This window comes from Chrysemys picta, chromosome 12 (genome assembly GCF_011386835.1).
Source record: "Chrysemys picta bellii isolate R12L10 chromosome 12, ASM1138683v2, whole genome shotgun sequence".
In the NCBI taxonomy this organism is placed as follows: domain Eukaryota; kingdom Metazoa; phylum Chordata; order Testudines; family Emydidae; genus Chrysemys; species Chrysemys picta.
Genome location: NC_088802.1, coordinates 22,423,793 through 22,495,881, shown reverse-complemented (window position 1 = coordinate 22,495,881; position 72,089 = coordinate 22,423,793). Strand labels below are relative to the sequence as shown.

At 45.6% G+C, this 72,089-nt stretch overlaps 2 protein-coding genes and 1 pseudogene across 2 annotated transcripts; 1 reads left to right on the top strand and 2 right to left on the bottom strand.

Moving 5' to 3' along the window:
• The first annotated feature begins 14,435 nt into the window (after positions 1–14,435).
• On the top strand, positions 14,436–15,392 carry LOC112061200 (olfactory receptor 14A16-like). Its single transcript, XM_024113975.2, has one exon. It carries the CDS (start codon positions 14,436–14,438, stop codon positions 15,390–15,392), a length of 957 nt encoding a protein of 318 aa, XP_023969743.1.
• A 28,310-nt stretch (positions 15,393–43,702) lies between these two features.
• Positions 43,703–44,617, bottom strand: LOC135974633 (olfactory receptor 14A16-like). Its single transcript, XM_065563054.1, has one exon. The coding sequence runs from the start codon at positions 44,615–44,617 to the stop codon at positions 43,703–43,705; it is 915 nt and encodes a 304-aa protein (XP_065419126.1).
• Positions 44,618–52,733: 8,116 nt separating this feature from the next.
• LOC135974547 (olfactory receptor 2AP1-like) lies at positions 52,734–60,473 on the bottom strand (annotated as a pseudogene).
• Positions 60,474–72,089: the final 11,616 nt, after the last annotated feature.

Genomic DNA, 72,089 nt, shown 5'->3' with positions numbered 1-72,089 from the left:
TTTGTAGTATCCACATGGAAATGGGGTGTGAACTGAGACCTCATCTCCTTTCAAATCTTCAGGGGTCTAAGGCCAGGGACGATCCTGCTCTCTAAAGATGCCTTATTGGGGCACAATCTATTCCCAGGCCCTGCCACAGTGTGGTGCACACAGCATGGTGTGCAAGGGACAGAACATCAACCCAGGGATTCAGTTACTGATAGCAAACAAAGCAATCAGACCATCAGACCAAGCGGGGAATCCCCTAGGAAACTCCCATGAGGCGCACAGAGCTTTGATTATCCCCAGTGGGCATTAACAGGGGAGAGAGTAGAAAACAGCTCAGCAGAAGGGACCCAATGTATTCTCGGTGCAAAATCACTGATTTCCCTGGAGAGGCCCCAGGAATGGGCTTGGCCCTCTGGAGGAACCAGTGACTGACTCTGCAGCATCCTGTGCAATTAGAGCAGACACAAGGGGTTGTGAGTGCTGCAGAATCTGTAACCATACAGCGAACTTTTACTACAGGCCATGAGCTGTGACAGTGATTTTCAGAGTGACTTCAGGGAATTACGTGCCCAGCTCCCATTGACTGCACAATGGGAGTTAGGCTACTAACGTCCTTAGACCCCTTTGAATATCCCAGACTTAATATACAGAGATTTCTCTTTTGTCCCCTTGTATCCTCATTTTCTTTGCACAACCCTAACCCTAAGCGGCCAGATGATTAGCCCAAGGTTCTGAAGTCTGACATTTTTCAGTAGTACATATAGAAGCCCAGGTGGCAGCTGTGCGATCTTCCCCCACTCACCACTTCCTGGACGTGTGCTTCTAACCTGCCCTGGAGGGACCCTTGCTATATATGACAGAGGATTCCTTTCTGCATACTCCTGGACCTCTCTCTGGTAATGGAGAACAAGGGTGCAAATATGTGTTCAGTGATGTTGACATTTGTGTGGTGGGGACACGTCTTCTAGGAACCGCACAAAGATCCCCAATCCATTTCTTAAGGTCACCATGAAGCCATCACACGGCACAAACTTTGATGCTTATGCCAACATAGTCAGCAGTGTGCCCTTGTTGCCAAGAAGGCCAACAGCATATTGGGCTGTATTAGTAGGAGCATTGCCAGCAGATTGAGGGAAGTGATTATTCCCCTCTATTCGACACTGGTGAGGCCACACCTGGAGTATTGTGTCCAGTTTTGGCCCCCCCACTATAGAAGGGATGTGGACAAATTGGAGAGAGTCCAGAGGATGGCAACGAAAATAATTAGGGGGATGGGGAACATGACTTATGAGGAGAGGCTGAGGGAACTGGAGTTATTTAGTCTGCAGAAGAGAACAATGAGGGGTGATTTGATAGCAGCCTGATCCTGAGGTCTCTTCTAACCCTAATATTCTATGATTCTATGATTGTAGAGAAAGGGGGAAGGACTAGGAGGTGAGATGGCACAAAATCCATCTAGCTCTTGAGGGATAAAGACAAAATTCGCTACAAAATATTTTGACTATAGGCTGGTATCCCAAAATGCGCCAAAAATTGCAGATCAGGTCTAAATAAATGTCTCCATGTGAATTACCTATCCATTCTCTGTAAGTAACCCCCGTGTTACAGTTGGAGAAACCAAGGAACAGGGATTTGAGGTAATTTATTCACATATCTGGGCTTAGATCACAGGAGCTCTAGTGTCTTGATCACCTCTCTAGCCCCTGCTGCCTAGCTGTACTTGTTACTATTTTACACTGGTATTCTCAAGGGAGTGTAAGGGAGTTAGGCAACCAAGATGTATATACCTTACTTCCTTAGGTTCCTTTGGGAATCCCACCCTTCATTTTCCGAGATTCAAGAAAAGCCCAGCCCTTGGAATTAACAAGATAGGCACAGGGCCAGATTAAAAATGGGTTTAGGCACCTATATATGGAGATAGATACCTATTGGGATTTTCAATACCATCTAAGCAGGTTAGGCGCCCAACTCTCATTGAATGTTCATGGGATTTAGCCAACTAGCTCACTTAGGAGCTTTGATAAATCCTACTGGGTGCTTGTCTCCATCTTTAGGTGCCCATATCTCTCTGTAATACTGGCCTACAGGTAACACAGAAGCTAGGGTGGAGTCAGGGTACCCAGCGGGAGATCCTAGGGCCTGTGCCATGCAGGGGTCAGACTAGGGGATCATAATGGCACCTTTTGGCTTGAAATCCATTAATTTATGAACTTTTGCCTCTGGACCTCAGCTTCTGAGCTCTGCAGGGCTTCAGAGAGTGAGTCCTGCAAGCCCTTAGGAAATAGACGTGAATAGACAGCCTTCTACAGCATCAGTCCTCTAGTGTCTGTGAAGCTCAAAGTGAGCTACACACAGCTCATCTACAGAGAGCAACAGATTTGAATCTAATTCAGTCACTTCATTTTCAGAGGGAGGGGCGAACGGGCTCTTACACATCTGTGTCTTTGGCTTCTAGATACTACAGCGATAGGAACAATGGAGATAGAGAATTAATGACCAAAAAATCCTGGTACTGGAGGATCGAATGCATCATAAGTTAGGGAAAAATCCACAGTGACCAGCACAGTAAGTTCACTATTTCTATAAAATATTGTTGTGGATTAATATACAGAGAAATGTAAGACTCTAAACATAAATTACAATTTGAACCATTTAAGGCTTTAGCTGTCAATTAAGTCAGACATCTAGACCCACTCAGAACAAAATCAGTGCAAAATTTTGACTTTGTATTGAAGCCCAAAATCAGAATTTTTTTTAGTATTTGTCAACCAAAAATTTATTTGTTTGTATCCAATTCCTAATGTTAACTGAAAATATTAAGTTAAAAGCAGAAGAAAATTGTGGTTTTCAGTCCCCCCCCCCCCCAAAAAAAAACAACAACAACAAAAAAGGGGGTTTACTAAGTAAAGAAGAATATTTCCCTGGACATATTTGTTTAGTTCAAAATCCCAAAAATCCCATTTTTTGAGGGGTGGGGGTGGGGGGTGGGTGGACAGAAAATCTCTGACCATCCCAAATTGGAAATTGAGCTTTAAACAAAGGTGGGGAACATTATTATTTTTAATAATACAGCAATTTCAAACCTGTTTGTTCTATTGCAACCATGTTTATTTCTGTTTCAAAGGAATACTTATGGGACTGTAAAATACAAGCAAGCAGCAAAGCCCACAGATTGTGTTTTATACAGACTAGCACTTGTAAACTCAGATTCAGAGATGCACCAGCCACATGATGCCTCTCTATCTCAGTCCTGCTCAAGGACACAGAGGACTTCAAGGGGGATAGAAGGAAGATCTGCTCACTCCTCATATCCTCTGTCCCACACTGCTGCCAGCTGAACACCAATGCTGTAAACAGGTGCACAGAACATACACATAGTAAAATACAGCCTTTCTATAACTGAGATCACAGTCCTAGTAGACAAGGCCGAGAAAGGGGAGAGAGGAAACAGAGACACAGGGAGGGGAAGTGACTGCCCAAGGTCACCCAGCAGGTCAGTGACAGAGTCAAGAACAGAACCCAAGTCTCCTGATTACCACTGACCTACAGGGCACAGACATGAAGGTAGAGAGGGAAATGATAAAACAGAGCAGTAACAGAGGGATTCACCTAGCCCATCATCACACAGAGACACAAGTGCAGCTGGTATTTGCAGCCATGAATCAATCTGTAAGCAGGTAGCAGGCCGTCTCTACACAGAACTCAGTGTGGAATCATCACAGATGAGCTGGCGCTCGGCGCGCTGTGTGTGTCTGTGTTGTGTTTCCCTAGGAAGAAGGAATGAGGCATTGCTGGTGGTTTAGAAATTTCCAGTCCAAGTTGTTACCTTGCTGTTTGTCCTAAGAAGAACTGACTGGAAGGGACTTGGATCATCGAGTCCAATCCCCTGCTCTCACTGGCAACCCAGTCATATAATCCCCATCAAAAACTGATCCAGCCCCATGTTAATACCAGTTAGGTTGTTTGTCCCCAACTGCTCCTATTCGGACGCTCTTCCAGATCTTCCCTCCTCTGATGGGGACAAACCTTCTTCTCATTTCCAAGCTGAATTTACCCCTGGCCAATTTATCCCCATTCCTTCTTGTGCCAACATTGTCCTTTAGCATCAGTAGCTCTTCTCCCTCCCTCGTATTTACTTCCTTGATGTATTTATAAAGAGTGTTCATAACCCCTCTCATCTGGCATTTTGCTAGGTTACATTAGCCAAACTCTTTTAGGCTATAGGAATACTTGTGGCACCTTAGAGATTAACAAATTTATTTGAGCATAAGCTTTCGTGGGCTACAGCCCACTCCTTCGGATGCATAGAATGGAACATATATTGAGGAGATATATATACACTCTACAAAGGAAAAAGGACACTAAACTATCTAAACTACTACATGCCACAAGGAGCCACAACAGTAGTTCCCTTAACCCACCCAACAATATTGTTAATCTTTCCAGCTATACTCTTAGTCCAGCAGAAGAGTCTGCCCTATCTCGGGGCCTCTCCTTTTGTCCTTCCAGACCCACGAACATGATGCAGTTCTCCGGTGACCTAGAATCCTACTTTTGACGTCTCCGACTCAAAGAATATTTCCAACAAACCTCTGAACAGCATACTAACCCACAGAATCCCCCCACCAGCACTACAAAAAAAAAAAAAGGATTCTGTGTGGACTCCTCCAGATGGTCAAAACAATAGACTGGACTTCTAAATAGATTGCTTCTGTCAACGTGCAAAGGCTGAAATTGTGGAAAAGCAACATCACTTGCCCCATAACCTCAGCCATGCTGAACACAATGCCATCTACAGCCTCAGAAACAACTCTGATATCATAATCAAAAAGGCTGACAAAAGAGGTGCTGTTGTCATCGTGAATAAATTGGAATATGACCAAGAGGCTGCTACAGGCCATTATACTCTGATCCCACTGAGGATTACCTAAAGAAATTACACCATCTGCTAAAAAAACTCCCTGATAAAGCACAGGAACAAATCTGTACAGACACATGCCTAGAACCCCAAACAGGGGTATTCTATTTGCTACCCAAGATCCATAAACCTGGAAATCCTGGATGCCCCATCATCTCAGGCATTGGCACCCTAACATCAGGATTGTCTGGTTATGTGGACTCTCTCCTCAGGCCCTACACTACCAGGACTCCCAGCTATTTTCGAGACACCACTGACTTCCTGAGGAAACTACAATCCATCGGTGATCTTCCAGAAAACACCATCCTGGCATCTATGGATGTAGAAGCCCTCTACACCAATATTCCACAGAAAGATGGACTACAAGATATCAGGAACAGTATCCCCGATAATGTCACAGCTAACCTGGTGGCTGAATTTTGTGACTTTTTCCTCACCCACAACTATTTCACATTTGGGGACAATATATACCTTCAAGTCAGCGGCACTGCTATGGGTACCCTCATGGTCCTACAGTATGCCAACATTTTTATGGCTGACTTAGAACAACGCTTCCTTAGCTCTCGTCCCCTAATGCCCCTACTCTACTTGCGCTATATTGATGACATCTTCATCATCTGGACCCATGGAAAAGAAGCCTTTGAGGAATTCCACCATGATTTTAATAATTTCCTTCCCACCATCAACCTCAGCCTAGATCAATCCACACAAGCAGTCCATTTCCTGGACACTACTGTGCTAATAAGCGATGGTCACATAAATACAACCCTATACCAGAAACCTACTGACCACTATACTTACCTACATGCCTCCAGCTTCCATCCAGGACACACCACAAGATCCATTGTCTACAGCCAAGCTCTAAGATACAACCACATTTACTCCAATCCCTCAGACAGAGACAAGCACCTACAAGATCTCTATCAGGCATTCTTAAAACTACAATACCCACCTGCTGAAGTGAAAAAACAGATTGACAGCCAGACGAGTACCCAGAAGTCACCTCCTACAAGACAGGCCCAACAAAGAAAATAACAGAACACCACTAGCCGTCCCCTTCAGCCCCCAACTAAAACATCTCCAGCACATCATCAAAGATCTACAACCTATCCTGAAAGATGATCCCTCACTCTCACAGATCTTGGGAGACAGACCTGTCCTCGCTTACAGACAACCCCCCAACCTGAAGCAAATACTCACCAGCAACCACACATCACTGAACAAAAACACTGACCCAGTAACCTATCCTTGCAACAGAGCCTGATGCCAACTCTGTCCACATATCTATTCAAGTGACATCATCATAGGACCTATTCACATCAGCCATACCATCAGGGGCTCATTCACCTGCACATCTACCAATGTGATATATGCCATCATGTGCCAGCAATGCCCCTCTGCCATGTACATTGGCCAAACCGGACAGTCTCTCCGCAAAAGAATTAATGGACACAAATCTGACATCAGGAATCATAATACTCAAAAACCAGTAGGAGAACACTTTAACCTGTCTGGTCATTCAATGACAGACCTTCGGGTGGCAATTTTGCAACAGAAAAGCTTCAAAAACAGACTCCAACGAGAAAATGCTAAGCTGGAATTGATATGCAAACTAGATACAATCAACTTAGGCTTGAATAAGGATTGGGAATGGCTGAGCCATTAAAAACATTGAATCTATCTCCCCTTATAAGTATTCTCACACTTCTTATCAAACTGTCTGTACTGGGCTATCTTGATCATCACTTCAAAAGTTTTCTTCTCTTACTTAATTGGCCTCTCAGAGTTGGTAAGACAACTCCCACCTATTCATGCTCTCTGTATGTGTATATATATCTCCTCAATATATGTTCCATTCTGTCCATCCGAAGAAGTGGGCTGTAACCCATGAAAGCTTATGCTCAAATAAATTTGTTAGTCTCTCAGGTGCCACAAGTACTCCTGTTCTTTTTGCTGATACAGATTAACACGGCTGCTACTCTGAAATCTTTTAGGCTATATCTACTCAGCAAACTAGGGCTGTGATTCACCAGCTTGCATACATGTATTCACACTAGCTCGATGAGTATAAATAGCAGTGTAGCTGCGGTAGCATGGTTGGCAGCATGGCTTAGCCATGCTGAATACAAGCCTACCTGAACCCTGGGGCTATATATTCAGCACAGATTCCCATGCTACCATGGCCATGCTACTTTTCAGACTTGTGATAGCTGTCGTCGAGCTATTGCAAGTAGTGTATGCGATCTAGGAATCACTCCCCCTATTTTGTAGTGTAGATGTAGCCTTATTCTTCTCTTCTCAAATAACTCTTCATTGTAGCAATAGGATGACCATCATTCCTAAGATAATTGGGTTTGGGTTGTAACTTGTTCCATATTTAAACAGCATTTTATCAAGCCTCATCTTGGACCAGATCCTCAGATCATGGAAAGGGACACCATCCATTTACTGTAAGGGAGCTGTGGCAATTTACACTGGTGTGACAATGCTCCTCACTAGTGGTGTGATTGTCAGAGGTGAGTAGGCAGGAGCGCTCTAGCCTCACCATTGTCCTTGCTCTTCCTTCCATAGGCAGTCCATGATGTACTGAGAAAGCAAATGTCCAACCAAACTACCATGACCGAGTTCTTTCTCCTGGGATTGTCTGAGGTTCAGGATTTTACACTCTGTGGTGTTTCTAGGGACTTACCTGGCAGCCCTGGTGAGGAATCTCCTTGTTATCACCCTTGTAGTGCTTGACCACCACCTTCATACCCCCATATACTTCTTCCTGATGAATTTGTCCATACTAGACCTCAGATCCATCTCCGTCTCTGTCCCCATGTCCATGGTCAATTCCCTATTGAACACCAGGTTGTTTTCTTATGCTGGATTTGTTGCCCAAGTTTTTCTCTTCATTTTCTTCACTGTGGCTGACTTTGCTTTTCTCACCATCATGGTTTACGACTGGTACGTTGCCATCTGCCAACCACTGCACTATGAGACTATAATGAACAGGAGCGCTTGTGTCCAAATGGCAGCTAGTGCCTGGATTAGTGGAATTCAGGTCTCTACTATGCGGACTGAAAATATATTTGCATTAAACTTTTGTGGAGGCAACATGATGGATCAGTTCTTCTGTGAAATCCCCAGCTACTCAGGATCTCCCGTTCTGACTGATACCTTAGTGAAGTTGTTGTTAATTCTTTTCTCTTGTTCTTAGGCTTAAACTGTTTTGCTTTTATAATTGTGTCATATGTTCAGATCTTCAAAACAGGGCTGAGGATCCCTTCTGAGTGGGGCCGGCATCAAGCCTTCCCTACCTGCCCTCCTGACATCATTGTGATCTCTTCGTTACTTTGCATTGGTAGGTTTGCAAACCTGAAACCCACCTCCAGCTCAACATCAGGTCTGGATGTCATGGTGGCTGTAATCTCTTCTGTGGTGCCTCCAGTGATGAATCCAGTCTTCTACAGCATGAGGAACAAGGAGATGAAAGTGCCCCGAGGAAACCGACTGAGGGGAAGTTATTAAAGAAGAATAAAATTTCCAGATTTCTCCCATGACCATGTTTGCATACTGTGCTTCTTTACAGATATAATCACCTGATGACATTATTGTCTCCATGGGAATGTGATGTGCAGTCTTTTTAAACCTTGGAAACCCAAGAAATACAGAATGAAGGTACATGCTCACAAAACCTTAACTCTGACCCCAGGATCTGACAATAGCTACTCGGAAATATCTGCCTACACTCCAACTGCATTCACTGTGCTAGCTGTAGCTGTATTGAATAATGCAGGCAGTAGGTGGGGGAAGTTGGTGGAGGTGTGATTGTGAAGGTGATATGAGGAGATTTGGGGATTAGCTGAGGAGCGTCACAGAGCCGTGACTGTGATATAACAAGATCTGGGTCTGAGTCCCACCATGTATGTGATCAAGGGAGAGAGGTGCACCTGTCCCTCAAGGGTCCCGTCTTGCATCAATTCAATACAGAACGGTGTAGTTTGTGTCAGTAGCATGGCACTGGTGTCTTCTTGCCATGGGTATAGCCAGTAGTGAAGTGGGATATGAGAGCAGGCTGTGGATTTAATGATGGGTAGGGAAGTATAAATATAGGTGATCTCCTGTATGAAAGGGGCTGTAAAAAGGGATGAATTGGCTGTTATATTTCACTGGTGTGGTGTTCTGTCAGGGAAGCAGGCTGTGCTTTAGGGCAGGGCAGGTGAAGGTAGCTCCAGTGACAAGGCAGAGTGGAAGCATGTGCTGTTATATTTGCACCTGGCAGAGAAGAAGATAAACACCGACACCAAGGAAGCTGACAGGAACACAGCTGAGTGCTATGCTCTTTTTATTTTTCTAACTGCAGAATGGAAAGTAACATGAAAGTGAGGCTGTGTGCTGCGGAGGGGAGAGTGCTCAAACATTGAAAGGCACAGGACATCATGTGTGTTATGGGTGTTGTGAGGCATCGCAAAGGGACAGCGGAGTTATGTTCATGAGGGCATTTAATTCAGTTCTGCATTTCCTTGTTAGAAGTGTGAGTAGCTGAAATCGACCTTCTGGACAGGCACGAGCTGTCACTGGGAAACCGTAACTCTCTGCTAATGAAGTTTTATTTCCTAATTTTTTAAGAAAAAGAAAGCTTGTTGGTCGGAGTTAGTGGTCATTGTGGTGGCTGTAAGTGTCAGTGGATATGGATGATGAGTGAAGCAAAAGGCTTTTTTAAGAACCATCACATTTTTCTGGAAAGGAGCTGTAATCTGTGCACTGCTTGGCCAATCTGGGTTCCCCTCGCATCCACCCCCCACCCCCAAATCTCTCGGTAAGCGCAGCACAAAGCTGGACACAGCCATCTGCAGTAATGCAGGCTCAGAGAGGTGTGAAGCGGCCTGTTCATCTCATTGAGTTGTTCTCAGCTGAGTGAGAAACACCTCCAGGAGACAGTACAGCCTGAAACAATCACTCGGAGAGGTGTGAACTGCTCCCATCATATCAGTCACCCAGGTGCCAGCAGGCTGTTCAGTGTGTTGTGGGTGCATGTCCCTGTTTGCCTCTTCACAGCTTGACACCCCGAGGGGTGGCGCTTCCGCAGACCCTGGCACACATTGGGAGGGTTAAGGAGACAGCTTTAGTCACCTCCCCTCTCCCCCGCCCTGCCGAAGGGCAAGATCAAAGCCCCCAACATCAAAAAAGGGGGAAAGTGAGGGGAGATACCCCAGAGATGCATAGAAAACCCCCCTCCCCCGACATTGGCACACACCAGGGAGGGAAATGTGAGGCTGTTGGGCACCCTGCCCCTTGTTCTAGCTCTGGATCCAGCAGAGAAGGAGATAGACACACACGCACATAGAGCGCTGATGAAAAGACAGCAGGGTGCTGTGCTCGCTGTTGAAAAACTGAAACTAAAACAGGAAAATGAAGCTTTCCGCTGGGGAGGGGGGAGAGTATAGAGCCCCCTGAACATTGAAAGAAACAGGACATCGCACCCGTCTGTTGTCCCAGTCCCCCTATCACTCACACTCATATCCCCCATTCCCAGTGTTCCATCCCTCCTTATCTCCTGACCTCCAATCCACCTCCTACCCACCGTCCCTTTCAATCCCCTACCCCATAATCACCCCTGTCCTCCCTGCCCCAAAAACCCTTCTCCCCTAATTCCCATCCTCATCATGCTCCCCTCCAGAACGTGAGTGCGTTTCAAAAATAGTTTCAGAACTTCTTAAATATCCTGCTGTGCTCAGGTGACAGTTCCCCACAATTCAAAACACTCAGACAGAGCCAGATGCCTCCTGTTCTTAGTTTCAGATTTCTGCTCGGGGTTAGATCTCAACTCAAAGTGCCCAACTGCCATGCAGTTTTGCCAGCCAGAACATTCCAACTTATAAGTAGCTTTCAACCAGCTCATGCTCTCTCCATGCATGTGCCCACTGTAATCCATTCGGCACGATTCCAAGCACTTCTGAGGCTGAAGGATCGAACTGAGAGCTAAACTCTTTGACTAATAACACCGTAACTTTATTTCCCCTGTAGGGAGGCTGGAGTAGCCTTGAGCACTGGGTATTGCTGGGACAAAATGACCAGCAGGGTGAGACACTGACAGGGATCGTGAAAGCATTCACAGTTACATTCGATCAGAGAATGAATTAAACCACTATGGTGCAGGCCTCCAACCAGCCACTCACTCACAGGGAATCTCCCTGATGTGGAGGTTAGTGCAAAATTGTCCATGGCGGGGGGGTCTCTGCCCCTCCTTCCACAGTAGCTGGCGCTGGTTCCTCCAGGAGTCACTGCTCTCAGCAGGGCAGTTCCCAGGAGCCTGGGGAAAGAGGCACATTTAGTCCAATAAAGCTCTGCTGACTCTCAGGGCTGAATTCAGACACTCTAGGGCCATGCAAGGGACTCTCTCCCCTTGATCCGGTGTCCCACGTGGCATGGCGGTGGCAGGAATCTCTCAAAGAGAGGCTGGGACAGTGGCATTGGACCCCTTCTCTGTCCCAGAAGAGGAGCAGGTGACTGTCCCCCAACCCCTTGGGATCAGCATGGTGCCTACAGAGAGTCAGGGGGCAGTTGTGGTATTCCGAGTCCTTACTTTCCCAGCCAGGGTGTATCTGCTTGGGTGAGGGGGTCAGGACTGCTGTTCTCTTCCCCTCCTCCTGCACACCGAGGCCCCTGCTGAGGTGGGGTTGTTGGAGTCCCCCAGAGCAGTTCATACCCCAAGGAGATGCCTGGGGCAGTTCCCTTCTCCCACAGCCATTGTCTCAGGCCCTCTTCAGACTCAGGCAGACGATGCTGCAGATGCTGCAGTGGGCGCAGATCTCCCCATCCCATCTTTATTGTTCCAGGCTGTGGGTCATGCAATATCTTTTGCTGGCCTCTGTCAGAGCCAGGGTACTGGACTCTGGTGATTCCTATATTCCTATGGAACACAGGCAAATTCTGTTTGGAAAAAAAAGAAAGACAAATATTTCATCCAGATCTATGAAAATTCATTAAGAGCTCAAACAAAACTGAATCATGGATCATCTCTAAATAAAAGTTTCATTATCAATTTTCTCATCCAGTCTCAATTATTATGCCCCAGATTTTGGTAGTGAGACACAGAGAGTTGAAGTAACATAGCTGCATAGTTTTTGGCATCTTGTGAACTCCTGTCTCTAGATCCCTGGCAGTACTAGTTATAATTTCAGGCTGGGATTCTCAAGGGAGTCTAAGGGAGTTAGGAGCCCAAGATGTACATGTCTTATTCCCGTAGACTCTTTTGTGAATCCCAGCCTTCATTATGTGAAATTCAGGAAAAGCCTGGGCCTTGGAAATGAACAAGATAGGCACAGAACCAGGATTACAAAGGCACCTAAAGAAGAAGACACGTGCCTATTGGAATTTACAATAGCATCTAAGCAGGTTAAACTCCTAACTCCCAGTGAATGGCCGTAGGTGCCTGTCTCCATCTTTGTAATCCTGGGCCACAGATAACACAGACGCTGGGCTGGAATCAGGGAATGCTGGGGGAGATCATATGTGGGGTACAATGTGGGGCTTAGACTTGAGGGACAGAATGGCTCTTTTGGCTTTATCACCTAGGCATCTATGCACGTGCCTCTGGGCCTCTGCTGCTGAGCTGTGCAGGACTCCAGGGAGCGAGTCCCACTAGCCCTTCGGAAATAGACATGAATAAATCACCTTCCTGCAGCATCGGTCCTTTAATGCCAATGATGCTCAGTGCCAGCTACACACAGCTCATCTGCAGAGAGCAACAGGTTTGAGTCTAGTTTTGTCAGTTCAGTCTCAGAATGAGGAGGTGGGGAAAGGATTCTCGGATACCTGAGCCTTTAGCTTCTAGATTCTGGTATAGATATAGATATTGACCAAAGAATCGTGGTGCTGGATGACTGAATGTGTCATATGTTGGGAAAAAATCCACAAAGACTAGTACAGGAAGTTTGCTATTTCAATTAAATATGTTGGGGGAGGGGGGGGGTCAACATTCAGGGGAAAATTAAGATGATAAATAAGACTTACATTATGAACTCATTAAGACTTTAACTTTCAGTTTAATCAAATACCTATTGCTGATTGGAATTTTTCCACCCTTTGGGAAAACCTTGACTTTTCACAGGAAACCCCAAATCATTCCTCCCCCCTCCCCCCCAGTTTTTGGCAAATGAAAAACTTTCTGCTGAAAACTAGATTTTTTTTTATCACAATACCAAAAAAGTTTGGTTTTTGAGTTTTCGGTTTCTTTACAAAATAATCCCAAAATCTTTGAGATTCTAAGATTTTGTTGTTGGTGGTGTGGTTTAGCTAAAAAAACAATCTCCTTTAAAAATAACACAGCTGAAAATTTCCAAACAGCCATAAATTTTAAATAAATTGGAGAACATTAATATTGCCTGATAAGAGCTTGATTTCAAACCATTTATTCTGTTGCAGCTGTGTGATTTCTCTTTCAACGGGATAGTTGTGAGGAGGTAACAGCTGAATAACCAGTAAAGTTGGCAGTGCACAGAATGTTTCATATAGACTAGTCTCTTAAAACCCTGGTTTATAGTTGAACCAGGCAGCCAAAGCTGTCTATCCTGACCCCATTCAAGGACATATGGGAACTCACTGGGGCTATGTTTTCAAAGGTATTTAGGTGTCTAGTGGGATTTTCAGAAGCACCTAGGACCTTATAACGCATTAATTTCAAGGGGTTTTGGGGCCTAGATGCTTTTGAAAATCCCACTAGGTGCCTCAATACCTTTAACAATCAGCTCCACAGCCCCTCTCCGAAAGCCCTTACAATCCTAGTAGACATGGAAGAGAAAGGGAAGGAGGGGAAAGAGAGGCAGAAAGAGGGGAAATGACTGGCCTAAGGTCACACATCAGGTCACTGGCAGAGACAAGACTAGAGCTCAAGTGTCCCTGCACCGCACAGCACAGAGTAAACGATACAACATAGTGGTGATGGAGGGATCCTGCTAGTCCATTGTCACATGCAGACTGAAGTGCAGATGGGAGTTGATCCCATAAATCAATTTGTAAACAGGCAGCAGGCACAGAGCTTGCAGTAGAAACATTTACAGATGAGCTGCTACTTATGATACTGGAAGGGTCTATGTCATATTGCCCTTCAAAGTGGGAATCAGGATGTGTTGTCATTTTAGTCTATTAGTTTAATGTCCAAGTTGTGAGCTTGGTGTTCGTCACAATGGAGGGACCTTCTTTGCAAGAATTGTTGGATTTGGAGTGTGCTTTGTTCCATCCTTCATACTGCATTTTATCATACCTCACCTTGGGCCAAATCCTCAGATCGTATAAAGTGATGAAGCTCTGTTGAGTTTAAAGGAGGTTATACTAGTATGATAATATGACTGATGGATCGTCAGAGTTGAGGAGTACTAACAACACCTAGTCATTGCAAGTGACAAGTTCTGTGCACCTTTGAGATTCATTTAATGAGATATTAGAGAAAGGGGAATCCGGGCAATTGTTTCTGTCACTCTAATCCTGACCATTGTCCTTCTCATTCCCTCCACAGCCATTACTCAGTGTACTGAGGAATAAAATGTCCAACCAAACCTTTGTGACCGAATTTCTTCTCCTGGGATTCTCTGACGTTCGGGAACTGCAGATTTTACACTTTGTGGCATTTCTACTGCTTTATCTGGCATCCCTGCTGGGGAACCTTCTCATCATCACAGCCATAGCCTTCGACCTCCACCTTCACAACCCCATGTACTTCTTTCTGATGAATCTCTCCATCCTAGACTTCGGCTCCATCTCTGTCACCATCCCCAAATCCATGGCCAATTCCCTCACAAACACCAGATGGATTCCTTATTCTGGATGTGTTGCCCAAGTCTTTTTTTACATATTCTTTGCTTCAGCAAATTTTGCCTTACTGACCATCATGGCATACGACCGATACGTTGCCATCTGCCAACCACTGCACTATGAGATGATGATGAACAGGAGAGCTTGTGTCCAAATGGCAGCCAGTGCCTGGATCAGTGGTATTCTCTACTCTGCATTGCACACTGGGAACACGTTTGCAATATCCTTCTGTGGAGGCAACATGGTGGATCAGTTCTTCTGTGAAGTCCCCCAGCTCCTCAAGCTCGCCTGCTCTGACTCATACCTCGGTGAAGTTGTTGTTATTTCTCTTAGTGTGCTTTTATTTTTAATCTGCTTTGCTTTTATAATTGTGTCGTATGTTCAGATCTACAAAGCAGTGCTGAGAATCCCTTCTGAGCAGGGCCGGCATAAAGCCTTCTCCACCTGCCTCCCTCACCTCATTGTGGTCTCCTTATTGCTTTCCACTGCCATCTTTGCCTTTCTGAAACCCACCTCCAGCTCAACCTCAGATCTGAATCTTTTGGTGGCTGTTCTCTATTCCATAATGCCCCCAATAATGAATCCGATCATCTACAGCATGAGAAACAAGGAAATGAAAGGTGCACTGAATAAACTGATAGGTTGGAGGTTATTCAGCAAGAATAAAATGTCTATATTTCTCCACTGATCACGATTTCATTTTGTGTTTCTTTATAGATATAAATATCTGGTGACATTATTGCCATCATGAGAACATACTGTGCAATCAGTTTATGCAGAATTGAGTATTTACACTAATAAAAATCAAGACAAACTTAAGTCAAGAAAAAAAGTAGCTACTAGAAGTTTACATCAATGCAATTAAGATCGGACTCTATCTATCTATCTATCTATCTATCTATCTATCTATCTATCTATCTATCTATCTATCTATCTACTGCTAGCCATCACCATTCTATGTGATAATCTTGCACATAAAATCAGTAGCCACAGCAAAATCCCTACTGGGTTCTCTGGATCTTTTTATTTTTCAGGATAATAACTCTGACTGAGGTATCAATTCATTTGTTCTTTGGGGTTTTGTTTGTTTGTTTGTTTGTCAATTTTTTAGTTTATTTTTTGTTAGGTTGTTTGTTCTTTTTTTTGTTTCTTTGCTCCGAGTGGATTTGCAGGTGGGAGGCCTGGAGAGATGGTGAGTGTTTTCTTAGATAGCATTTTCAATGTTTGACTTCTCTTGCAAGTGCTAATATGTCATATCTTTGATGGGGTTTTCTGAGTGAGCTGAAGGTTTGCTCCCCACAGTGATAAAAGGGTGGAAAAGAAGTTTCTGCATGGCTAAGTTCCTCCTGAAATGATTAAATATATACTGTTGGGGTATTATTGTATCATTAATGATGTGTTAGGGGAGAAAAAGCCTCAGGTAGCTGTCTTTTATTATTTAAACCTGAAGAAGAGCTCTGTGTAGCTTGAAAGCTTGTCCCTCTCACCAACAGAAGATGGTCCAATAAAAGATATTACCTCACCCATCTTTTCTATGTAATAAGTGTGTCATTCTTGCTATGTTACAAAGTCTGTTTTGAAGAGAAACTTTTTCCAGTGTTTTCTACAGAAAATCTAACTCTGGATAGTAAGGCTAAATGTGGATTCCATTGAAGTCACTGAGGTTTAGCCCCTCTCTTCAAAGAAATTAGGATTTGATCAATAGCCTATATACACAAGGATCCAGAATTGGCTGACAGACCCCTGGAGAAAGTGAATGTGACATATATGTAAGGGTCTGATATCCCAACTCATCTAAACTAGCACCAATGTAGAGTAGACTCATTGACATCACCAGTTTAATACTGATGAAGTTCTGGCCCAAATTCTCTGGGCTCCACTCAGTAGTGACATAAACACTGGTGTAAGTTACTTGTTTGGAGTAATTTTGTTCTAGCCTTGGTGTAAGTGGAAATGTGCCATCACACAGAACCATAAAATCATAGATTATTAGGGTTGGAAGAGACCTCAGGAGGGCATCTAATCCAATCCTCTGCTCAATGGAGGACCAACACCAACTAAATAATCCCAGCCAGGGCTGCATGCATTGATCTGCATGCACTGATCTGGTGTTCCATATGCTATCCCATATAGATCTACTCACCTCCAAGTGAGAAAGGATCTCAAAAGTTATTAGTGTTAGAATACCATCTTTGTGCATGGTTCTGTACACTATATATATGACAGACAAAAATAGATCATGTGATTAGATAGAGAGACAGACAGATAGGACCATTTCTTCTCCTAACACACAACCTCATTTAGTCATAGTGATAGATTTCTATTTGATTGTGAATTATGTTAGCTAGCTAGATAACAAATAATCTATGAAAATTATTGTGCTTCTTTTCCTGTTAATGATTGTCCACATCATGATTTTCTTATAAGTACTCCTTATTAAACTTTATTTAGCAAAGATTTTTTATGACTATATCTTACTTCATCACTCATTTACAAACAGCTCATCAAAAGTATTCGGTGTTTGGACTTCGAGCTGTTTTGACTGGATACATTTTAAACATGCTGTGTTTTGTTTCTCTGAATAAATGGAAGTATCACACATGGGTTCCTGAAAAATAAAGGGGCTAATTCACAGCTGGTTTAAATTGTCATAGCTCTGTTGAAGTTAATAGATCTCTGAGAATTTATACCAGCTCAGGATCTGGTCCAAAAACTCATGATTATGAAATTAAAACTCACTTTGAATATTCTGTAAAAAAGGCCCTGATTCTGCAGCCACTTCAGCACATTCTAAACTTTAAACACATGAGTGGCCCCATTGAAGGTTTAAAGAAAAACTTATACTTAAGTCCCTGTTGGTTATGGGTTAGGATTATGGATAGGGCTTAAGGCTAACACCAAACTGGTATTATACCCTGCCACTTTACAAGTTACTCTCCTTTCCCAATCAAATAAAGCCCTGCAATTGGTGCATTGGAATTATTCTCCCTTACTGGGTTCTGGATTATTAACATGAAAAAATAGTTTCTCACAAAGCCAGAATCTCTGGGTCTTCTTCTCCAAACTCACCAGTCCAGTATGCCCCTTCAACACCAACCTCTCCCTCCTGGACATCCTGCTCACAGCATGGTCATCCTTATGCTGAGCAATTGGGAGATGATTTCCTGCCTTAGCTACCATTCCCAGGCCTACTTCAACTTCTTGATGGACTGCATGGAGTTCTTCCTCTTCGATGTCATGTTCTTAGACTTCTATATGGCCATCTGATACCTGCTGCAATACGTCACTATTGTGAGCAATCATATCTTCCTCTGGCTGGTGGCTGCCTCATGGTGAGGGGTAACATTTGCAAAAGCACTTATGTGACAAGGTTTCATTTTCAAAAATGCCTTAGTCACTCAGGCCAGATTTTTAAAGGTATTTAGGTGTGTTGTGAGATTTTCAACAATATCTTATCACTTAACAGCCATTGATTTCTATAGTTATTAAGCTCCTAGGTTCTTTAGGTAATCACTCATAGGCACCTAAATACCTTTAAAAATCTGGCTCTATTACATTTATAAGTGCCAAAGTCACTTTTGAAAATAAGACTTAGGTACCTGAATAACTTGGTGGGATGATAATTTTACCCAATGGCAGTAAATGGAGGAAAATCTGTGTGCGTGTAAGGGCATGGCTACACTTGCAGATGTAGAGCGCTTTGAGTTAAACCAGCCTTCGTAGAGTGCAGTAGGGAAAGCGCTGCAATCTGTCCACACTGACAGCTGGAAGCGCTCTGGCGTGGCCACATTAGCAGCTCTTGCAACAGCCACAGAGAGAAGTGCGTTGTGGTAGCTATCCCAGCATGCAAGTGGCTGCAACATGCTTTTCAAATGGGGGGTGGGGTGGAGTGTGACAGGGAGTGTGTTGTATGTATGTGGGGGGAGAGAGTGGATTTTTGGGGACTGAGAGCATGTCAGCATGCTGTCTTGTAAGTTCAGACAGCAGCAGACCCCCACTCTCCCCCCGCCTCTCTCTCTCACACACAGCATTCCACAGTAATGGTTTGCTCTGTGTCGGAGCAGATAAGGATGCTGGCTGTCAGAAATGGAGCTTTCAAAGGGCATATCTGCATTCTGGCAGTGATTCCAAAACAATGACAAGAGTGGCCACTTGATTTAAGGGGATTATGGGACGTTTCCAGAGGCTGATCAGAGCACAGTAATGCAACACCTTGTTCACACTGATGCCTGGGCGTTTCAGCCAAGGTGCAGCAAGCATTAATCTTCTCACCCAGGTGGAGTACCAGTAGCGCTCTAGCCGTGGAGTCAGAGCACACTACATGCCTTGCCAGTGTGAATGGGTAGTGAGCTAGGGCGCCTGGGGCTTCTTTAATGGGCTCTAACTTGCAAGTGTAGCCAAGCCCTAAGGCCTTGGCTACACTTGTGAGTTACAGCGCTGTAAAGGCTCCCCCAGAACTGTAACTCACTCCCCGTCCACACTGGCAAGGCATTTGCAGTGTTGTATCTCCATGGTTGCAGCGCTGCATGTACTCCACCTCTCCGAGAGGAATAGCAAGTATTGTGCTGCCGCTGCAGCGCTGCGGTGCCAGTGTGGCCACCCAATGCGCTGTGAATGGCCTTCAGAATTATTCGGCAGTATCCCAAAATGCCTGTTCTAGCCACTCTGGTCATCAATTCAAACTCTACTGCCCTGGCCTCAGGTAACCAACCATGTGACCCACTCTTTACATTCCCCGGGAATTTTAAAAATCCCCTTCCTGTTTGCTCAGCTCGGCGTGGTGTGGAATGCTATCAGTGAATCTTTCCAGGTGACCATGCCTCCACGCACCAAGCGAGCCCCAGCATGGAGCAATGGAGAGTTGCTGGAACTCATCAGTGTTTGGGGGGAGGAAGCTGTACAGTCCCAGCTGCGCTCCAGCCGTAGGAATTACGATACCTTCGGGAAGGTATCAAAGGACATGATGGAAAGGGGCTATGACCGGGACACCCTGCAGTGCAGGATTAAAGTGAAGGAGCTGCGGAGTGCCTACTGCAAAGCCCGCGATGCAAACGGCCACTCGGGTGCTCCCCCCATGACCTGCCGATTCTACAAAGAGCTGGATGCGATACTTGGGGTTAACCCCACCTCCACTCTGAGCACCACCATGGACACTTCAGAGCCAGTGTCGGGGGGGAGGAGGAGGAGGAAAACAGGAGTGATGGTGGTGGGCCAGATGGAGACACCCCGGAATCCCTGGAGCCATGCAGCCAGGAGCTCTTCTCAAGCCACGAGGAAGGTAGCCAGTCGCAGTGGCCGGTACTTGGTACATGCCTAGATGCAAAATAGTGCATTGATGTGGTTTATCACATCACGGTAATCGGCCTCGGTAATCTCCTCGAATGTCTCATCCAGAACATGTGCAATGCGCTTCCGCAGGTTTATCGGGAGAGCCACCGTGGTCCTTGTCCCAGCCAGGCTAATGTGTCCGTGCCACTGTGCCGCGAGGAGTGGGGGACCATTGCTGCACACAGGCAAGCTGCATATGGGCCAGGGCGGAAGCTGCATTGCAGTAGAAGACCCTCCCTTGCTTCCCAGGTCACCCTCAGCAGCGAGATATCGTCCAGGACGAACTCCTGTGGAAAATGTTGGGACAGTGTTCAGTGTAGGTGCCCCCTGAAGCTGTTGGCTCTCCCCAAGGCACAGAAACCCAGAGGACAGTGCAGCTCCGAAACAATCAGTCCCCCTTACTCACCATTTTGAGGCTCCCATGGGATATGTGTGCTCTGTTTCGGACGGGAAAATTATGCTATTGTGTAGACCCTGTGTGTTTTCTACTCCTTAATTGAAGGGGGAATCATTACTCTGTCTGGTATAAACAATGCTGCCTCTGTTAAATGTTGCATTTTGCCTATACAGCTGCATCAACCTTGAGACCTCAGCCATCCCTCTTATCGCCTGCTCAGAGACTGCAAAGACTCAGGAAGAGACCGCGAAAAAGCAAAGAAGACATGCTGCAAGAAGTGATGCGGCAATCTATTAAAGAGAATGCGAAAGCACAGAACTGGAGAGAGAGAGAAAGCAGGATCCGCCAGGAACATGCAGCGCACTGGCGGCAAAGCACCGCACACCGGCAGCAAAGCATTGATAGGCTCATAAGCATTCTAGAGCGCCAAGCAGACACTATCCAGGAACTGATAGCCATGCAGAAAGAGGAGCAGTACCGCAAATGCAAACGCCACCCCCCCCATAGCCCTTGTCCCAAAACTCTTTCCGTTGTGCCCCACTGTCACCTCCAACCCACTTTCCCCAACTTCCGTGTTCTTCACGCTACCCGCTGCCTCCAACACCAGTATCTTCACCACCCAGCCCTGAAAACCACGACCCTTACCCTCTGCACTCAACCCCCAACACCATGCAGTATAGCTGTCCTGAAGTGCAGCACTCACTGCACAGCACACCAGACAGGACATACGTGAATCTGTGATTGTACCGTTCCTGACTCCACCCCCTTGTTTCTTTTCAATAAATATTTTTTTTTCTTTTCAATAAATGGATTCTTTGGCTTTGAAAACATCCTTTATTATTGCATAAAGTAAAAGACTCCTTAGCCCAGGAAATAAACAGGCACTGCAAGTCTGCTTAGCAAACACTGATTCCTAAAGATTGGAACTACTGCACTTCACTCCCGCGCCGGGCACCAGATATCACTGCTGGTTTTCAGCCTCAAATTGCTCCCTCAAGGCATCCCTAATCCTTGCAGCCCCTGGGCCCCTGTAATAGCCCTGCTCTCTGGTTGTGCAAATTCAGCCTCCAGGTGTTGAACCTCAGAGGTCCATGCTTGAGTGAAGCTTTCATCCTTCCCTTCCCAAATATTATGGAGGGCACAGCACGCGGATATAACCGCGGGGATGCTGTTTTCGGCCAAGTCCAACTTCCCATACAGAGATCTTCAGCGGGCCTTTAAATGGCCAAAGGCACACTCCACAGTCATTCGGCACCAACTCAGCCTGTAGTTGAACCGTTCCTGGCTGCTGTCAAGGCTCCCTGTGTAGGGTTTCATGAGCAACGGCATTAATGGGTAAGCGGGATCTCCAAGGATCACAATGGGCATTTCAACTTCCCCTACTGTGATCTTCCATTCTGGGAAAAAAGTCCCGGCCTGCATCTTCCTGAACAGCCAAGTGTTCCGAAAGATGTGTGCGTCATGCACCTTTCTGGGCCAGCCTGTGTTAATGTCAATGAAATGCCCACGGTGATCCACAAGCAGCTGGAGAACCATAGAGAAATACTCCTTCTGATTAACATACTCAGATCCTAGGTGGGGTGGTGCCAGAATAGGAATGTGCGTCCCATCTATCGCCCCTCCACAGTTAGGGAACCCCATTTGTGCAAAGCCATCCACTATTTCCTGCACATTACCCAGAGTCACGGTACTTCTGAGTAGGATGCGATTAATGGCCTTGCAAACTTGCATCAACATGATTCCAATGGTCGACTTTCCCACTTCAAACTGGTTTGTGACCGACCGGTACCTGTCTGGAGTTGCCAGCTTCCAGATTGCAATAGCCACCTGCTTCTCCACTGGCGGGGCAGCTCTCAATCTCATGTCCTTGCGCTGCAGGGTGGGGGCAAGCTCCTCACACAGTCCCATGAAAGTGGCTTTTCTCATCCGAAAGTTCTGCAGCCATTGCTCGTCATCCGAGACTTCCATGACGATGTGATCCCACCACTCGGTGCTTGTTTCCCGAGCCCAAAAGCAGCGTTCCACGGTGCTGAGCATGTCCATGAATGCCACAAGCAATTTCGTGTTGTACGCGTGACACAGCTCGATATCATCGTCGGACTCCTCACCCTCACTCTCACTGTCACTTTGGATCTTAAGGAATAGTTCGACAGCCAAACGTGACGTGCTGGCGAGACTCGTCAGCATATACCTCAGCAGTTCGGACTCCATTTCCGCAGACAGATTGCGCTGCACACAAACGGTTGAAAGATGGCGCCAAAGGTGGACGGAAACAAAGGGATTTCTGGGATGCGAAGTGATGCATCACGGGGCATTGGGACAGGACCCAGAATCCCCCGCACCTACTCCCCCTTCCCACAACCCACGGCACCAGAATGGGAAAAGGTGCTCGGTGGGATAGCTGCCCATAATGCACCGCTCCCAATAACGCTGCAATTGCCGCAAATGTGGCCACGACACTGCACTGGGCAGCTGTCAGTGTGGACAGACTGCAGCGCTTTCCCTACTCAGCTGCATGAAGTCAGGTTTAACTCACAGTGCTGTACATCTGCAAGTGTAGCCAAGGTCTTAGTGTCAGTGTGTGTGTGTGTGTGTGTGTGTGTTTATATGAGAAGAAGAGAGAGAACGTATAGCGAGACAATGTATAACCAGGTCTACACTGGCAAAGTTTTGCTAATATAACAATACAAACAAAATCTCCTAATGTAAATGTACTAGTAGTTTTGCTGGTATTGCTTACACTAGTTCTCTGAGGCCTGGTCTACACTACGAGTTTAGGTCAACTTTAGCAACGTTAAATCGAATTAAGCCTCGACACGTTCATACGACGAAGCCCTTTCTTTCGACTTAAGGGGCCCTTTAAACAGGTTTCTTTACTCCACCTCCGTCGAGGGGATTAGCAATAAAATCGGCCTTAGCGGGTTGGAATTGAGGTAGTGTGGACGGAATTCGACGTTATTGGCCTCCGGGAGCTATCCCACAGTGCTTCATTGTGACCGCTCTGGACAGCGCTCTCAACTCAGATGCACTGACCAGGTAGACAGAAAAAGCCCTGCGAACGTTTGAATTTCATTTCAAGTTTGCCCAGTGTGGAGAGCACAGGTGGCCACGCAGAGCTCATCAGCACAGGTAACCGTGATGGAGTCCCAGGATTGCAAAAGAGATCCAGCATGGACCGAACGGGAGGTACGGGATCTGCTCGACATATCGGGAGATGAATCAGTGCTAGCTGAACTCCGTAGCAGTAAACGAAATAGCAAAATATTAGAAAAGATCTCCAAGGCCATGAAGGACAGAGGCCATAACAGGGACGCACAGCAGTGCTGCGTGAAAATTAAGGAGCTAAGGCAAGCCTACCACAAAGCCAGAGAGGCAAACGGAAGGTCCGGGGCAGAGCCGCAAACATGCCGCTTCTACGCGGAGCTGCATGCCATGCTAGGCGGTGCAGCCACCACTACCCCAACCGTGTGCTATGACTCTGTCACTGGAGAAACACACAGGGAAGAGGGTTCGGGGTACGAGGAAGATAAGGATGAAGATAATGTAGATAGCTCACAGCAGCAAGGAAGCAGAGAAACCGGTTTCCCCAAAAGCCAAGATATGTTTATTACCCTGGACCTGGAGCCAGTAACCCCCGAACTCACCCAAGGCATGCTCCCAGACCATGAGGGCACACAGGGGACCTCTGATGAGTGTACCTTTGTAAATATTACACATGGTTTAAAAGCAAGCGTGTTTAATGATTAATGATTAATTTGCCCTGGCAATCGCGGCCAGTACAGTTACTGGAAAAGTCTGTTAACATGTATGGGGATGGAGCGGAAATCCTCCAGGGACATCTCCAAAAAGGTCTCCTTCATGTATTCCCAAAGCCTTTGCAAAAGGTTTCTGGGGAGGGCTGCCTTATCCCGTCCGCCATGATAGCACACTTTACCATGCCAGGCCAGTAGCACGTAGTCTGGAATCATTGCATAACAAAGCATGGCAGCGTATGGTCCCAGTGTTTGCTGGCATGCAGACAACATCCTTTCCTTATAGCTCTTTGTTATCCTCAGGAGAGTGATATCATTCACAGTCACCTGGTTGAAATGGGGTGATTTTATTAAGGGGACATTCAGAGGTGCCCGTTCCTGCTCGGCTGAACAGAAATGTTTCCCGCTGTTAGCCACGCGGTGGGGGGAGGGGTGAAGTGATCATCACCAATAATTGGGTGTGTGTGGGGGAAGGGGGTTAGTTGGGTTTGTGCTGCATGTTAAACCGGAAACCGCAGCCCCTCCTTTTACATTGCAAACCCATTTTAAATAGCCAACCCAATGGGTGCTTGGTATGGGAAATGAGGGTGCTACTCTTTGAAACCATTCCCACATGTTAAGAAGGTTAAAAAAGCCAAAAGACTGTGGCTTACCATGGCTGCCTGCAAGCCGAAATCTGTTGCCTGGCACTGCGTGAGTGATCTCTTACACCAAACCGGCAGGCCCTCAATATAAGAGGAAAAGTGCGACCTTGTAATGAAAGCACATGTGCTGTGTAATGTGAAAAGCAAAATTTAAGGTGAAAGAGTGTACCAATTGTTCTCTAAAATGTGTCTTTTTTAACCACCTATCCCTTCTCCTCCACCAGCTGCAAATGTTTCTCCTTCACAGAAGCTAGTGAAGATTAGAAGGAGAAAACGACGGACTCGGGAAGACATGTTCACAGAGCTCCAAATGTCCTCCCATGTTGAAAGAGCACAGCAGAATGCGTGGAGGCAGTCAATGTCAGACTACAGAAAAGCACAGTATGAACGAGAGGAGAGGTGGCGGGATGAATTGCGGGATGAACAGAGCAAGTGGTGGGCTGAAGATGATAGGTGGTGTCAGCTTGCAGACAGAAGGCAAGAGTTGATGCTCCGGCTGCTGGAGCATCAAACTGATATGCTCCATCATATGGTTGAGCTGCAGGAAAGGCAGCAGGAGCAGAGACCACCGCTACAGCCCCTGTGTAACCAACAGCCCTCCTCCCCAAGTTCCATAGCCTCCTCACCCAGATGCCCAAGAACACGGTGAGGGGGCCTCCGGCCACCAAGTCACTCCACCCCAGATGATTGCCTGAGCATCAGAAGGCTGGCCTTCAATAAGAGTTAAAGTTTTAAACTGCAGTGTGTCATTTTCCTTCCCTCCTCCCCCACCCCTCCCGGGCTACCTTGGCAATTATCCCCCTCGTTGTGTGATGAATTAATAAAGAGTGCATGAATGTGAAGTAACAATGACTTTATTGCCTCTGCAAGCGGTGATCGAAGGGGGAGGGGAGGGTAGCATGGTTGGTTTCCAGGGAAGTAGAGTGAACTGGGTGGGGGGTGGGGCGGAGGGTTCATCAAGGAGAAACAAACAGAAGTTTCACACCGTAGCCTGGCTAGTCACAAAACTCATTTTCAAAGTTTCTCTGATGCGCACCATGCCCTGCTGTGCTCTTCTAACCGCCCTGGTGTCTGGCTGCGCGTAATCAACGGCCAGGCGATGTGCCTCAACCTCCCACCCCGCCATAAATGTCTCCCCCTTACTCTCACAGATATTGTGGATCGCACAGCAAGCAGCAATAACAATGGGGATATTCTTTTTGCTGAGGTCTGAGCGAATCAGTAAGCTGCGCCAGCGTGCTTTTAAACATCCAAATGCACATTCCACCACCATTCGGCACTTGCTCAGCCTGTAGTTGAACAGGTCCTGACTACTGTCCAGGATGCCTGTGAACGGCTTCATGAGCCATGGCAGTAAGGGGTCAGCTGGGTCCCGAAGGATCACGATAGGCATTTCAACATCCCCAACGGTTATTTTCTGGTCCGGGAAGAAAGTCCCTTCCTCCAGCTTTCGAAACAGACCAGAGTGCCTGAAGACGCGAGCATCATGTACCTTTCCCGGCCATCCCACGTTGATGTTGGTGAAATGTCCCTTGTGATCCACCAGGGCTTGCAGCAGCATTGAAAAGTACCCCTTGCGGTTTATGTACTCGGTGGCTTGGTGCTCCGGTGCCAAGATAGGGATATGGGTTCCGTCTATCGCCCCACCACAGTTTGGGAATCCCATTGCAGCAAAGCTATCCACTATGGCCTGCACGTTTCCCAGAGTCACTACCCTTGATATCACCAGGTCTTTCATTGCCCTGGCAACTTGGATCACAGCAGCCCCCACAGTAGATTTGCCCACTCCAAATTGATTCCTGACTGACTGGTAGCTGTCTGGCGTTGCAAGCTTCCACAGGGCTATCGCCACTCCCTTCTCAACTGTGAGGGCTGCTCTCATCCTGGTATTCTGGTGCTTCAGGGCAGGGGAAAGCAAGTCACAAAGTTCCATGAAAGAGCCCTTATGCATGCAAAAGTTTTGCAGCCACTGGGAATCATCCCACAACTGCAGCACAATGCGGTCCCACGAGTCTGTGCTTGTTTCCCAGGCTCAGAATCGGCTTTCCACGGCATGAACCTGCCCCAGTAACACCATGATTTGCACATTGCTGGAGCCTGTGCCTTGTGAGAGGTCTATGTCCATGTCAATTTCCTCATCACTCTCGTCGCCGCGCTGCAATCGCCTCTTCGGCTGGTCCTGGTTTTGCTTTTGCATGTCCTGGCTCTGCATATACTCCAGGACAATGCGCGTGGTGTTCATAATGCTCATAATTGCCGCGGTGATCTGAGCGGGCTCCATGATCCCAGTGCTATGGTGTCTGGTCTGAAAAAAGGCGCAAAACTAGTATCTGACGGACGGAGGGAGGGAGGGAGGGGTGAGTGACGACATGGTGTACAGGTACAGGGAATTAAAATCAACAAAGGTTGCTGTGCATCAGGGAGAAACACAAACAACTATCACACAGAATGGCCCTCCCTAAAGATTGAACTCAAAACCCTGGGTTTAGCAGGCCATTGATTTCACGGAGGGAGGGGGAAGCAAATGAATACAGAACAAATCTATTTTTTACATCTTAAGCTGGCAGACGACGGTGCAGCATGACTGATAGCCCTCGGCATCTTCTGGGTGCTTGGCAGAAAATACTGGGCGCTTGGCAGAAAATAGCATACTACGACTGATAGCCATCATCATCAAGACTGCCCAGGTGCCCATGATTGACAGCCACTGCAGTACAACGACGACAGATATCAGTCGTAATATACCATGTTCTACCAAAAGGCAGGGGGCTGCTGCTGTATGCAATGCAGCCCCACGTCTGCCAGCCCCACGTCTGCCAGCACCCAGATCGCCGATGAAGGCTACCAGTCATACTGCACCGTCTACTGCCAAAAGGCAAATAGCTGCTGCTGTGTAGCAACACAGTACCACGTCTGCCGGCACCCAGAGGACATATGGTGACGGTGAGCTGAGCTGAGCTGAGCGCGCTCCATGCTTGGCGTGGTATGTTGTCTGCACAGGTAACCCAAGTAAAAAGGCACGAATCGATTGTTTGCAGTTGCTCTGATGGAGGGGGAGGTGCCTGACGACATTTACCCAGAACCCCCCGCGACACTATTTTGCATCATTCAGGCATTGGGATCTCAACCCAGAATTCCAATGGGCGGCGGAGACTGCGGGAACTGTGGGATAGCTACCCACAGTGCAATGCTCCAGAAGTCGACGCTAGCCTTGGTACTGTGGACGCGGTCTGCCGACTTCATGTACTTAGAGCATTTTCTGTGGGGACACACACAATCGGCTGTATACAACCGATTTCTATAAAACCGGCTTCTATAAATTCGACCTAATTTCGTAGTGTAGACATACCCTGAGAGAAACAAGCCACACCACAGAAGCATTTTTAAACTGGTTTAACCATGTCTACACTAGGGGTTTTACCAGTATAGAAATGTTGCAAAAAATCACACTTCCAAGCTGATATTGCTACAATGGTGAAAGTTTGTAGTGTAGATCTAACTTATGTGTTTCTTTTTGTGAGATTACATTATAAGTGCAATGTACTGAGACTTTGCTTTCAGTGTGTGTTTGCTAGTCAAGTGCACTGCTCACATGTGTGTTGTTGTCAGTGTACATTATTGTGAGTGTATACCTGAGTTAAAATCAATGTGCATGTGAGTTTTCTATTCCTGTGTGTGTCCTTAGAACATGATGTGAATGTACAAAATCATGTGTTTATTACTGAAAAATGTTGTGTAACTTTTGTGTGTGTTGTCAGTGCTTCTTCTGGAGTGCATGTGTGCATTATTGTTGTGTTTGTGAATACATGATATAGTGTGTTTATTAGTGGAAAATAGTGTGTGACTACTTGTGTGTTGTGACTGTGGATTATTGTGTGTGTGTTTCTATGTGTACATGATTTCCTCACATGCCAAGTCCAGCTCATTTTAGGGGTCCTTCAATATTTGTATTTGCTGTTTTTTTTTTAATTTTAAAACAACATTTGCAATAATTATTTTGAGCCACATTTTCATCCAGAATTGTGCAAAAAATTACATATTTGAGCTTTTATTTTCAAGGGAGTCTAAGGAAGTTCATGAAGTAGATAGGAATTAAGAACTTGTTCCAGGCCCAGGTCCTCCAAGATATTATGCACTTAGCTCTCATGGGACTTGGTTTTTGGTTTGCCACTGACATACTTGGTGGCTCTGGGCAATAGCCAATATTTGGTGCTTCACAGCAGGTGAAAAAAAAAAGCCCAGCCCTTGGAAGTAACAAGATAGACACAGGGCTAGATTACAAAGGGGTTTAGGCACCTATATATGGAGTAAGATGCCTATTGGGATTTTCAATACCACCTAAGCAAGTTAGGTGCCTAACTCTCAATGAATGTTCATGGGATTTAGCCAACTAGCTCACTTAGGAGCTTTGATAAATTCTACTGGGTGACTGTCTCCATCTTCAGGTGCCCATATGTCTCTGTAATCCTGGCCTAAAGGTAACACAGAAGCTAGGGTGGGGTCAGGATACCATGCAGGATACCCGTTTTGGCTTGAAAATCCATGAATGTATGACATTTTGCCTCTGAGCCAGGGCTTCTGAGCTGTTTACAGCTCCAGGGAGTAGTCCCTGCAAGCCCTTAGAAAATAGACATGGATAGACAGTCTTCTACAGCATCAGTCCTCTAGTGTCAGGGAAGCTCAAAGTCAACTGCACGCACCTCATCTACAGAGAGCAACAGGTTTCAGTCTAGTTCTGTCAGTTCATTCTCAGAGTGAGGGGTGAAAGGGCTCTTACATAGCTGTGTCTTTGGCTTCTAGATACTACAGCGGTAGGAACAATGAAGATAGAGAAATAATGACCAAAGAATCCTGGAGCTTGAGGATCGAACGCATCACAAGTTGCGGGAAAATCCACAATGACCAGCACAGTAAGTTCACTATTTCTATAAAATACTGTTGTGGATTAATATACAGAGAAATGTAAAACCCTAAACATAAATTACAATTTGTACCCTTTAAGGCTTTAGCTGTCAATAAGTCAGACATCTAGAACCAGTGAGAAAAATATCAGTGCAAATATTTGACTTTGTATTGAAGCCCAAAATCAGAATATGTTCAGATCTTCAAAACAGTGCTGAGAATCCCCTCTGAGCGGGGCCGGCATAAAGCCTTCTCCACTTGTCCTCCTCACCTCATTGTGATCTTCTTGTTACTTTGCACTGGTACCTTTGTCTATCTGAAACCCACCTCCAGTTCAACATCAGATCTGGATGTCATGGTGGCTGTTCGCTATTTGGTGGTGCCTCCCAGTGATGAATCCAGTCATCTACAGCATGAGGAACAAGGAGATGAAAGTGCCCCGAGGAAACCGACTGAGGGGAAGTTATTAAAGAAGAATAAAATTTCCAGATTTCTCCCATGACCATGTTTGCATACTGTGCTTCTTTACAGATATAATCACCTGATGACATTATTGTCTCCATGGGAATGTGATGTGCAGTCTTTTTATGCAAAAACTCTATGTTCACAGTAGTAATAATCCAGACTAAATTCACTGAAGTCAGTGGAGTTACTCTGGGTTTACACCAGTGTAAATTAGATAAGAATCTATCTATCTATCTATCTATCTATCTATCTATCTATCTATCTATCTATCTATCAAAAAAAAAATTGTTAACACAGAGTTGAGGTCACCTAGTGATAGCTCTTGCTGTACCAGAGCATAAAGTTCAGCAACACTTAAACTTTGGAAACCCATGTACATGCTCACATAACCTTAACTCTGCCCACAGGATCTGACAATAGCCACTGGGAATTATCTGCCTGCACTCCAGCTGCATTCACTGTGCTAGCTGTAGCTGTATTGAATAGTGGAGGCAGTAGGTGGGGCAAACTGGTGGAGGTGTGATTGTGATATGAGGATATTTTGGGATTAGCTGAGGAATATCACAGAGCCGTGATTGTGATATAACAAGATCTGGGTCTGAGTCCCACCATGTGTGTGATCAAAGGAGAGAGGTGCACCTGTTCCTTGAGGGTTCCATCTGCATCAATGTGATACAGAACTGTGTAGGTTGTGTCAGTAGCAGGGCACTGGTGTCTTCTTGCCATGGGTATAGCCAGCAGTGAAGTAGGATATGAGAGTAGGCTGTGGATTTAATGATGGGTAGGGAAGTATAAATTTAGGTGGTCTCCTGTGGGCAAGTGTGAAGGGGCTGTAAAAGGGCATGAAGTGGCTGTTAAATTTCACAGGCATGATGTTCTGTCAGGGGAGCAGGCTGTGTTTGAGGGCAGGGCAGGTGAAGGAAGCTCCAGTGACAAGGCAGAGTGGAAGCGTGTGCTGTTATATTTGCACACTGAAGAGAAGAAGATAGACACTGACACCAAGGAAGCTGACAGGAACACAGCTGGGTGCTGTGCTCTTTTTATTTTTCTAGCTGCAGAACTGAAAGTAATATGAAAGTGAGGCTGTGCGCTGGGGAGGGGAGAGTGCTCAAACATTGAAAGGCACAGGATGTCATGTGTGTTATGGGTGTCGTGGGGCATCGCACAGAGACAGGGAAGTTATGTTTATGAAGACATTTAATTCAAATCTGCATTTCCTTGTTAGAAGTGTTAGATTAGCTGAACTTGACCTTCTGAAGTTGTCACTGGGAACCGTAACTCTCTGTTAATGAAGATTTCAGCCATTTTATTTCCTAATTTTTTAAGAGAAAGAAAGCTTGTTGGTCGGAAATAGTGGTCATTGCGGCGGCTGTAGGGGGCCGTGGATATGGATGATGAATGAAGCAAAAGGCTTTTTTAAGAACCATCACATTTTTCTGGAAAGGAGCTGTATTCTGTGCACTGCTTGGCCAATCTGGGTTACCCTCACATCCACCCACTACCCCCAAATCTCTCGGTAAGCGCAGCACAAAGCTGGACACAGCCATCTGCAGCAATGCAGGCTCAAAGAGGTGTGAAGTGGTCTGTTCATCTCAATGAGCTGTTCTCAGAGGAGTGAGAAACACCTCCAGGAGACAGTACAGCCTGAAACTATTGTTCGGAGAGGTGTGAACTGCTCCCTTCATATCAGTCACCCAGGTGCCAGCAGGCTGTTCAGTGTGTTGTGGATGCACATCCCTGTTTGCCTCTTCACAGCTTGACACCCTGAGGCGCGGCACTTCCCCAGACCCTGACAGACATTGGGAGGGGTGGTTAAGGAGACACCCTCAGTCTCCTCCCCCGCCCGCCCTGCTGAAGGGCAAGATCAAAGCCCCCAAGATCACAAAAGGGGGAGAAGGAAATGCATTGAGAGCCCCCCCTGATATTGGCACACACAAGGGAGGGGAATGTGGGCTGTCGGGCGCCCTGCCCCTTGTTCAAGTTCTGGATCCAGCAGAGAAGGAGACAGACACGCAGAGAGCGCTGATGGAAACATAGCTGGTTGCTGTGATCGCTTTATTGTTCCCGTTGCAAAACTGAAACTAAGAGGAAAGTGACGCTTTGCGCTCGGGAGGGGGGAGAGTATAGAGCCCCCTGAACATTGAAAGAGACATGACATCACACCCCTCTGTTGTCCCAATCCCCCTGTCACTCATCCTCATGTCCCCCCTCCCAGTGTCCCACCCCTCCTCATCTCTTGACCCCCAACCCATCACCTACCACCCTCCCTTTCCGTCCCCCACCCAATAATCACCCCTTCCCTTGCTGCCCCCAAAACCCTTTCCCCCCAATTCCCACCCTCATCATCCTCCCCTCCCAGCAGGTAAGTGCGTTTCAATAATAGTTTCAGCACCTCCTAAATATCCTGCTGTGGTCAGATGACATTTCCCCACAATTCAGAACCCTCAGACAGAGCCAGATGCCTCCTGTTCTTAGTGGTGAGACCTGGTCTACACTATTAGGTTAGGTCGAATTTAGCCACATTAGGTCGATTTTATAAGGAATGCATCTATACAACCAACCCTGTTCCTCTGACCTGAAGGGCTCTTAAAATCGACTGTTCTCCCCCCCCACCCCTGATGAGGGGAATAAGGCTTAAATCAACCTTCCTGGGTTGAATTTAGGGTAGTGTAGACACAAAGCTGTGCAATTCAATGGTATTGGCTTCTGGGAGCTATCCCAGAGTGCTCCAATGTGACCTCTCTGGACAGCACTTTCAACTCTGGTGCACTAGCCAGGTACATAGGAAAAGCACAGGGAACTTTTGAATTTCATTTCCTGTTTGGTCAGTGTGGCGAGCTCAGCAGAACAGGTGACCATGCTGTCCCAGAATGACAAACGAGCTCCAGCATGGAGAGAACTGGAGACACTGGATATGATTGCTGTATGGGGAGAAGAATCTCTGCAGGCAGAACTCCGATCCAGCAGAAGAGATGCTGATATATATGCTAAAATCGCACAGGGCATGGTGGACAGAGGCTACACCAGGGACACACAGCAGTGCCGCATGAAAATTAAGGAACTCAGGCAAACCTACCAAAAGAAAAAGGAGTCAAACGGTTGCTCCGGGTCAGAGCCCCAGACATGCTGCTTCTATGATCAGCAGCATGACATTCTACGGGTGGACCCTACCATTACCCCACCACTGTCCGTGGCAGTCTCATGCAACACAGAGGAGGATTTTGTGGATGAGGAAGAGGAGGAGGAGGAGAATGCTCAGCAGGCAAGCGGAGAATCCATTTTCCCTGGCAGCCAGGACCTTTTCCTCACCCTGGAGCCAATACCCTCCCAGGGTGTATTGTTCCCGGACTCTGAAGGTGGAGAAGGCACCTCTGGTGAGTGTATATTTGTATCTACACTAAAGGGGTTAAAAGTAATTCTGTTTAATGTTTCATTTACCCTGAACAATTGGGATGCATTCATGGCCAGTACATAGAAAAGTCTGTTAATGTGTCTGGGGATGGAGCAGGAATCCTCTAGGGACATCTTCATGAAGCTCTCCTGGAGGTACTCTGAAAGCCTTTGCAGAAGGTTTCTGGGCAGTGCTGCCTTATTTCGTCCTCCACGGTAGGACACTTTACCATGCCAAGCCAGTAGCAAGTAGTCTGGAAACATTGCAGCACAAAGCATGGAAGCAAATTGTCCAGAGTTTTGGTCACATTCATGCAACATTCAGTCTTTATCTTTCTGTTTCAGCCTCAGGAGAGTGATATCATTCATGGCCACCTGGTTAAAATCAGGGAATTTCTGTAAGGGAACAGTAATTACCTCTATCTGGTGATTCCCGGCACATTAGACCCAGTCATGCTGGGCTGTTTGCACTTGGCTAAAAGGGATCACCCCAGAGAATAGCCATGTGGGAGGGGGGAGGGGGAAAGAGAGGAGTGTGCTGCACATCCACCCCAAAACCACAGCCCCTCCTTTTAAACAGCAACTGCAGCCCCTCCTTTTAAGCGGCAAACCCAACTGGCATTGGTTGCTATGGGAAAGGAGGGCGCTGCAATTTGAAACCATTCCCATATGTTATGAATGAGGAAGAAGTCAACCCCGCATACCCTTTGGATTACCATGGCTGCCTGCAAACGGAATTCTGTTACTCAGCCTTGTGTGAAATGTCACCATACTGGCAGGCACTCAATATAAAAGGCAAAATGCAACCTTGTACATAAAGCACATGTGCTGTCTGCTGTGAACTGCTTGATTCACTGTGAAAGAGTCTCCCTTTTATTCTCAGAAATGTATCTTCCTACATTTTCCTCTCCCTTTTTATCCCCCCTGCACGTACAAATGTTTCTATGCTCCCAATATCAACTCCATCCCTGAGGTTATCGCAGATTAGTAGGCGAAAAAAACGCTCTCACAATGACATGTTTTCAGAGCTCATGCAGTCCTCCCACAGTGATAGGGCACAGCTGAATGCATGGTGGCATACACTGACAGAGGCCAGGAAAGCATTAAGTGAGCACGATGAGAAGAGGGAGGAGGTAATGCTGAGGCTAATGGGGGAGCAAACGGACATGATGAGGCATCTGGTGGAGCTGCAGGAAAGACAAATAGAGTACAGACCACCGCAGTAGCCATTGTGTAACCACCTGCCCTCCTCTCCAATTTCCATATCCTCCTCACCCAGATGCCCAAGAACACGGGCGGGGGGAAAATATAAAATATAAATTAATGGAGATATCCCATCTCCTAGAACTGGAAGGGACCTTGAAAGGTCATTGAGTCTAGCCCCCTGCCTTCACTAGCAGGACCAAGTATTGATTTTTCCCCAGATCCTTAAGTGGCCCTCTCAAGGATTGAACTCACAACCCTGGGTTTAGCAGGCCAATGAGCTATCCCTCCCACCCCTGGGAAGGCTCCGGGCACCCAGCTACTCAACTCCAGGGGATGGCCCAAGCAACAGAATGTTGTAATTTAAACAGCTTGATTTGTAGTGTGGCTACAATAAGAAATGTGGCCTTGTCCTTCCCTCCTCCCACCCAGGCTACCTTTTACTAGTCAGCATTGTCAGTGATCTCAAGTTTTTTTAATAAATAAAGAATGAATGGATTCAGAACAATAGGGACTTTATTTCCTGTGCCAGCTGTGGTCGAAATGGGGGAGGGGGATTGGCTTACAGGGAAGTGCATTCTCCAAAGGGGGCGGCTTTGCATCAAAGACAAACTAACAAAACTGTCACACCATAGCCTGGTCAGTCATTAAACTGTTTTTCAAAGCCTCTTTGATGCGCAGCATGCCTCGATGTGCTCTTCTAATTGCCCTTGTGTCTGGCTGTTCAAAATTGGCTGCCAGGTGATTTGCCTCAATGTCCCACCCCGCCATAAACGTCTCCCCCTTACTCTCACAGATATTATGAAGCACACAGCAAGCAGCAATAACAATGGGAATATTGCATTCGCTGAGGTCTAATCTACTCATTAAACCATACAGGCACCCTTTTAAACATCCAAAGGCATATTCTACCACCATTCTGCACTTACTCAGCCTTTAGTTGAACTGCTCCTTACTGCTGTCCAGGCTGCCTGAGTACGGCTTCATGAGCTGTGGGAGCAAGGGGTAGGCTGGGTCCCCAAGGATAACTATTGGCATTTCAACATTCCCAACAGTAATTTTCTGGTCTGGGAAGAAAGTCCCTTCTTGCAGCTTTTCAAACAGCCCAGAATTCTGAAAGATCTGAGCGTCATGCACCTTTACCTACCATCCCATGTTGATGTCGGTGAAATGGCCCTTGTGATCCACCAGTGCTTGCAACACTATTGAGAAATATGCCTTGTGGTTTATGTACTGTTTGGCAAGGTGGTCCAGTGCCAAGATAGGGATATGGGTTCCGTCTATTGCCTCACCACAGTTAGGGAACCCCATTGCAGCAAAGCCATCCACTATGATCTGCACATTTCCAAGAGTCACTACACTTGTTAGCAGAAGTTTATTGATTGCCCTGGCTACTTGGATCACAGCAGCCACCACTGTAGATTTGCCCACTCTAAACTGATTCCTGATTGGCCTGTAGCAGTCAGGCGTTGCAAGCTTCCACAGGGCTATCACCATTTACTTCTCAACTGTCAGGGCAGGTCTCATCTTTGTATTCCTGCACTTCAGTGCGGGGGAAAGCAACTCACAAAGTTCCATGAAAGTGCCTTACACATGCAAAAGTTTTGCAGCCATTGGGAATCATTCCATACCTCCAACACTATAAGAACATAAGAACGGCCATACTGGGTCAAACCAAAGGTCCAAATAGCCCAGTATCCTGTCTACCGACAGTGGCCAATGCCAGGTGCCCCAGAGGGAGAGAACCTAAAATGCAATGATCAAGTGATCTCTCTCCTGCCATCCATCTCCACCCTCTGACAAACAGAGGCTAGGAACACCATTCCTTACCCATCCTGGCTAATAGCCATTAATGGACTTAACCTCCATGAATTTATCCAGTTCTCTTTTAAACACTGTTATAGTTCTAGCCTTCACAACCTCCTCAGGGAAGGAGTTCCACAAGTTGACTGTGCGCTGTGTGAAGAAGAACTTCCTTTTATTTGTTTTAAACCTGCTGCCCATTAATTTCATTTGGTGACCCCTAGTTCTTGTATTATGGGAATAAGTAAATAACTTTTCCTTATCCACTTTCTCCACATAACTCATAATTTTAGATACCTCTATCATATCCCCCCTTAGTCTCCTCTTTTCTTTAATCTCTTCTCATATGGGACCCGTTCCAAACCCCTAATCATTTTAGTTGCCCTTTTATGAACCTTTTCTAGTGCCATTCATCCAATTCATAGGAGTTGAAGATCAGATAGAGAAAATCTTAGCAATGGTGATTTCCTCCCAAGTTCTGTCCCCAGTGGGAATGAATCGCTGCATCACCCTTAGAAGTTACACTTGTAATTAATCCTAAAGGACAAAGAGCTAGGAATGTGCAGACAGGTTAGGAATTTTTGACTCATCTTCAGTTCAGTTACACGGGCAAAGAATATGAATTTGAACCTGTGTCATGGGCCAGATCCTCACCTGGTGTAAATTGAAGTAGCTCCCTGGATGTTAATGGGTCAGATACACCATTGATGTAAATAGCCTTAGCTTGCTGAACTCAGCGAAACTGTATCAATTTACACCAGCTCAGGACTTGGCCCTTAGTTTTTAGTCTTTCCCTCTAGGTACCAACTTCAAGCAGCTGGGGCAGCATGAGCTGTGGGTTCCTCTCATGGCTGCATCCCAGGAGCTGCTGCTGCAAAGCAGGAGAAAAAGAATCTCTGCTCCCCCAGAGCTAATTGTGTGATTTGTTAATGAAGGAACAGGCGATTCCAGGCCAGCTGAGGTTCTGGTGCCACTGGGCTCTTAGCTATTGTAGGTCACACTTCTGTGCAGCAAACACATATTTATTTCTACAAACCCCTGGGGACGCCCATTGGGCATCAGCTATAGATAGCAGTGGATATGGATGACGAGAGAAGCAAAAGGCTCTTTTCAGAACCTGTTCTTTTCTGGACAGGAGCTGCATTCTGTGCGTGTCTGGGTTCCCCTCACATCCACCCCCAGAACCTCTGCATAAGTGCAGCACAAAACTGGATGCATCCATCTGCCACATAGGAGGCTCAGTGAAATGGCCTGTTCATCTTAATGAGCTATTCTGAGCTGAGTGAGAATCCATTTAGGAGATGGTACAGCCTGAAACAAGTGCTCAGAGAGGTGTGAACTGCTGCACTTGTACCAGCCACCCCAGTGCCAGCAGGGTTTCATGGTGTCTCAGCTTCACACCCCAAGGGGTGGTGCATCCCTAGACCCAGCACACGTGGGGAAGGGATTAGGGAGACAGATTCAGCCCCCCCAGAAGGGCAAGGACAAAGCCCCCAAGATCACGTGAGGGGAGCAGGGAGGTTTGGACCCCCATACGTAGGTTGGAAACCCCCAGGTATTGGCAAAGACATGGGATGGGAATGTGGGATTGTCAGGTGTCCCTGTCCCCATTTTCCCCCAGGCTGCTGTCACACACCCTCATGTTCCCCTTCCCAGTGCCCAACACCTCCCCATCTCCTCTCACCCAACCCATCTCCTATCCACCCTCCTCATTTATCCTCCTTCCCATAATCACCACTCCTCTCAAGGCCCCCAAAACTACTCTCTCCCTTTCCCACCAACTCTTCCACCGCCAATAATCCCCCCTCCCAGTGAGCATGTGCATGGGTTATTTATTTTCATTTCAAAAATAATTTCAGCACCTTCTCAATATTCAGCTGTGGTCAAGGGATAGTTCCCCAAGATTAGAAACCCTTCAACAGAGGCAGATCTCACCTGATTTTAGTCACAGATTTCTGTCCAGGGTTAGATTTTAACTCACAGGGCCTGGGTTTGTTGGCCAGAACATTCTCCTTCCAGCAGCTATGGGGCTACAAGTTGGAAACAGCTTTCAACCAGCTCCTCATTTCGCCAGGCACATGCACAGTGCAATCTGTTTGGCGCGACTCCAACCACTTCAAAGGCTGAAGCACCTAACTGAGAACTAAATACTGTGGCTGATAATGCTGTCACTTTATTTCCCCACGAGGGCCAATGGGTGGACTGCACTCTGCTGAGCTTTGGAGTCCCTCGTGTGAGGATCTGAGCCCCGGTTTTAGCTGTGCACAATAAATCAGCACCAAAATGCACCAACTGTAAGAAAAGTTAGAAATACTTCACTGCAATCAACTGATTTCTCTCTCCCGCATCCTGGTGTAAATCAGGAGTAACCCCACTGGAGTCAAGGGGCTGATTCTCCCATCACTCATCTCAGGGTAAATCCATGGTGTTACACTGGAGTATGTCTGGTTTCAGGGAGAGGAGATTCAGGCCCTTTGACTCCAGCCTCTGCCACATCCTCCACCCCCTGAACTCTCTTACTCTAGTCCCCAGGAGTCTCCTTCCCTCTGCCTCACACAGTCCAGATATCCCAAACAACCCCCCCAACCCTTAATCCCCTCCCTCCCCTCTCACAACGCTCCACCTCACAAACGCTCCAGGGCCCCGTTCTCTGAGATTCCCCCTCCCATGGCCAGAGCCAATTCTCCACCCAGAGTTCCTGACTCAGCTTCCTCAGGTTTCCCTGCTGAACAACTCTACCCACCAGTCCCCTCCTCTGCTCAGCTCCACTCCTCTGACATGACCCCAGCCCCAGGGAATAAACCCCCACCCCTGCTTCCTTCTGTCCCACCTCCAAACACCAGACATTCTCTCCTGCTTCTCTCCTTTGGCCATCCCGAGCCACACTTCATTCCCACCCCACTTTCCTCCTTCCTCTGCCTGGCCCTCTCTAGAGCTGGGGGTGGGATTTCAGTCCCTCATCCCTTTTAGTCCGTCACCTCTCAGCCAAGCCTGCCCAAGGAGGGGAGCAGGGAGTGCCCATCTATGGAGTAGATCCCTGTCTGCTAGGAACTGCAGAGAGACACAGCAACTCAGGACATCCAGAGAAGGGACACAACAATGGCTGCTGGATAATACGGTGATGGGGGCATGAGAGAGAGAGAGAACCAAACAATCCTGGCAGTGGGTGCATAGATAGATAGATAGATAGATAGATAGATAGATAGATAGATAGATAGATAGATAGATAGATAGATAGATAGATAGATAGATAGGACCAATGATTGCTAACACTGGAGGCTCAAATGCATCACAAGCTGGGAAAAATTCCACAAAGACCAGCACAGTAAGTTTGCCATTTCAATTAAATATGTTAGAGTGTTAATATACAGGGCTAATTTAAGAACATAAATTTGAATTATGTTTTGAACTCTTTAAGACCTTTTCTATCAAGTCAACCAAACATCTAGAGTCTATCAGATTATTTTTATCAAAAAAAATTTGGGCTTCCATAGAATTCCCAAAAATCTCTGATTGTTCATGTTTTGGCAAGTGAGAAACAAATATTTTCAACTAAAAATAGGAGAAAACTGATTTTTTCCTGCCAAAATACACCCAAAAAACCATAGGTTTTCAGTTCTCCTATGTATATATATGAAGTATCAGTGAAATATATTTGAGGATACCTGAGACGTTCTGTGAAAATTTGATTAATTGAAAATACAATTTTCCTTTCAAAACAATTTAAGCAGAAAATTTCTGACCACACTTAATTGAAAACTGAGCTTTAAGCAAGACTGGGGAATGCACATATTGTCCAATAATATAATAATTTCAAACCTGTACACTCTATTGCATGCCTTCTTATTTCTGTTTCAGAGGGGTAGCTGTCAGACAGTGAAACTGAGTAAGCAGGAAAGCTGATAGTCCACAAAATTGTTTTGTAGACTAGTGCCTTTAAATTCAGGGTGAGAGTTGAACCAAGCAGCCAAAACGTATCTATCCTGACATGGAGAACAGGTGGACTTCAAGGAGATCAAGAACAGGAGACCTTGTGTTCAAATGGTAGCCAGTACCTGGATCAGTGGGGTTCTCAATTCTGCACTGCACACTGGGAACACATTTGCAATAATCTTCTGTGGAGACCATGAGATGGATCGGTTCTTCTGTGAAATCCCCCAGCTCCTCAAACTTGCTTGCTATGACTCATATCTCAGTGAAACTGGGGCTATTGCCTTTAGTGTGTGCTTTGCCTTAAGCTGCTTTGTTTTTATAATTGTGTCCAAATCCCCTAGGGACCTTTAAAATTCTAAAGACTGTTTTCAGTATCTTGTTAGTTTGGCCCTTAATTGAGAGCCCTAGAGAACTAAATTCTTCTTTTCACCTATAAAGCAAGTGCACTTGTCTAAGACAATGTGTCTGTCATGTAACCTGGAGGTGCCATGTCTAGAGAAAAGACAGGAGGTTGGTCTAATACCAGAGCTGCGATTTTCTAAGAGTCCTGAGGTGTTAAACGCAAGTTCCCAAGGACTCCTTTAATTCTATTAGGTCCTACTCCAGAAGGGAGCCATAATGTTCACTGTTAGAAAATATTCCCGCCACAATTGCCTCTGGAACAGAATGCAGGAGATCCAGTTTGTTGGAACATATTTCTGGTAGAGAAGGTATCTAGGAAGCCATGAAGAAGCTGTTTGGAGGGGTGAGCATGGTGGGTTAAGGTAGATGGCCATTCATTTAGTTTTAAGCAAGATAATCCCCTTTTGGTGTGGCTTGTCCCATCTGGTACAGAGAGAAAACAAGACGTGGGTTTTGTCCAGTATAACAGACTAGGGAGGCATGCAAGGTCACACTGGTGGGTGGGGCCACGCAGACAGGGGTGGGACCACAGCTTTCCCAGAAGTACCAGAATGTCCAGTATTCTGGGAATGCGTCAGTGGCCAACCTAGTTGAGGGCAGAGTTGGGCAACATTTTCCCAAGCCATTGGCAGATTGTTTAACTCAGCTAAAAACATAGCAGCATCTGTCAAGAACAGGTTGAGGAAACCATTTCCCAATGACAAGTTACTTTGACCAACCTGAGCTAACAGCAACATACAAACCCCTGCCCATGCCATGCTTCTTCGGTCTCCAGGGTGCAGAGGGACTAGGAATGGGTATGTCTGAGATGATCCGGGAATAAACCTGCCCCTTCTCTCATTAGGGAGTCCCTCCCCTCTTAGGTCTCACTCCAACTGCTGTTCTGCAGTAGCTTGGTAGGGAACATCAGCCTCTGATTAGTACAGGAATAAGGTCCCCTGAAGTTCTCAGGCCACTTGCACATATGCGAGGGTCACCATCTAATCTAGGCTGGCATCCGGGGGACTCAGAGACATCTAGGGCCCAAAGTACGAGCTTTTACAGCTTGAGCTGAAGAACCAGGCTGCCTGACAGCCACTGGAACATCCTCTGATCCTCAGGTGCGGAACAGAGGGGCCTCATAACATGCACTCCCCATGGGTGGTGTTTATACAGCGACACTGCATGGCTACACAGGTCAAGGGCTCCATCTGAGCTGGAGTCACCTCCCTGAGCCAGGAGGACAGGGCCTCACAGACAGTTGTACTAATGCAACGCCATGGACTCTATTAGTGTTTATTTTCTGTGTGGCCCCTTCTCCTCTCCTCTGTCCCTGCACATCCATAAAGACACAGAGTCATAGAGTTCAAGGCCAGAAGGAACGACCAGATCATCCAGTCTGATCTCCTGTACTCCAACACCACCCGGCACCTGCACTCCAAACCCAACAACTGAAATTACACCAAAGTATCACAGCCCTCAGGAGACTAGATGGTTCTGTGCCACCGGCAGAGAATAGGAGAGACTGAGGTGCACCAGTGCCCGAAGCCCCCACAATGGCAGGGAAATGATTGAGATACACCCAGAAAATCCTGGCAAGTGAACCGCAGCACATGCTGGAGAGGAAAGTGAACCCCGCCTTCCCCAAGGTCCCTGCCAATCTGATCAGGGGGGAAATTCCTTCCTCACTGCCACATCATGATCAGTTAGACCCTGTGGGCAAGAACCAACCAGCCAAACACCCAAGAGAGAGAGAAAGAATGCCTCAGTGCCACTTCAGAGCCCTGGCACATCCCACCCAATGTCCCATCTCCAACTAGGGCCACCCCGATGCTCCAGAGATTTAAAAAAACACCCTCCAAGTATACACTGGGGGGGGGGGGGAGAATCCCTTCCAGACCCCTGCCAGTGGCCAGATGAAACCCTGAAGCATGAGCTTTTAGAAACATAAGACATACGCCACAAGTGAGACCCAGGGTTGCTGAGCCCTGCCCTCCACCATCACAAGCAGCCCCATCATACAATCCCACTCAGACATGTGTCCAGCTCTCTCTTAAAACGAATTCGGTCATTTGCCCCCCACAACTTCTATTTGGAGGCTGCTCCAGAACTTCACCCTGCTGGTGGTTAGAAACCTCCCTGTAATTTCTAGCCAGTCTCTCCATCACTCACACGCCCAAATGTACACGTGAGCCAGGCTAACACAGTCTGGCTCCTTGTCCCCCTCTAGTGATTAGGCCATGAATGGTGGTTTATAAGACAATGGGTTCATTCCCCAGCTGGTGGCAATGGATATACAGCTCCTTTGGAGGCAGTAGGTCAGATCGACAGATGCTGAAAATTGCTTTAGGGCCACCAGAGTCAATGGAACTACACGGATGTCTTCTCTCACCTACCCCAATCTTACAACTGTCTGACTCCTTTTGTTCCAACAAAGCCACTCCTGATTCATACTCACAAGCAAGACAACTTCCATCATTGTTTTCAGTGGCCATGGAACAGGTGCTAGTGGCCAAGCAGTGTAACAGGTATTGTTTGGGCACAGAGTGAAAGTCTCATTCCACTCACGCACACAATTTACACCCATTTAACTCCACAACTGGACCAGAATTTCTACTAGTGTAAATCACCCCAGCAGCAGTGACAACAGTTAATCTGGATTTGCATTGGTGCAACTGAGATCAGAATCAGACCTGTTTGTGTGCAAGCTGTGTGGTCATGTAAATAACTGACATTAATGAACAGATAGTAAGTAAGCAAACTTTAATTAGAGAAAGACAGAAAATTAATTCTTTGTGAATTACCTATAACCAGTCAATCTCCTCAGGGCAGCTTTGATCTCCTTGTTCCGCATGCTGTAGACAACTGGATTCATGATTTGTGGCAATACGGAATAGAGAACTGCCACCACAAGATCCAGAGCAGATGGGGAGCTGGAGGTGGGTTTTAGGTAGGCAAAGGCCCCAGTGAAAACAACCAAGGAGACCACAGTGAGGTGAGGAAGGCAGGTGGAGAAGGCTTTATGCCGGCCCTGCTCAGAGGGGATTCTGAGCACTGATTTGAAGATCTGAACATATGACACAATGATAAAAACAAAGCAGCCTAAGATTAAACACACACTAAAGGCAAGAACCCTAACTTCACTCAGATATGAGTCGGAGCAGGTGAGTTTCAGTAGCTGGGGGACTTCACAGAAGAACTGATCCACCATGTTGCCTCGACAGAAGGCCAATGCAAATGTGTTCCCAGTGTGTAGCACAGAGTAGAGAATCCCACTGATCCAGGCACCAGCTGTCATTTGGACACAAGCTCTGCTGTTCATCATTGTGTCATAGTGCAGTGGTTGGCAGATGGCAACATATCGGTCATACGCCATGATGGTGAGAAGGGAAAAATCCGCTGTCATGAAGGAGAGGAAGAAAAAGACTTGGGCAACACATCCAGCATAGGAAATGGATCTGGTGTTCATGAGGGCGTTGGCCATGGATTTGGGAATGGTGACAGAGATGGAGCCAAGGTCTAGGATGGAGAGATTCATCAGGAAGAAATACATGGGGGTGTGAAGGTGGTGGTCGAAGGTTATAGCCATGAAGATAAGAAGATTCCCCATCAGGGCTGCCAGGTAGATCAGTAGAAACCCCACAAAGTGCAAAATCTGCAGCTCCCGAACATCAGAGAATCCCAAGAGAAGGAACTTGGTGGTTCGGTTGGACATTTTCTTTCTCAGGACATCGTGTGATGGTTGCAGAGGGAGGGACAAGAGCAAGGGCCAGGATTAGATCAGTAAAATAACTCTCCTTTTGTGATAACCACCTTAATTTCCTTGAGTCAGACCCTTAGCTTGTGAAGATTGATGTAATATGGGAATGAGGATGGAGAAAACAGCCCCACTGACTCCAATGGTGTTACTCCTGATTTACACTGGGGTGAGAGAAAATAGAATCAGCTCAATGGACTCCACAGTGGTTACTCATAATTTACACCAGGGTAATGAAGTGGAGAAATTGGAACAATTGCTTTTGAGAAATTTGTATACTTCTGTTGCCCAGAGGTGGGTGAACTCTGGATAACGGTGTATAAATGTTACTGTCCTCAGTTTTCCGAGGGGAATTTGGGGGTCTGTCTGGCCAGATTCTGCTGTCAGATTCTGCTGTCAGGGACAAGCTGCGAATGTGGGGTAATTTCACTGCATGCCATGGAATTACTCCCCATTTATACTGCTCTAAACGGGAGCAGCTTTTAGCATGGAGGTGACCAAACCCAGCCATAAATACACAGTAAACTCGAGTCATGAATACGGCTCTGAACTTTCTCCCAGAGCCACATATAAAACTCAGCAGTCCTGGCTCTCAGTCCCTGCTACTCTTACCCACGTGATCACACTAACTTTACAGAGCTCTGGATAGAACACAGGAATCCTGGCTCCTAGTCCCCACTACTCTAACCCACTTGATTCAACTACACTTGCAGCAATATAATAGACAGATGAAACAATAAACTGAGAACTAGACACAAACTGATGCTAGATAGATAGATAGATAGTTTGATAGATCTAACAACAAGCTAACAAAGAGACACAAGTAAAAAAAGAACAGATATAGAGAGTGAGAGAGAAAGACAGAACTAATCCAAACTAACAGGTAGATTGAGAAGTATAAACAAACTAATATAGAAAGAAAAATATAAACAGACAGATAGACAGCAATAAGAAGAAACTAATTTATACAGAGAGAAAAGCAACAATGAGCCGATAGTGTTTGTCACAATTTTTGGACTATTTTAATGTAAGCTCCTCAATCCATTCTAAAAAAATATGTGTGTCAATTTGATCAATTCCCCCACTTCCAATAGAATGAAACTGAGGCATGAATATTCTGCCCCCTGTTTCCTAAGGTAAATGCTTTAGACTGCCTGAGTTTTCCGTGCCCAAATTGAGGTAAGAGTGAAACTATGAAAAAAAATCTATTGTCACTTACAATTTCATCCTTAAAGTGCCACTCTGAAACCCACAAATATATTTCATTCCAAGAGCAAACTTACGGTGCCGGTCTGTGTGGAATCCTCGCAGACTGAGATATCTTTTCTCCTCCAGCTACAGACTGCAACTGGTTACCCCTCTCTCGCTAGCGTGACCAGACAGCGGAAAAATCGGGACTGGGGTGGGGGGATAATAGGAGCCTATATAAGAAAACCTCCAAATATCAGGACTGTACCTATAAAATCGGGACATCTGGTCACCCCATCTCTCTCTAGCCCCATGCCCACTGCTCTATTGATCTATCTATCTAATGCCCCGATCACTGTATTATGAGAGGCCGTTCCCCCCCAAACTGAGGCAGAGCTGCAGGAAATACAGTGAGATCTGTGCTGTCTGCAGATGAGCTGTGTGTCCAAAACTTTGGTGCTGCAGGAAGGTGATTTATCCATGTCTGTTTTCTACAGGCTTTTCGGACTCACTCCCTGGAGCCCTCAACAGCCCAGAGGCAACAATTAATTTCTCTTGCCCTCTAGTTCCCTAAAGAGTTTCCAGAAACTAAAATAATCACAATTAAAACAAGGCAGCAGGGTCTAGAGGAAAGATTGTGAGGCAAACACTAAGGGCACACAGGACTTAGCCCTGCCGCTGACCTGCTGTGTTACCTTGGGAAAGTCATTCCCTGGGGCTGTCTTTTCCCTCGCACTCTTTCCTTGTCTTTTCTACTCTAGGCTCCTTGTGGTGGATACTGTGTCTTACCTAATATAATGGTCCTCTCATATTAGGTGCAACTATGAGATAATAAATTCATTAATTTATTAATTAATAAAAAGCTAAGGTCCATGGTGCCCTGAGATCTGATCCCAACTATTCCTCTGGCTTTGTTCAGGCCCTTCACAGCTCCTTTTCTCAGTTTGTCATCCGTCCAATGGGAATAATAGTTACTTGGAGGATAATTCATAATGAGTGGCGATGGTGTGGGGAAGTCATTTTTGGTTTTGGTTTTAAGAAAACCTGGAGATGGAAAACATTTTTGTATGTTTTTTCAGGTTTGGGGGGGAAAGTTTTCAATATCAGAAATCTTTTCCCCAAACTAGAACATGTTTACCATAAACTTGCATTTTTACTAGAGAAGTTTATTGAAAACCAAACACTTTTCAGTCTCCAGTTTAATTTTTTTGTCCACCCCCATCCAAAAGCAATACTGTGGGATGTTATAAAACAATGACATTTCCCACAAAAATATAATTTTCATTTTTGAGCAGCTTTAATAATGAGTAATTAAAAATAAATTAAATGCATTTGAATTGATGTGTGTGCAACATTCATTGCAATTTTATTTGACAGCATCTGCTTGTCATAAGAACTGTCTAACTAGGTAAGTATTCTGTCCCTGACAGTGGCCAGTACCACCTGATTCAGAGAAAAGTCTAAGAGGCCCTATAGAGGACAGTTCTCGAATAACCTGCCCATTGTGGAGTCTCATCATCATCAGTTTGTGAATGGTCTATGGCATGAGGAAGGTGAGTTTCTTCCCATCATAGAGTTTAATCTACTACAAAGTAACTGCATGCTCTCATTATCCAGATAGGCTGGACTATTCAAAGCAACCTACTGGATTTGTGTGTCTAAATCCCATTGGCTTTTGACAGGAGAGGAGTACCCAGCTCCATTAATCCTCTTTGAATATCTCAATTAGTTTATTATTAATTACTTCTTTTGTAGATTCCATCACTGACAACTTTCAAATCAAGATTGGATGTTTTTCTAAAGGATCTGCTCTAGGTATTATTTTGGGGATGTTCTGTGGGTTGGGTTATACAGGAGGTCAGACTAGACAGTCACTATGGTCCCTTCTGGCCTTGGAATCTATTAATCTAATTTCATCTCCACCAAAAATAGGGGAAAAAATTCTCAAAAAACCTCACAAAATGGTAGGTTTTTAAAAAAAGATTCTAAATTTCTATGAATTAAAAAAAAAATCTTTAAATAATGGTGTAGAATGATTCTGATCCTCTCCCCTATTTTTGACCAGAAGTATTAAAATTAATTCCAGGAGATTTTAGCTGAATTAGGCAACATCTTATGCATGGGTTATTTATTTTCATTTCAAAAATAGTTTCAGCACCTTCTCAATATTCAGCTGTGCTCAAGTGACAGTTCGCCAAGATTAGAAACCCTTCAACAGAGGCAGATGCCTCCTGTTTTTAGGCACAGATTTCTGCCCAGGGTTAGATTTTAAGTCACAAGGTCTAGGTTTGTTGGCCAGAACATTTTCCTTTCAGCAGCTATGGGGCTGCGAGTCAGAAACAGCTTGCAACCAGCTCCACCTCTCGCCATGCACATGCACAATGCAATCCGTTTTGCACGACTCCAAGCACTTCAAAGGCTGACGCGCCTAACTGAAAACTAAACATTGTGGCTAATAACGCTGTCACTTTATTTCCCCCCAAGGCCCAGTGGGTGGACTGCACTCTGGTGAGTTGGCCCTTGAGCTTTGGAGACTCTGACATGAAGATCTGAGCCCCGGTTTGATCTCTAGCTGTGCACAATAAATCACCATAACACACCAACTGTAAGAAAAGTTAGAAATATTCCACTGCAGTCAACAGACTTCCCTCTTGGTCACACTGGTGTAAATCAGGAGTAACCCCACTGGAGTCAATGGGGCTGATTCCCCCGTCACTCATCTCAGGGGTAGTCCATGGTGTTACACTGGAGTATGTCTGTTTTCAGGAAGAGGAGATTCAGGCCCTTTGAATCCAGCCTCTGCCACATCCTCCACCCCCTGAATGTTCTTACTCTAGTCCCCGAATGTCTCCTTCCCTCTGCCTCACACAGCCTGGACCCCCAAACAACCCCCCCAGCCCTTAATCCCCTCCCTCCCCTCTCACAACCCTCCAACTCACGGATGCTCTCGGTTCCTGTTCTTCGAGATTCCCCCTCCCACGGCCAGAGCCAATTCTCCATCCAGAGTTCCTGACTCAGCTTCCTCAGAGATCCCGGATGAACCCCTCTGCCCACCAGTCCCCTCCTCTGCTCAGCCCCACTCCCCTGTCATGGCCCCAGACCCACGGAACAGCCCCCCATCCCTGCTTCCTTCTGTCCCACCTCCAAACACCAGATATTCTCTCCTGCTTCTCTCCATTGGCTAACCCTGGCCACTACTTCCTTCCCACACCACTCTCCTCCTTCCTGTCCCTGGCCCTCTCTAAAGCTCGGAGAGGCTTTCAGTCCCTCATCCCATTTAGTCCATCACCTCTCAGCCAAGCCCACCAAAGGAGGGGAGCAGGGAGCACCCATCTGTGGAGTAGATCCCTGTCTGCTAGGAACTGCAGAGAGACACAGCAACTCAGGACATCCAGCAAAGGGACACGACAATGGCTGCTGGGTAATACAGTGATGGGGGGATGAGAGAGAGGGATCACAAAACAATCCTGGCAGGGGGTGCATAGATAGATAGATAGATAGATAGATAGATAGATAGATAGATAGATAGATAGATAGATATGACCAATGATTCTTAACACTGGAGGCTTGAATTCATTGCAAGCTGGGAAAAATTCCACAAAGACCAGCACAGTAAGTTTGCCATTTCAATTAAATATGTTATAGTATTAATATACAGGGCTAATTTAGGAACATAAATTTGAATTATGGTTGGAACTCTTTAAGACTTTTGCTATCAAGTCAATCAACCATCTAGAGCCTATCAGCATTTAAAAAAAAATAGGTTTTTCATAGACTTCCCAAAAATCTCCAATTTTTCATGTTTTGGCAAGTGAGAAACAAACATTTTCAGCAAAATATTGCAGAAAACTGATTTTTTTTCTGCCTAGATCCACCCAAAAATCATGAGTTTTCAGTTTCCCTGGGTATATATATATATGAAGTATCCGTGAAATATATATGAGGATACCTGAGAGTTTCTATGAAAATTTGATTAATTGAAAACACAATTTTCCTTTGAAAACAATTTAAGTAGAAAATTTCTTACCACACTTAATTGGAAACTGAGCTTTCAGAAAGACTGGGGAATGCAAATATTGTCCAATAATATGATAATTTCAAACCCATACATTCTATTACATCTCTTCTTATTTGCAGCTGTTGGTTCATACTGTTAGTTATGTACAGAGGAAGAAAATGTCCAACCAAATCACCGTGACTGAGTTCCTTCTCCTGGGATTCTCTGACATTCGGGAGCTGCAGATTTTGCATTTCATGGTGTTTCTAGGGATTTACCTGGCAGCCCTGACTGGGAATCTTCTCATCATCACAGCCATAGCCCTCGACCATCATCTTCACACACCCATGTATTTCTTCCTAATGAATCTATCCATCCTAGACCTTGGCTCCATCTCCATTGTTGACCCCAGTCCATGGCCAATTCCCTCATGAGCACCAGGGCCATTTCATTATACGGATGCGTCATCCAAGTCTTTCCCTTCCTTTTCTTCACTACAGCTGAGCTTTCCTTAATAATCATCATGGCATACGACTGGTACATTTCCATCTGCCAACCACTGCACTACGAGTCAATAATGAACAGGAGAGCTTGTGTCCAAATGGCAGCCAGTATCTGGATCATTGGAGTTCTCAATTCTGCACTGCACACTGGGAACACATTTGCAATAACCTTCTGAGGAGACAATGAGATGAATCAGTTCTTCTGTGAAATCCCCCAGCTCCTCAAACTTGCTTGGTATGACTCATATCTCAGTGAAACTGGGGCTATTGCCTTTAGCGTGTACTTTGCCTTAAACTGCTTTATTTTATAATTGTGTCTTACGTTCTGATCTTCAAAACAGTGCTGAGAATCCCCTCTGAGCAGGGCCCGCATAAAACCTTCTCCACCTGCATCCTTCACCTCACTGTCGTCTCTGTGTTTGTTTGAACTGCTAGTTTTGCTTATATTAAACCCACCTCCAGCTCAATCTCATGTCTGGATCTCATGGTGGCTGTTTTGTATTCCATGGTGCCTCCCATGATGAATCCAATAATTTTTAGCATGAAGAACAAGGATATCAATGCTGCCATGTGGAAAATGATTAGGTCAAGGCTATCTTTCACCCATGACCATCATCTCATTCTGTGTTTCTTTATAAATATAATCAACTCTTGACATTATTGTCTCCATGAGAACTTAACGGTCAATCCATTTATGTACACTGAGGTATTTACACTGGTAAATACCTAGAAAAACTCCACTCAGGTCAATGGAGTTACTATAAATTTACACCTATATAAATATCCTGTATTCACACAATGGCCAATGTCAGATGCCTCAGAGAGAATGAACAGAACAGGAGAATTATTGAGTGACCCATCCTGTGTTGTCCAATCCCAGCATCTGGCAGTCAGAGGCTTAGGGACACCCAGAGCACAGGGTTGCATCCCTGACCCTCTTGGTTAATAGCCATTGATGGATCTATCCTCCATGAACTTATCATGTCTAGCTATCCATCCATCCCCATACATACCCCTCCATCTATTGATCGATTGATCTCTCTGAGGCTTTTGTACTGCCACCCATCACCATGGTATCAGAGCACTTTCCACATAAAATCAGTTACCATATCAGATTCACACATGGGGTCTCTGCCTCTTCTGTGGTACAGAATTGGTCTGTTCTGTCATATCAGTATTTGGCTATCTATTAGATTCCACCTCATGACATACCAGCGCTTAACAACTAAAATCTTGTACTCAGATTTTTCAATGCAGTCAAGTGTCCATAGGCACCAATCTCTTGTTAGAATTAATGGAAATTAATCTAACCATATGTAATGATGTGGCCTCTGGCAGGACACAACTGAGAGTATCAGTTCAGGACAAATTGCTTAAAGCAGGTCAATTACAGCCCAAAGCTGGAGTTCCTTTACTATTAAGGCACCAAACCAGCCAAACAGAGATGACTTTGGTTTAACTCGCTGGCTAACCATAAATTCACACAAGCAATTCACTTGGACACTCCAGTTTCCCAATATCACCACCAGCATCACTCTTTATCTGGATGACTTGTTATGAGAATCAATATCCTAGTAAAACAAGAATCGTTCTCCCGATCTTTATGTCTAAGGAAAAAAATACAAACGCATTCTAAATCTTCAACTTTATCAGACTCAGTAAGATCTGAATCAAACAGCTTTTCACACTCCACTGGATGTTGCAGCCAGGTTACAGTTCTTAATACACAGGCTGAATCCCCTTCTCAGACCAACCTCCCCAGTACAAAGTCTTTGTCTTCCCAGCATTCTTGTTGCCTCTAGGGTAGGTGGGGGTGGAGAGAGGTGGTCTCATGATGCCAATATCCCTTATTTTATACTCTCAAGTCATGTCCCTGGAAAAATACTGGGCCAGACATGTCCTGGTGGGCCTTGATGAGTCACAGAGTTGAGCAATTCCCATTGTGTGGTTCTTGCACAACTGCCTGTTACAAAATTGTAGACCTCTTGTTTATAATTCCCCGGCTGGTCAATAGTTAGTGATCGTCGTTTAATGCTCGCCTGGGAGTGAGTTACCTCCTATGTTGTCACTGGAGAACTAACAGTGGGCGAATCCCAGACTCCTAATATACTTAAATAACAACCATATAACAAAATCTGATAATGACATATACAATGATGATATACATATTTTGACAGAAGAATGAGTTTCAGCAGATCATGACCTTACATATGATACGTTACAAGACATGCTTTGTATGAAATATCACAACCAAATACAAAAGATGCATATGGGGATTACAGTGGGCTACTTTGAGGTACAGTGTGTCACAGGCTCATTGCTTCAATCACACAAAATGAGCTTCCCCTTCGATTCACAAAGTGTAAATGCTGCCACATATTTGTATTCAGCCGCATTTACTGACTGCTTTACTCAAGGCTTCCTTGACCTCTCTGTTTCTCAAACTGTAGATGAGGGGGTTTACCAGGGGAGTTAGGACCGTGAAGCAAAGAGAGAGTGCTTACACTCAGAGATCTGAATAATCATGTCTTGGTAGCATGTAGACAATGAATATGGTTCCATAGAAAATTGTCACCACAGTGAGGTGAGAGGAGCAGGTGGAAAAGGCCTTTTGTCTCCCGGTGGTGGAAGGGATTCTCAGGGTACTAGCAAGGATAAACACATAGGACATCAGGGTTAGTAGGAATGGAGGCAGGGTGAATACGGAAACTATTATGAAATACACCAATATGCTCAGGTGTATGTCACTGCAGGAGACTTCCATCAGTGGGATGGGATCACAATAGAAATGGTTAATTTCATTCGGGTCACAGAATATTTGCTGTGATAAGAATAATATAAGGACTGTACTGGCCAAACAGCCATTTAACCATGACCCAGCAGCCAACTGGAGGCAAAACCTGTTATTCATAAGAGTTGAATAGTGCAGAGTTTACATATTGCTAAATACCGATCATAGGACATCACTGCTAGCAGATAGTATTCCGTAGCAGCCAGATAACCAGAGAAATACAGTTGTGTGATTCAGCCACTAATTGAGATGGTTCTGTCCCCAGTCAGGAGACTGGCCAATAACCTGGGCAGGAATGTCGAGTTATAGCAAGTCCCCAAGTAGGACAAGTGTCAGGACTGAGATCCCCACTTTGAACTTTAGGGTACAAATGTAGGGGCCTGCATAAAAACTTCTAAGCTTAATTACCAGCTTAGCTCTGGTTCGGCTGCCACCATTTTCAATGGATTCCCTCCCTGGGAAACCTTGAAAAACCTTCACCAAATCCCTGGTGAAAACAAATCCAACCCCTTGGATTTAAAACAAGGGGAAATTAACCATTCCCCTCCTTCCTCCCACCAACTCCTGGTGAATCAAGATCCAAAACCCCTTTGGATCTAAAACAAGGAAAAATCAATCAGGTTCTTAAAAAGAAGGTTTTTAATTAAAGAAAAAGGTAAAAATCATCTCTGTAAAATCAGTATGGAAATTAACCTTACAGGGTAATCAAACTTAAAGAGCTCAGAGGACTCCCCTCTAGTCTCAGGTTCAAAGTACAGCAAACAAAGAGAAACACTCTAGTAAAAGGTACATTTACAAGTTGAGAAAACAAAGGAAAACTAACACGCCTTGCCTGGCTATTTACTTACAAGTTTGAAATAGGAGAGGCTTGTTTAGAAAGATGTGGAGAACCTGGATTGATGTCTGGTCCCTCTCATTCCCTGAGAACGAACACCGTCCCAAAACAAAGAACACAAACAACAGCCTTCCCCCCCCCAAGATTTGAAAGTATCTTGTCCCCTTATTGGTCCTTTAGGTCAGATGCCAGCCAGGTTACCTGAGCTTCTTAACCCTTTACAGGGAAAAGGATTTTGGAGTCTCTGGCCAGGAGGGATTTATAGTACTGTACACAGGACAGCTATTACCCTTCCCTTTATAGTTATGACACGCCCCCCAAATCACAGATAGTGTTGGATGTTCGGTTCCACACTGGCTGTGATTTCTTCCTGGAGTTTTAGGAGAAAACAGAGTTAATAAGACACATGTACCTTTAGACATACGACTGATTATATAAAAACTAACAATATGTTTCATTCCAAGAACAATTGTTAACCAGTTAACTCTGGGAAACTTTCCCGGGAAAGTGCATCAGCCACTTTGTTAGAAGCTCCCGAAATGTGTTGTATTTCAAAATCAAAATCTTGGAGAGCTAAACTCCACCGAAGAAGTTTTTTGTTATTTCCCTTGGCGGTATGAAGCCACTGTAGCGCAGCATGGTCTGTTTGTAGTTGGAAACGCCGTCCCCAAACATATGGGCGTAGCTTTTCCAGCGCGTACACAATGGCGTAGCATTCCTTTTCACTGATTGACCAATGGCTTTCCCTCTCAGACAGTTTCTTACTGAGAAACACGACAGGATGGAATTCTTGATCCGGTCCTTCCTGCATTAAAACTGCTCCCACGCCTCGCTCGGACGCATCTGTGGTTACTAGGAACGGTTTGTCAAAGTCTGGGGCCCTTAGCACAGGGTCAGACATGAGTGTTGCCTTAAGCTGGTTAAAGGCCTTTTGACACTTATCAGTCCACTGAACTGCATTTGGCTGTTTCTTTCTGGTTAGGTCTGTCAGCGGGGCGGCGATTTGGCTGTAGTGGGGTACAAATCGCCTATAATATCCAGCCAACCCTAAGAAGGATTGGACCTGTTTCTTAGACTTTGGAACCGGCCACTTTTGGATAGCATCCACTTTGGCCTGTAGGGGATTTATAGTTCCTTGACCCACCTGGTGCCCCAGGTAAGTCACTCTGTTTTGGCCTATTTGACACTTTTTAGCCTTAACAGTTAGTCATGCCTGCTGGATGCGCTCGAAAACTTTTTCCAGGTGCTCCATGTGCTCTGCCCATGAATCAGAAAAAATGGCCACATCATCGAGGTAGGCAACTGCAGATTCTCCCAATCCCGCTAGGAGACCATCTACAAGTCTTTGGAAGGTGGCGGGTGCATTTCGCAACCCGAAAGGAAGTACATTGAATTCATACACCCCTGCCTGGGTGACGAAGGCTGACCTTTCCTTAGCGGGTTCATCTAGTGGTACTTGCCAGTACCCCTTGGTTAAGTCCAAAGTAGAGATGAATTGGGCATGTCCCAATTTCTCCAATAGCTCATCTGTGCGTGGCATTGGATAGTTGTCAGGACGAGTTACAGCATTTAGCTTACGGTAGTCCACGCAAAAGCGTATTTCCCCATCTGCTTTGGGAACTAGAACCACTGGAGATGCCCATGCACTCTTAGAGGGGCGGATTATACCCATCTGTAGCATGTCCTGGATCTCCCTTTGTATAGCAGTTTTGGCATGAGGTGACTCCCGGTAGGGTGGGGTTCTAATAGGGTGAGCATTACCTGTGTCAATGGAGTGGTATGCCCGTTCGGTCCATCCTGGAGTGGCTGAGAAAATTGGTGCAAAGCTTGTGCACAGCTCCTTGATCTGCTGTCGCTGCAGACGTCCAAGGGTCGTGGAGAGGTTCACCTCTTCCACGCCACCATCCTTTTTTCCTTCATAGTAGACACCTTCAGGCCACTCCGCATCATCTGTTTCCTGGGCTGTAAACTGGCAAACGTTTAATTCTCTGGAATAAAAGGGCTTAAGAGAATTAACATGGTATACCTTAGGCTTTATGTTGGAGGTGGGGGAGGCTATGAGATAGTTAACAGCTCCTAGGCGCTCCTGGACCGTGAATGGTCCTTCCCACGACGCTTCCATTTTATGGGCCTGGAGCGCCTTTAAGACCATGACTTGGTCTCCTACCTTGAAGGACCGTTCTCTGGAATGTTTATCATACCAGGCCTTTTGCTCTTCCTGAGCATCCTTTAGGTTTTCTTTAGCAAGGGCCAAAGAATGTCGGAGGGTGTTTTGTAGGTTGCTTACAAAGTCTAGAATGTTTGTTCCTGGAGAAGGCGTAAACCCCTCCCATTGCTGCTTCACCAACTGTAATGGCCCCTTAACCTCACGGCCATACACAAGTTCAAATGGTGAAAACCCTAAACTGGGATGTGGTACAGCCCTGTAGGCAAAAAGCAACTGCTGCAACACGAGGTCCCAATCATTGGAGTGTTCATTTACAAATTTACGTATCATGGCCCCCAAAGTTCCATTAAACCTCTCCACCAGGCCATTGGTTTCATGGTGGTAAGGGGTGGCAACCAAGTGATTCACCCCATGAGCTTCCCACAGGCTTTCCATGGTTCCTGCCAGGAAGTTAGTCCCCGAATCTGTAAGGATGTCGGAGGGCCAACCTACCCTGGCAAAAATGTCTGTTAATGCCTGGCACACACTTTTAGCCCTGGTGTTGCTTAAGGGTACTGCTTCCGGCCATCGGGTAGCAAAATCCATGAAAGTCAGTACGTACTGCTTTCCTCTGGGTGTCTTCTTTGGGAAAGGACCCAGAATATCCACAGCTACGCGCTGAAATGGGACCTCAATTATGGGTAGTGGCTGGAGAGGGGCTTTAACCTGGTCTTGGGGCTTTCCCACTCGTTGGCACACCTCACAAGACCGGACATAATTAGCAACGTCCTTGCCCATTCCCTCCCAGTGGAAGGACTTCCCCAACCGGTCCTTGGTTCTGTTCACCCCAGAATGGCCACTGGGATGATCATGGGCTAAGCTCAAGAGCTTTACCCGATACTTAGTGGGAACTACCAACTGTCTTTGAGGATGCCAGTCTTCCTGGTGCCCACCAGAAAGAGTCTCCTTGTATAAAAGTCCTTGTTCTACAACAAACCGGGATCGGTTAGAAGAGCTGAGAGGCGGTGGGGTGCTCCGCGCCGCCGCCCAAGCTTTCTGAAGGCTGTCATCTGCTTCCTGCTCGGCCTGGAACTGTTCCCTTGATGCTGGAGACATCAGTTCCTCCTTGGACTGTGGACTGGGGCTTGGTCCCTCTGGAAGCGATGCAGGTGCTGGGGCTGTTTCCATTGACTGTGAACCGCTGTCCACTGGTGCACTATGTGGTAACTCAGGCTCTGGTTGAGCCTCTTGGGTAGGGTTATCTGCTGCTTCTGCCAGTTCAGGCTCGCTGGTGCCCTCTGGCGTTGGAGTTGTAGACGGGTTTGCAAGCGCTGGACTCAGGGCTGGCAATGGTTCTGGTGCTGGTTGCGTTGCCAGTTCCGGTACTGGGACTGGCTTTGGCTGGGTCTCTGGGATTGGATCCACTACGGCTGTTGCAGTCGTTGGCAGGGGATCCAGTTCCACCACCTTTGTCTGGGTCTCCGGTAACACAGACGGGGCCCTGGTGGACGGCTCAGGAACAGGGATGGGGGTGAAAGCTTGCTTAGCCTGGCTGCGGGTGACTATTCCCACCCTCTTGGCTACCTTCACATGGTTGGCCAAGTCTTCTCCCAGCAGCATGGGAATGGGATAATTGTCATAGACTGCAAAAGTCCACATTCCTGACCAGCCCTTGTACTGGACATGCAACGTGGCTGTAGGCAAGGTTACAGATTGTGACACGAAGGGTTGAATTGTCACTGTAGCCTCTGGGTTGATGAGTTTGGGGTCCACTAGGGATTGGTGGATAGTTGACACTTGAGCCCCAGTGTCCCTCCAAGCGGTAACCTTCTTTCCGCCCACTCTCAAGGTTTCCCTTCGCTCCGAGGGTATGAGAGAGGCATCTGGGTTTGGGGATCTTTGGTGTGATTGGGGTGTAATGAACTGTAATCGGTTGGGGTTCTTGGGGCAGTGAGCCTTTATATGTCCCAGTTCATTACATTTAAAACATCGCCCTGCTAAGGTATCACTGGGACGATGTTGGTTGGTGGATACTGCTGTGGTGGGGTGAGAAGGCGTCTGGTGTTTCCCTTGGGATGTGGGTGGGGCCTTGGGTTGTCCCCGGTGGTGAGGTTTTGTTTCGGCTTGCCCCTTCTGATATTCGCTCCAACTGCTACTAGTTTTTTTCTTTTCTGCCACCTCCACCCATTGGGCTCCAATCTCCCCCGCCTCAGTTACAGTTTTGGGCTTCCTATCTAGGATGTACCTTTCTATTTCCTCAGGAACACCCTCTAAAAACTGCTCCATTTTTACTAGGGAAAGTAGATCTTCCAGAGATTGAACATTTGCTCCTGATACCCAGGCATCACAATTTTTGTCAATGTGGTAGGCATGACGGGTAAATGACACATCGGGTTTCCACTTTAGGGCTCTGAACCGCCGACGGGCATGCTCGGGTGTTAGCCCCATTCTGAGTCTGGCCTTGTTTTTAAAAAGTTCATAACTGTTCATGTGTTCCTTAGGCATTTCAGCCGCCACCTCTGCTAAGGGTCCACTGAGCTGCGGCCTCAGCTCTACCATGTACTGGTCTGTAGCGATGCTGTATCCAAGGCAGGCCCTTTCAAAATTTTCTAAGAAGGCCTCAGTATCATCGCCTGCCTTGTAGATGGGGAATTTTCTGGGATGGGAAGTGGTACCTGGAGGGGGGTTGTTAGCATTGGCTGGTGCATCCTGCTTAGCTTTTGCCACTTCCAGTTCATGCTTCCTTTCTTTTTCTCTCTCCTCCATCTCTTTTTCTTTCAGCTCCATAGTTCTCTTGTGAGCCTCCTCTTTGGCTTTTTCCAGCTCCATCTCTCTTTCATGGGCCTCCTTTTTGGCTTTTTCTTCTCTTTCTTTTAGCTCCATCTCTCTCCTGTGGGCCTCCTCTTTGGCTTTCTCCTCTCTGTCTCTCAGCTCTATCTCTCTCTTGTGGGCCTCCTCTTTGGCTTTTTCTTCTTTGGTAGTCATTTTCCTGTTTTCTTGTGCTGGGTCACCCCCTTTGCAGTTGACAAACTGGGAAGCTCTCAGCTCTGGCTGCTGCAGAGTTAACAGTAACTTTCTAACTAGCTACTCCCGAGGATGTAAAAAGAAAAAAAAAACAATTCAGCTTGTAAATACCTTTTACCAGTCATTTGCTAATTGAACCCTTCTCTTAACAAAGGACCTGTAAAAACAACTTAACACCTCTGCCTTCAGGCAAGGAGAGATAAGATATGCATCTATCTACTTCCAGCTCGGCTTTCCAAGCAGCTAGAAGGAAAAAAAAAATCTCACTGGCTTTTGGGTTTAAAATGATCCCACCGCTATTCACCATGTCAGGACTGAGATCCCCACTTTGAACTTTAGGGTACAAATGTAGGGGCCTGCATAAAAACTTCTAAGCTTAATTACCAGCTTAGCTCTGGTTCGGCTGCCACCATTTTCAATGGATTCCCTCCCTGGGAAACCTTGAAAAACCTTCACCAAATCCCTGGTGAAAACAAATCCAACCCCTTGGATTTAAAACAAGGGGAAATTAACCATTCCCCTCCTTCCTCCCACCAACTCCTGGTGAATCAAGATCCAAAATCCCTTTGGATCTAAAACAAGGAAAAATCAATCAGGTTCTTAAAAAGAAGGTTTTTAATTAAAGAAAAAGGTAAAAATCATCTCTGTAAAATCAGTATGGGAATTAACCTTACAGGGTAATCAAACTTAAAGAGCTCAGAGGACTCCCCTCTAGTCTCAGGTTCAAAGTACAGCAAACAAAGAGAAACACTCTAGTAAAAGGTACATTTACAAGTTGAGAAAACAAAGGAAAACTAACACGCCTTGCCTGGCTATTTACTTACAAGTTTGAAATAGGAGAGGCTTGTTTAGAAAGATGTGGAGAACCTGGATTGATGTCTGGTCCCTCTCATTCCCTGAGAACGAACACCATCCCAAAACAAAGAACACAAACAACAGCCTTCCCCCCCCCAAGATTTGAAAGTATCTTGTCCCCTTATTGGTCCTTTAGGTCAGATGCCAGCCAGGTTACCTGAGCTTCTTAACCCTTTACAGGGAAAAGGATTTTGGAGTCTCTGGCCAGGAGGGATTTATAGTACTGTACACAGGACAGCTATTACCCTTCCCTTTATAGTTATGACAACAAGTTACCCAGGAAGAAGTACATAGGGGTGTGAAGGTGCTGATCTGTCACAACAAGCACCACAATGAGAGTTTTCCCAGCCACGGTTGCAATATAGATCACTAGGAACATTAGAAAAAGAAGAATTTGAAGGTCAGGGAGATCCCCAAATCACAGAAGGATCAATTCTGTGATGGTCGTTCAGTTTTTCCAATCTGTGTCTGCCATGGGTTGAGTCTAGGAACAAAAAAACAAGCTGGGCAATTGAATTGGAAGAACATAGCATTAAAAGTTAATCAATTCTTGTGAATTAAAACCATAAATATTCAGAAAATTCCCTTCCTCTCCTGGTTACAGGCTGAAATTTTAAGGTTAAATGTAGACTTCAGAGCTAAGTCCCAGGAGTCTCGGTCCGAGGAGAGAACATTGATACTCATGTAGAACTCCCTCTGCCATATCAGAGCAATGACTAATATAGCAGCCCACATCTCTGGTACAGAATTGGCCTGATCTGTCATATATCAGAACTTGGCTATTTATCATATCCCATCTTGTGAAATACCATAGGTTAACTATGAGGCTTAAGTTCTGTATTTCACTTCTGTCAATAGCAAGAATCATGTCATGTCTTAGGAGTCAAAACCAATAAGTACATCAACTGAAATCTTGGACTGAGATTTTTCAATGCAGTCTAGTATCCCTAGGCACTGATCTCTTTTTAGAATTAATGGAAATTAATCTAACCATATGGAATGATGTGCCTCTGGCGGGACACTACTGAGAGTATCAATTCAGGACAAATTGCTTTGAGTAGGGCAGTTACATCCCAAATTGGAGTTCCTTTACTATTAAGGCATGCCAAACCAGCCAAACAGAGAGGACTTTGGTTTTACCCCACTCGCTAATCATAAGTCATACAAGCAATTGCCTTAGACACTCCAGTTTCCCAATATCACCACCAGCATCACTCTTTATGTGGATGACTGGTTATGAAAACCAATATTCCAGTAAACAAAGAAAGGTTCTCCCAATCCCAAAGGACCGAGTCCCAGACCAGGTCAATATACAAATCAGATATTACCCACAAATCACGCTCTTGCCAATCCTTTAGAATCTAAAATCTAAAGATTTATTCATAAAAAGAAAGAAATATAGATGAGAGCTAAAATTGTTTAAATAGGATCAATGACATACAGGAATGGCAACATTCATGTTTCAGGCTTTTAGCAGTGATGGAATAAACTGGAGATTCAAATCAAGTCTCCGGAGCACATCCACAGCTTGGATGGGTCATTCAGTCCTTATTTCAGAGCTTGAGTTTCTAGCAAAGTTACTCCAAAGGTAAGAAGCAGGACTGAAGACAAAATGGAAATGATGCAGCTGCCTTTTATAGTCCTTTTGCCATGTGGCTTGTGTTTCCTTTGTCTCAAATACAAGCTACCCAGCACATGGCATGGAAAAACTTAAGAGTTCTGTCCATAGGCATGTCCCTGTACATCTTTCTGAGTCACAAGGTGTATCTGCCTTCTCTCAATGGTCAGTTGTATAGCTGATGGTCCTTAATGAGTCATCAAGCAGTCTAGGCAGTGCTGATGACAAATTGTGTGGGGTCTCACCCACAAGCATAGCACAAGTTTGATATACAGACAGTACAGGACTGATACTTATAACTTTAAATACAAACATGATATATGCATACAGGTATCATGATCATAACCAGCAAATCATAACCTCCTCATAGACACCTTACTTAATCTCCCTTTTTCAAGATTTGGTTCCACTACAGAATCTTGGTTACAACAAAGGTCTATACAGTCACAGTTCGTTTCAATAACCTCACACCATATGTCCTGGTATATTCAGCATTTCAATGCCCTGTAGCAAAAGGAACAATTTTCATCCCCTCACAAGAGATCAGTGTATGTTGAAAATTATGAAGTGGAGTAAATTCTCCCTTAGTTCCTCTGGTGGTGATGAGGACGTGGTCAACCACTGGCAATGCCTTTTCTGTTTCCTGATGTTAAGTAGCAGTAATAAATTACAGCTCTTTGGTGGGTGGATCTCAGGAAGGGGCAAAACCCTAACTGGGGAGTGACCCTCCGCACTCCATAATGAGTGTGTGATGATACTACAGGAACAAGAAAGGCACTGGGGTGGGGGAGGGGAGAGATGCTGTCCCTGAACTCGGTGTATAGAAACAATCTGGCATGTGTGATCTGGGCTTGTAAGACTCTGTTACCACTTCCCACCTCATTTGGGGCACACTGTGCCAGATCCTCAGCTGGTGTAAATCAAGGTAGCTCCATTTATTTTAGTGGGGCAGATCCCCAACTGAGGACCTATCACAAGACATGGATCTCAAGCTCCCTGTCTATTAAATGGTGCTATAAACGCTGACTGGCACTGCTGTGGGAAGGAGAAGCTAAAACAATAAATATTCACCTACAGAAAAGGTCTGTGTAGCTCAAAACCTTCTCTCATTCACCAACAGAAGTTTATCCAATAGAAGACATTACCTCATCCATCATGTCCCTCTAATATTCACAAGCACATTCATTCCCCTGTTTGGAAGGTGGTATAGAAATGCAGTCAGGAAGATGGTGCTCACCAGTACCCACAGAACAGCCCAAGCTTGAAGCAATGAGCTATTATTTATCAGTGTTTTGCCCCCAGGACTCAGGATCCTCAGCTGATGTTCTTCTCTCTCCTTTTTCTGCAGAAACTGGATTTTCTCAGTGAAGAGACCTGCCTCTCTTTGAATGGATGAGCGGCTGCCACAATATTTCTTAGAACATGCTCTCCTCCTCTATTTACAACGTGCAGAGGTGTCCTCATACTTGTATCCTTCTCCATGGAAAGCTGCGTCTCCCTTGATTTCTCCTTTGAAGGGGATGAGCCTGGGGAGTTAGAACTTTTTTTATTGTGCAAACACTACAAACAACTGTGCTGATGCAACCAACTTCCACCACCCAGAGAAATTGCCTTCCTGCTGTATGAGATCATAGCTCTGCCTGGCTGAAAGATAATGAAGCGCCCATGGAGTGCATGACTGTGCAGAGACTGACTCTTCTCAGTCATCTTTACTTGTGTCAGTTGTTCTCTTGAAGGCAAATACAAGAGTAACAATGGCTAAAATGATTAAGCCTGCCAGATTGGGTTCTGAAGTCACGCAGTTTAACACACACACAGGAAACTGAATATATAGTAGATTTAATCCATAGTTTGCAAAAGAAAGATTTCAATGAAAGAATCTCCCTCCTCCCCGCTCCCCGAAATATTTCTCCCAAGGAACTTTATAATTGTGAATTAGAAATGTTTATTTAACAATACTCTCACCCTTCCACTGAGCGATAGCAGAACTCAGCATCTTGCAAACTGATTTCTGTGACACCTCGGGGGAACACCCAGCACCCTCATGTTCATCCTTATAATATGATACTGTGGAATGCAATGCAAATTTTGCCATGTTGGCTGTCTTTGGAAGGCTCATGATGCACTGATCATCATTGTTATAGTAATGTACTGGCTGTAATTTCATGTATATAGTTATAATGTTGAAAATGTACCCTCATGGCTTAAAACAAGTCCAGACAAAATGCTATGGGAGCAGAGGGGCAGTTCACAGTTCATCAGGGTGTGTTTGGGACAAACCCAGCCCAGCCTAGGACTCTGAATGGAGGGGTGGGGGAGCAAAGCCAAGACGGGAGAAATAGCCTTTTAAAAGAGAGAGACATTTGCCATGCTCTCTCTCTTCCACCTCCATCTACAAATGCCACCATCAAATGACTGAAGCACTGATCAAAGGGGAGAGCCTGGCTGAAGGGCAACCAGCCAGCCTGTGGTGAGACGCATCTAAGTTGTAAGGGTACTGAAAGTGTTAATATTAGCTTACAATGCGTTTTGCTCTTATTTCTTTTGGTAACTTATCTGAACTTTTTGGCAATCACTTATAATCACTTAAAATCTATCTTTTGTAGTGTAGGAACTTACTTTTATATTTATCCTCAGCAGTGAGTTTGTCTGAAGTGTTTGGTAAATCTCCTCAGGTGGGAAAAGCAACAGAGGGTCCTGTGGCACCTTTGAGACTAACAGAAGTATTGGGATCATAAGCTTTCGTGGGTAAGAACCTCACTTCTTCAGATGCAAGTAATGGAAATCACCAGGGGCAGGTATAAATCAGTGTGGAGATAACGAGGTTAGTTCAATTAGGGAGGGTGAGGTGCTCTGCTAGCAGTTGAGGTGTGAACACCAAGGGAGGAGAAACTGCTTCTGTAGTTGGATAGCTATTCACAGTCTTTGTTTAATCCTGATCTGATGGTGTCAAATTTGCAAATGAACTGGAGCTCAGCAGTTTCTCTTTGGAGTCTGGTCCTGAAATTTTTTTGCTGTAAGATGGCTACTTTTACATCTGCTATTGTGTGTCCAGGGAGGTTGAAGTGTTCTCCTACAGGTTTTTGTATATTGCCATTCCTGATATCTGACTTGTGTCCATTTATCCTCTTGCATAGTGACGGTCCAGTTTGGCCAATGTACAGAGCAGAGGGGCATTGCTGGCATATGATGGTATATATAGCATTGGTGGACGTGGAGGTGAATGATAAAGGAGGTGCTGTTGTCATCATGAACAGGTCTGAATACCAGAAGGAGGCTGCCAGACAACTCTCCAATACCAAATTCTACAGGCCACTTTCCTCAGATCCCACTGAAGAATATACTAAGAAACTGCACCATCTGCTCAGGACACTCCCTACACTAACACAGGAACAAATCAACATACCTTTAGAGCCCCGACCGGGGTTATTCTATCTACTACGTAAGATCCACAAACCTGGAAATCCTGGACGCCCCATCATCTCGGGCATTGGCACTCTCACCGAAGGACTGTCTGAATATGTGGACTCCCTACTCAGACCCTACGCCACCAACACTCCCAGCTATCTCCGTGACACCACAGATTTCCTGAGAAAACTACAATGCATTGGTGACCTCCCAGAAAACACCATCCTAGCCACCATGGATGTAGAGGCTCTCTTCACAAACATCCCACATACAGATGGAATACAAGCTGTCAGGAACAGTATCCCTGATGATGACACAGCACAACTTATTGCTGAGCTCTGTGACTTTATGCTCACGCACAATTATTTCAAATTTGGTGACAATATATACCTCCAGACCAGTGGCACCGCTATGGGCACCGGCATGGCCCCACAATATGCCAACATTTTTATGGCTGACCTGGAACAATGCTTCCTCAGCTCTCGTCCACTCATGCCCCTTCTCTACCTATGCTATATTGATGACATCTTCATCATCTGGACCCATGGGAAGGAGACCCTGGAAGAATTCCACCATGATTTCAACAGCTTCCACCCCTCCATCAACCTCAGCCTGGACCAATCTACACGGGAGGTCCACTTCCTAGACACCACTGTACAAATAAGCGATGGCCACATTAACACCATCCTATACCAAAAACCCACTGACCGCTATGCCTACCTTCATGCCTCCAGCTTCCACCCCGGTCACACCACACGATCCATTGTCTACAGCCAAGCACTGAGGTACAATCGCATCTGCTCCAACCCCTCAGACAGAGACCAACACCTACAAGATCTTCACCAAGCATTCTCAAAACTACGATACCCACACAAGGAAATAAAGAAACAAATCAACAGAACAAGACGTGTACCTAGAAGCCTCCTGCTACAAGACAGGCCCAGAAGTGAAACCAACAAAACTCCGCTGGCCATCACCTACAGTCCTCAGCTTAAACCTCTCCAACGCATCATCAGTGATCTACAACCCATCCTGGACAATGATCCATCACTTTCACAGACCTTGGGAGGCAGGCCAAGACAACCTGCCAACCTTAAGCATATTCTCACCAGCAACCACGCACCGCACCATATCAACTCTAAATCAGGAACCAACCCATGCAACAAACCTCGATGCCAACTCTGCCCACATATCTACACCAGCAACACCATCACAGGACCTAACCAGATCAGCTACAACATCACCGGCTTATTCACCTGCACGTCCACCAATGTTATATATGCCATCATATGCCAGCAATGCCCCTCTGCTATGTACATTGACCAAACTGGACAGTCACTACGCAAGAGGATAAATGGACACAAGTCAGATATCAGGAATGGCAATATACAAAAAACCTGTAGGAGAACACTTCAACCTCCCTGGACACACAATAGCAGATGTAAAGGTAGCCATCTTACAGCAAAAAAACTTCAGGACCAGACTCCAAAGAGAAACTGCTGAGCTCCAGTTCATTTGCAAATTTGACACCATCAGATCAGGATTAAACAAAGACTGTGAATGGCTATCCAACTACAGAAGCAGTTTCTCCTCCCTTGGTGTTCACACCACAACTGCTAGCAGAGCACCTCACCCTCCCTGATTGAACTAACCTCGTTATCTCCACACTGATTTATACCTGCCTCTGGAGATTTCCATTACTTGCGTCTGAAGAAGTGAGGTTCTTACCCACGAAAGCTTATACTCCCAATACTTCTGTTAGTCTCAAAGGTGCCACAGGACCCTCTGTTGCTTTTTACAGTTTCAGACTAACACGGCTACCCCTCTGATGTCAGGTGGGAAAGGCTGTACATGTCCACTTTCCCTTGAAGTAAGTGGTGAATCAAGTAATACATTGGCATTATTCACTTCAAGACGGTATATGCCTGAGATACAAGGCTGGGAGTTGAGGGGGATCTGGCTGGTGTCTTTCTCTGTGAGATTCATGAGTGGCTCTGGGAGCATTCATGCAATCTAGCTGAGTGTGGGGCTCTTCCTGCTGCTGGACTGACTGATAACAGCACCTGTAAGGGTTTGCTACTCATCACTAGCAGAGCATTGTGACAGACACCCCAGGCTAGTGAGTTCAGGGGGCAGAGCAGGTCTCACAATTCCAGGTTGTATCCAGGGAAACCACCTAGACCGTCACAGTTTCCCATTGGAAGAGAATTCAGTGATGTGGACTCTTAGTTTAACTTGTTTGTTTACACTGTATACACCAATCCTGGAACAGAAGTGACCACAGACAACATGCAGGGTCTCCCCTCTTTTAGGGATCTTAGCCCGTCTGCCAGGAGCAGGACAAGTGTGCAAGGACCTTTCCCCCACACAATACTTTCAGCTTAGGACACTAAGGGTGAAAGCTGGGTCATGACCAAGGAGTGGGAGCTGGGCAAGGCAGGATACTTCTCTGTATGGCCTCTCTGACGAGTGTTGCTGTGCTTCTTCCTAATGCTATTGCATCATCTGTTTACATATTTTCAATGCAACAGCCCTCTGGTCTTTATCCTAATAACTATTGCAGTACCTTCCCTATAGGTCCATTGTCGCTCCTGGGACGCGCCCTGTGGGTTGCCTGAGCATTCTCTGTGTTGGAATCTCATTTCTGAGAGATTTCTGCCTCTCCCAAAGTAACAGAAAATAAATCGCTTCAAATGGGAAAGAAGATGTCCAGCCTTCTCAGTCCTGAGGCTACTCGGATTATGCACATTTCCCACCTTTTGGGAAAACCCTTTTTAAATGTGAATTTCTTAGGTTTTCTAATTGCTTTGATTTGACAAATGTTCATCCCAAGTGGCACTGAGGAGTTCTCAAATCTGTACCTGCAAAACTACCAGAGAGATTGTAGAGATGACAATTGGAAAGGGTTTTCCATAAATGTGTCCTTTTATAGTAAGCGCTTTTTGAGCCTCTGCCTGGTTACAGATTGGAACCTGAACATTTGGAGGCTGTGTAATTAGACTCCCCTATCCCTGGTCTTACTAACTCAAGAGATATGGATATGGAGAGGGACAATGTATTTGAACTCGCATCCTAAATGGAAATATCTGAGGTGGTGAAAAGCAGCCCTAAATACAGAGTCACTGCACAGGGGTAGTTGTAAGATAACTAACCTGTGGGCATGTCATAGTTATTATTAAGCTGCAAAACATCACCGTTTGAAACAGCAGGGATTGGATATTTACATGGATATCAGTAATGTCCAAGGTTATCATAATTAATGACAACCAACATTCTGGAAGGGTATTAAACCTCATGCTTCAGGTATTGAGCCAATACCTATGTAATAGCAATCAAGGTGAGAGCTATATGGGGGGCGGCGAGGGGGGCAGATTATCCCACCTCTACCTCCTGTGGGATTCTTCCACTTTCCTCTTAAATATCTCGGTCTGGCCACTGTCAGACAGAATATTGAACTAGATGGACCTAGTATCTGATCCAGTCTGTCAAATCCTATGATGCTATGGAAAGAGAATAGGTAAATCTGGGGTCATTCTGCTCAAAGCACAGACCAATATCTGAATTCTGGAATACTTGAATTACATACTAGCAGAAGAGGCACATTTGACAGGATCTAGTTCCATCCACTAGAGGACAGTCCCCCACACACATTTCCTTAAATTATTTTGATATTGATATTATTTGATATTATCAGGATATTCTCCATACAGCTGCTTTCCAGAAGTTGGTATACAAGCATTAAGTTCTTATCTTGTAACCCAAGTTTTGTCATATGAACCCAAATAAAATTGTTGTTTCAGCTTTTCCGCAACAAACCACTTTATTTATTTATTATTACTTTGGTTGTAAAATAGATTGGGAAAAAATTAATCCCAACCCATTTTTGGGTTGGTTGGTTTTTAAAGTTTCAACTTTTTAATAAAGGTCCCACTTCAACCTATCTTTCAGCTGACTAATTTTCTATCTCCAAATCTTTGTTGCGAACATTGCCCAAGGTGACTTATTGATTCCTTATGTAACACTTCTGCCAGTTGGAGTCGGCAGCAACAAGGGCCACATTCAATATCTAGGGGTTCCATTCCAACATTACAACACGAAACTGGCTCGAGCTGCAACCCAGTAACCTGGGACAATTACACACTAGCCCTTGGGAGCCTCTAGAGGCAACCTTGTGCCTCAGATTCTTAAGTCCAGCAACCAAAAGTTCCTTTAGTGTGCCCCTGCCTTCACCAAACCCCACTCACAGTTATTGTCCTTGGTCAGTAAAGACCCAGAGTTCAGAAGTGCATCTGCGTGCATTTACTTCCCATCCTGTTGGGGGCGGGGGAAAGCACCTTGCCCGCTCCACTGCCCAGGTTCTTCCCCTGACATCTCCTTCTCCGTCGGCCGCTCCCTGCACCCTATGGACACTAACCCAGGAACCTATCCTTGCAACAAAGCCCGTTGTCAACTCTGTCCACATATCTATTCAGGGGACACCATCATAGGACCTAATCACATCAGCCACACTATCAGAGGCTTGTTCACCTGCACATCTACCAGTGCGATATATGCCATCATGTGCCAGCAATGCCCCTCTGCCATGTACATAGGCCAATCTGGACAATCTCTGTGTAAAAGAATAAATGGAGACAAATCAGATGTCCAGAATTATAACATTCAAAAACCAGTTGGAGAACACTTCAATCTCCCTGGTCACTTGATTACAGACCTAAAAGTCGCAATATTACAACAAAAATACTTCAAAAACAGACTCCAATGAGAGACTGCTGAATTGGAATTGATTTGCAAATTGGACACCATTGAATTAGGCTTGAATAAAGACTGGGAGTGGATGGGTCATTACACAAAGTAAAACTATTTCCCCATGTTTATTCGTCCCCCTACTGTTTGTTCCTCACATCTTCTTGTCAATTGCTGGAAATGAGCCATTTTGGTTACCACTACAAAAAGTTTTTTTTCTCCCCTGCTGGTAATAGCTCACCTAAACTGATCACTCAGGTGTGTATGGTAACACCCATTGTTTCTTGTTCTCTCTGTGTGTATATATGTATATATATCCTCCTCCTGTATTTTCCACTGCATGCATCTTATGAAATGGGTTTTAGCCCAAGAAAGCTTATGCTCAAATAAATTTGTTAGTTTCTAAAGTGCCACAAGTACTCCTGTTCTTTTCCCCATTTTTGACTCTCGTCCACCTGGTGGACATTATTTAGCAAAACAGCCCATAACTCACTGAATAATATCTGCTACTATCCACAGTTCATGACAAAGCAGCAAGATCCTTTTCTCTTCAATGCTCTTTCCTTACCTTTTATATACAATTGTATAGCTTCACCTCCCTTTCCACTTCCTGCTGTTGATCATTTGGGAACATAATTTCTGCTTTCTTGCCCTTCCACTTTGGCTGCTGTCCATTGGGCTGCACCTTTCCCATTCCTCTGCCCTCTAGTGGCCCTACACAGCATAACTGCATCTTTCCTCATTTCTTACCTATTGCTAGGTGTGCATAGTTTGAAATTATAACCATTGGGAACCAAACCACACAACAGCATGATTGCAATATTAGTGGCTACAACTACACGTACAACATTAGTGGGTCTCAAAGGTTTAGCAGGGGTTTACCATTAATTCAGTGCATTTCTGTTGCTGGGGAGTCTGTTTCCAATGGAAATACATAGGTTGAAGCTACAGTGACAGCAGCCCAGTGGTTCTCCAGGCTGAGATTCTAGGTGGCGTCTAAAGGAGTTAAGCACCCAAAGCCTTTTGAAATGGGAGATGGACTCTTAACTCTGTTAGGTCACTTGGAAAATCCTTTCCGCAGTGCTGAGGTCATACAGTTCTCACTGGTGCCCAGCTCCCCTGCCTCTGGCCAAATCCTGACGTGTTCACAGTGGCTGAGCCAGCACTGCCATGTTTGGTGCCACAGGAGTTCTGCTCGTTGCTAGGTGGTAGACACTTCCTCTCACCATAGGTTGTGTCATGCCCTGAGGAGAGGGCCCTGCATGCAGTAGAGCTGTCCAAGACAGCTTGGAAAAGCTGGACTCCATTTCATGAGAACTAGCGCTCTTGGGTCATGTACTCATTGCAGTGAGTTTTGGGGACACTCATTTTAACAGGTCCTCTCCCTTTGGACTGCTCTGTGCAATTGATGGCAGCAAAACAGCTGGTGCCCTGCAGGGCCACAAGCAGAGTCCTTCGTCAGTGATCATTTGACAGACCCAATCCCAGAAATTGCCTCAGTTCTGTTGGTGCCTTGGCAATCCACCAGCTGGGTCTGGACACTCCCTGCATCACAGCCAGGTTTAGTTCTGATAAGAGCTATAAAGCTATTCTTGCTGAAGTGTCCAGAGGTCATTGCTGGGGCCTGGCTGTTCATGAAAGGATAGTGGACATGCACCATCCCTTGTAATCTGAGCAGATTCCCCAAGCATTTTAGACAAAAAACTGGTTAAGATTAAACCTTAAAATAAGTTTATTAACTACAGAAAGATAGATTTTAAGTGATCATAAGTGTTAGGTAGCTATCTCTGACCTTTATGTCCAAGAAAAAAAATTAAAAACACATTCTAAATCCTAAACTTTTTCAGACTCAGTAAGATCTGAATCAAAAAGCTTTTCTCACACCACTGGATGTTGCAGCCAGGTAACAGTTCTTAATAACAGGATGAATTCCCTTCTCAGCCTGGGACCAACCTCCCCAGTTCAAAGTCTTTGTCTTCCCAGCATTCTTGTTGCTTCCAGAATAGGTGGGGGAGGAGAGAGGTGGTCTCATGATGCCACTGTCCCTTATTTTATACTCTCAATTCATGTCCCTGGAAAAATACTGGCCAAAACATGTCCTGGTGGGCCTAGCTGAATCACAGAGTTGAGCAATTACCATTGTGTGGTGCTTGCACACTGTCTGTTACAGAATTGTAAACCTCTAGTTTACAATTCCCCTGCTGGTCAATGGCTGGTGATGGTCATTTAACATCTGCCTGGGTGTGAGCCAGCTCCTATGTTGTCACTGGAGAACTAACAGTGGGCGATTCCCAAACTTTCAACACATTTCAATAACAACCA

Bases quoted from the DNA above. Each gene is read 5' to 3' on its own strand.
- LOC112061200 (XM_024113975.2), top strand. From the start codon at position 14,436: ATGTCCAACCAAACCTTTGTGACCGAATTTCTTCTCCTGGGATTCTCT.
- LOC135974633 (XM_065563054.1), bottom strand. From the start codon at position 44,617: ATGTCCAACCGAACCACCAAGTTCCTTCTCTTGGGATTCTCTGATGTT.